We start from the raw sequence: 63,000 nt of genomic DNA on the forward strand, positions 1-63,000 counted from the left end.
GTCTTTTTGTTCATGCTTTTTTTAGAGCAGAATGACTTATTTTCTCAAATATTAGGAACACATCTCTGGTAAACCCAATATTTAATTAAATCAAATCTATATAGTTGTGCTTTTCCATGATCATTAGTGGAGAGACTCAGTTTGACAGATTAGTAAATGAAATACTTTCTTTGTTTTGTTTGGATCCAGGCATTGGGAATGATATTAAAAAATACATCTACTGCAAATTGTTGTCCAGAAACATTAAGTCTATATGAATATAAATAACCTACAGGTCTATTTGCAAAGAGATTCAAATGGAATTAGGTTCAATCCGACAAAATGACAATACAAACTGTTGCAATTTCTGTGAACCGGCCCTTTAAGGATGATATTCTCTTTATCAAATCTTTATTTGATAGTGCACTTTCTTCTTGTAGAGACTACATTGGCTACATAAAGGATTTAAATGTCAAAACTAGGTTGAATCATTGAAACCTAACTCCATACTTGAGGCACAAACTTTACTGCGATCAATCTTCTCATCCAACTCTTCGGAAGAAAAACAATAATTGTGTGTCGCAAAATGCTAAAGAAATGTGCATCTTTCTGAGCCGTGTGGTGAAATCCTCTCCATTTCAGCACTTGTTGTTCTCTGACGCAAGGTTAGAAAGTAAATGTAATCATTGCTAAATATATATGGTGCTGTTTAAAGTTTATGGCAAGTATAGGCCAAAGTCAAACCTGGGAAAAAGTGCCAATTTGCTGAGGAAAACAATGCTTCATGGGACACCAGCCCCTACTTCAATCTTTCTGCAGATGGTGTAAAATATCATATGATTAGAGGGCAATAATCATATTGCCTTCTCAGCTTATGTTTACAGCTGGATGCTAACATCACTACTTTCAAATAGTTAGTTTGCTTCAGAGTATCTTTGATATACATTTTTTTCTCTGCTCTGAATTTCTTTAGCACCCCGGTTGGTCTGTCCCATGATCTGAGCTGCATCCTTCACCACAACTGTTGTTGCTGTCGTCATATTCTGCCTTCCTTTGTCACCGCTGTTTCCTGTTATGCTCGCAAGGGCATAACAATAATCACAATGATGCTTCAGTGGTAAGATTGTCTTCTCTGGTTAAAGGTGTAATAACCTGGTTTAAAACCTGCAGACTTTGGCCCACCCCAACACTAAGATGGAGACTTCTGACCTGCAAAGTAAACACACTAATAACACAAAACCACACAGTGAACACACGTTTGCAATGTGTTAAACTCTATGTCTCATTTGGGTACTTCACTTTAAGTGGTGTTGCATATAGGCTCCATACATGCGAATGACTTCAGGTTTGAGCAAGGCTGCGCTGATGAAAGATCGGGCTTTCAGCAACAGCACAGAGCAGTGTGAAAAAACCTGTGTCACTCTAACGACACCTCAACACCTCTTCACCACGTGCTTTTCCACCATAATTCAGAGGGGGCTCCTTAAAAGCTGCATTTAAAAAAAAAAAAGTATAACAAGTCCATTTACTACACTGGAGCCCCAGAAACAAGACTGTGACTAATAAGCCGGTGGTGGAGCACACAGGGAGCGGGTGTTCAACGTTTTATAAGATTCGACCACAAGTTCTCAGAGGAGCGTCGTCTAATGTGAGGCTTGTGATGATCCAACAGTCTCCCAGGGGTCCAACCATGTTAATGACACAGCTTTCTGTCTCCCTCTCTGTGTTTTACAGTGTGGATTGAGCTGTGCTGCTGGATTTAATGTGACTTTTTTTGTGCAAGGTGTGAGATTCATTCCTCTGGACTGGTTTGCTAGTGTATATCTGTTTGAGCCCTGTTATAGTTTGTGTTGTAACAATAAAGGTGTTATAGAAAAAAATTCAAATTCATTTCCCCCCCCCCCCCCCCCCCCCCCTTCAGTCAGCTGTGAGGAGGTAGAGTTGAGTTAAGGCCCCTGGCTGGTGAGTCAGTGTTTCCACAGAGCTGCTGCTGGACAGGAGCCTCTCGTTCACATGAGCCTGACTGAGTCAGCAGGAGAGCCAGTGCATTGTGTGTTTATGTGTTTACAGATTGGAGGAATAGTTTGACATTTTGCTAATCCGCTTTCATGTTTAGAGTTTGATGAGTTGATTAATACCACTCTTCTATCTGTATGCCATATATTCAGCTACAGGCAGCAGCTAGTTAGCTTAGCTGTAAACACTGGGAACAGGGGGAAACAGCTGGTATGGCTTTGTCAAAATTCACATTTCTGTTCAGCAGCACTAATAAACATCTGATACAGTGTTTCTCACATGATTGAGGAGTGGAGCTTAGACCCTTCTCAAGTGTTCAAGGAAGATATTTTAAGTGAAATGCATAAATCTGATGCCCTTTAAAGCAAAGTTCAGAGGCTGTTTCTTTAAAGAACGTTGTGGTCAAATTTAATCCATAACACATTCATAGATATCAATGGTAATGACACAACAAATAAATCACAACTACTTGTAGGTTACACAAGACTCCTGAAATGTTTCAGTTGGGTTGCTGACATCGCTGCACTGAAAACAGTCCTCCCAGGTTGTCAGTTTTGCCGGAGCTGGGGGGACTATCTCTCTTCGTGGGGGGGATAAGGTGCAGTGATCACAATTTCAAAGCCCTGAGAAGCACCAGGTGTCCGGGGGAAGAGGTTCTGTGAAGCTCAAAACCAAAGACGCGGGCACCGTCCCCCTGGGTCTTTCTAAGCCGACCTAGAGCCGGTCAGAGAGGAAGTGCTGATGGGATCCTCCCACACCAAGCCGCCGTCCTAGACCTGGACAGACTGCCAACACACGTTGAGAAGTGTCAAACATTTTTGGTTTATTATGAAGCTTTGGTGGGCTGCATGTTGGTTTGACCCAAGAAAATATGAATTGTAAAAACAACATTGTGGTTTTAGGTGTGGTAATATCCCAGATTCATTTATAGCTGGCAGTCTTGTCATCACTGAGAGGCTGTAGGGAAACCAGCAGACTGCAGGAAGTCACTGCACCTAGACAAGACATAGTCTGGTACAAAATCCCAGACAAAATAAGATATAATGCATGAACTGGTGAGCTTTAAAGATGCTGGTAGGCAGATTTTGTTAGCTTAAGCTGAGCCAGGCTAGCTTTTTCCTCTAGTTTCCAGACTTTATGCTTAGGTAGTCAGTGGCAACAGTTAATCTTAGCAAAAAAAGCCTATTTCTCAAAATCTCTAATTATTCCATTAGGGTTTTTTGTTGCATGCCTGTGGAAATAAATAATACTGAACTTTAGCTCCTCAATCAAAGGGAAGTGTTTGGGAAAATCAAATTTCAAGCATTGGAAAACCAAAGGAAAAGCACTGTAATGGCCCGGTGTTAGAAAGCTATGTCAAGGTACGCTTGATTCCACTGAACAACTTCCAAGGAATAATCCTCAGAATAACTAATGCATGTTATATAAGCGACACATCAAGAAGGACTTTGTTAGTACCAGCTGCTGTTTTCTGTCTTGTGTGTCTGATCATGTAAGTTACAGACGCAACAGACCTAATTCACGAGAGGGCCGTCTAATGCGGCTTGTCAGCGCCATGTTGAGTTGTAATGGTCGCACCATAACTTCTCAGAATTGATTGGATTCTCGGTTGTGTTTGTGTTGGCCCGGTCTCCGTCTTTGTGGTTGTGGTCTCTGACTGGAAAGCAGAGGGCAAGAGGGAAGGGAGGGAAGGTTGGAAAGACTGGAAGGAGAGAGGAGAGGGTGGTGTTCAGAGCATTATGTAAGACATCAAACAAGTCCAGTCTGGCGAGGAGTGTTGATGTGAGAGTTGTGGGCCCCTTGGGTCAGGTGGCCTCTCACATAGCCTCCCATATGGTCGGCATTTCCCCTCATTGCCTCCGCCCTCTGTCTAATTGGCAGGTAATGTATCGTCACCCCGGCCTATCTTCCCCTCCGTCACTGTTTTTCTTCTCTGTTATTAATGGAAGGCGCAGCGGTGTGGTGGTGATGGTGATGGTGGTGGAGGTGATAGCGGCTCTGGGCTTGGCACGGCGCCACAGAGGGGCCCCGGCGCTGACACTTTATACAGCGGCAGGTTTTACCAAGGTGTTCATTTCAGGAGCGTCTCCTCCGCCTCAGCTTCTTCCCTTTCTTCTCCCCTCGGCCGTGGAAGGTAAATCAAAGCTGAAAGCTGATACCGGACCTTTATTCAATCTATGGTTACAACCCACAGTTGTTACATACAGATGGACACACACATGACTACAGGCTTGTTTGCATACACACACGTACTGTATATGTGTGTGTTCTCTACCATTCATCACTCCACCTCTCACTATGTTGTCCCACAGTGCAGGCTTTTCTTTCCCTCTCCCACTCATAACCAGCCAGGCAGCTTATTTTACAGCCTCTCTGCTGCAGTCACTGCTAAGCATAACAATACACCAGCAGACATGTGTTTGTCATAAACTGCGAGGCTAGAAATTACATTACAATCGTTTACACTTCGAATGAGGTTCAAAAAGAATCATTGTACACCACATTTAATCATGCACTGCGCTTAATGTTCATAATTCTCTTGTACTTTTCCACTGCTGCCGGTCAGTGTGAGCTTAACTACAGCAAAACAACATGGACCAATCAACCTAAGTAGGCCTGTTAGTAGCAGTAAATGCCAAACCCTGTTTGTTATGCCTCACAGGCCAAGTCTCTCACTGCAGATACTCCATGTAAGGGCCTGGAGCTCCCAGAACCAGATTCTGGGTTAGCAAGCTGCTACAGAAACGACAGTAGCAACATGAGCCCGGCTGAGTTCACCAGGTCTTTGTAAGGAACATAAATGTCCGTAGGATTTCTCTAACATCCTGTGTTGCGGATCAAGCCAACATTACCGTCTGGTGCACATGGAAGAGCTCAATTACATAACTTAAGACTTTCATTAGCCTCTCCGCTCCATTGAGTTCTCTGGGAAAGGTCCAGATGTGACTTCATGAAGGGCCCTCTCTATGCAGAGCCTGTTCGCTCTGTTCCGCTATTCCCCCCCCCTCCCTCCTTCTCCATCCCTGCAGCTGTAAGCACTCAGAGGAAAAGCAGCGAGAAAGGGGAGGGACTGCTTTATTAAAAAAAATCAGACACCCCATAGACCCCCCAATCTCCCCTTCAAAACAGTCCCAGCCCCACCCAGAGCAGGCCTATGGTCCCCTGGCCTCCCATAGGTCTTCTAAAGTAGGCCAATAAGTCTTTTAGCATGTGGTCCCCCTGTCAGCCCGAGGTGGCTGACTAGACAGGCTGCTGCTCCAGGCTCGGGGCAGGAAGTGGGAGCCGGCCAGGAGACACTCTCTAAGAGGCTGCCCAAATAAACAATCCTCCCCCCTTCAGCACACATGCTCATACACATCCGTATGTGTTTGTATGCCTGTACACATTCGGATGTGTTAACATATGCAGCAGATTTGTACATTTACACACACACTCACTTGATGTGTCACCTCCAGAAACACTGACATCCTTTTAGCAGGACCACTGTCCCACTGTTAATATCACAATGGTTCAGGGATGACGTTAATTTATCTCAGGCTTTTGGTTTGGCTGCCAACACAATGTGCTTTTAAGACTGAACACTGGAAATGGTTGAAAGCCTTCTAATCAAATTAATGGCTGTGTTGTTTGATGGCATGTGTGCAAAGCATGAATCTGTACAGCTGTGTGTGCGCCACCGTGGAACGTCAGACCAAAATCCTATGCCAAAACAACAATTTCTGCCTTAAATGAGTAGTTTGTTCTACACATTGCCGAGGTTTGATATCCACCACTAATGGTTGTGTGTGAGCGTTGTGACGCTTTTCCAGAGCAGGGCAGCTGTTTGTGTGACTGTGTTTCTGGGAAGACAGCGGACACAGGTGGGGGATCAGTTAGGGCTGTGATTTATAGAAATCTCTGCTGCCTCGCATTGTGCTGCGGCCTTCCTCTGGGCCCGCTCTCACACACCATGTTCCCCTGTTATTCCTTGATTTGGATAACAATGATGCCTGATTCGCAGAGTGGAAAACCCAGATGATTTCCCCTCGGAGAACAAATGTATTATTTCCACTCAACGAGCTATTGTGTAGGTAGTTTAGGTTTTTTCAGGGGTCGTTGATGACCCATGTGGAGTTGTGTAGAAGTCTTATGGGGCAAGTCGAAGTCTCAAACCATCAAAACCAATCAGCTCTCCAGTCCTCAGATACAAGTCAAGTCTTCATAAGCAAATTCCTATTGTATTATTTCACTTTACGTATTACTCAAGGCTAAACTAAACTATAGGCCTCAGTAAGGCTATTCTGTTTATTTGTAAACATTATTATTTACTGGTAGTTTAAATTTTAACATTAAGACTTAAAGAGGACATTTAAAATGCAAATCTTCAGTGTCACACTTAACAGCTATACATGCTTGGTATGTCCCCTAGAGTCTCCTAGGTCTCACTGAAGCTGTGTCTTTAGCTTTTACAATGCACTAGCTAGCGTTCACACAGATCAAATAAGGCTATAGCAGCAAAATACACTTTGTTCTAGTGGCATACGAGTCATAAAGTGATAAAAAGAAAAACAGACCTAGCCGTCAGACCTAGTAGTCACTCAACAAATATATAAAATTAGCTAACCTTTAACATTTGCTAACGTTAGCCACCATAAACCAGCAACCAGATCAAATAAGGCCATGCAGCAGACAGCTTAGAGCATGGCTTTGAGAGGTTGTGACTTTAATTCTACTTCTTGTTTAGCAGTACAAAGTATACAAATGATAAGATATGATTATGCTAAGGTATATATTGGGAACAAGCAGGAAGTTACCAACATATAATGTGCAGGTATAATACTGAATACAGACAGTAATATAAATATGGTATGTTTACGTACTGAAGCAGTAGTAAGTCAGCAGCCATTGAGGCAGGGAAGGCCATTGGTTAAATGACTAAGTGTTATGTAGGCATTTAAACGTCTAGGCACAACCAAAGTCATCTTTTTCGTGGTTTGATTCTGACTCAAATCTACATTTCAACTCTCAAATCCACAACGCTGAACCAAACTCACAGCTGAGGTTTAATAATAATAATGCTCTTAAAGTGACTAAACGGTCTGTCAGCCTGTGGTAAAGTTAACAACAAGTCTCGGACAGAAACAGCACACTGTGGGCACACTCAGTTTTTGATTGTTGGTTTACTAATATCCCGACACCACCATTTCTAAAGACCTTTGTGTAAAGTTACGCTCTAATCCTTTTTTTCCTGCCTCCCTGTGCGGGTGCATGTTGCAGCAGGTTAACAGAGGAGGCTCCAGGGTGAACGTAGGACAGGTTTTTTAGGCTGGGCCTTATCTTCATGGAAGACTTGCCTTGAGAAATCTGACACATCCAAATAATCTTCACTGAGTTTTTCCTCATTTCTCAATCAGAAGGAGCCAGACGTTTGTCCCCTAGGGAACCCAATATTGACTGTTAAACCTTTTCATGCGGGCTGCTGTTCTGTGTGTTCAGACTTATATGCGAGCTGGAGCTTGCATGCACGTACGAATCTTATGTGTGTGTACTTGCATGTTCCTATGTGTGTGTGTGTGTGTGTGTGTGTGTGTGTGTGTGTGTGTGTGTGTGTGTGTGTGTGTGTGTGTGTGTGTGTGTGTGTGTGTGTGTGTGTGTGTGTGTGTGTTTCTTAGTGAGTGGGTGTGAGAGCTGCGGTTTCTCACAGTCAGTTCTTATCTTCATCTCTCTGAGCCTCAGCCAGCAGATCATTGTGAAATAGAAACACACACACACACACACACACACACACACACACACACACACACACACACACTCTGAGATACAGAGTTCACTTTTAACTATTCCCTAACCTCCCAAGGTCATATATCTAGGCCTTGTTTACAACTCAAACAAAAAAAATGATACAGCCATGGTTATATTAGCAGGAGAATTACTCTGTGTCACGTTTTGTTTTGGCCTTCAAGCTGTTTCATCACGTTTTCTTTTTGTAGTTTTCATCAACATCATGTGACTGCGCTGAGCGTTAGATCCCTGATATGATCATGTGTGCTTAGCGCAGAGCTGGCCTTGGTACAAGACGGAGCAAGGACTTCCTGTAAAACTATCACTGATGTCATCTTCTGTCTGCTAATACATCTCAAAGGCCTCCGTGACTCAAAGCGGCTTCACAGGTCTATCATGGGCCAGTGCACATGTGTAGGTGGGCAGGGGTGTAGGTGTGTGTTTATTTCTAAATAAAGATGTCATGTCGGCTGATGCCATATAAATCACTATTGAAGTTTTCGGAAACTGAGAGCTGCGTTGAAGAAGTGAGAAAGAGGTTGTTTTCCATCAGAGGAAACAGATGCTGCACAATTATGTGGGAGGAAATGCTGTTTTTAGCATTAGCATGTTTCACTAGGCAAATGCTAACCTCCTTCACTATCATGCATCACATACACAGGTTACTACAGGTTAGCCAAATGTATTTAGAAATAAAGACAAACTACCACAAACTGTTTATCCATCATGGTTTACAGACAATCTTTTTGATTTAACTTTGATCTACCATACTTGCTCTAGTTGTGTTTTATTGAGCAATAACGGAACTTCTGTTTTGACCTCTAAGTAAAGTGGTTGATATTTGTGGTTTAGTTAGCAGACCGGTTCTCAACAAGGGGATTTCTGGGTTTGGAAACCATGATTTTCTCTTTGCATATGCTAAAAGGCCCACAAGGTCTGTCCCAGCAGGTCAAAGTTTTCATCCGTGTGACAGACACAAGTCTTGTTGAGCAAGAAACTGAGCCCGTTCCTGAATATGTTGATGTAATTAATCAAGATGTATGTCAAACATATGACTTCAAAATGCCCAGCAGGTGTTGCTCTGCCATCGGGCCATGATGTTGGGTGTCATGAGGCAGTAAGCGTTAAGTGGTTCAGCACTCGGGAGAGCTGAGGGAGAGACTCACTCGGCCCAGTGGACCAGAAACCCAAAGCACAACAGTGTCAGGTTCTGGACGGGCTTTCCCATTGACCGGTCCTCGTCTCCTGTTTCCACTTTTGCCAGCATCTCGTTAGGAGAAAATCATCGCTTGTCCATTAGTGTGGGGCTCGGCGAGAGTTAGTGGCTCTGTGTTTGTTTTTCTGTCAAACTAAGGAGTGGAAGGGTGTGTTTCCACAACCTGTCAGACGGCCATCACCAGCGCTCTCCTCCGAAGCCTCCTCACCTCTCTGCTCCTCTGCTCAACACATATGTGTTTTCTCTCCTTTTCTTTCACAGGTCAAGGGTTGCCACTTAGACCAGCAGAAGAAAAGCACATGTGACACTGGATCCCAGCAGGGCTAATGGTCATTACTCGGTAAGCAGTGTGTCATGGCCTCAGTTGCGTAGATAATAGGTCTGCAGAGTGCCTGGGTTAAACCCACAGGATCAGGGAGTGGTTGTGACTGTTGTCTTTGTTGATCTGCAATCAGTCTCGCTGTGACACATATGGCCATAGACCTACAGAGATAAAGCCAGGCGTTTCGCTGCAGGCTGCACAGAAATCTGCATGACTTGGAAGTAAGGTGTTACATAAACTGGGATTAGAATATGATTACTAAAAAGCTAACTGTGAAAGCTGACAGTTTCTGGACAGGTGACTATCAGATGTGATATTTTGAGAAATAAGTGATTCACCAGAAACCTGTATGTGGGGGAAACTGAGGTTAAAAAAAGGACAACACTCATAATGCGAAGGGTGCTCTACCCCACTGCAATACTATATCATATATAGAATATTCAATTACATTTAGATTTTAGGGGGCAAAAATATGAAAAACTACAAGTTATTTTATTTTAAGATATTCCACTTCTGTCACTCCAAAAGGGAAACTTCCCAAAGAGCGATATAAAAGCTGCAGGCTGATAATAGTCAGGAAGGGATTAGAGACGGGACGAGAAGGCCTCTTGTCAACACAAAATATAAAACACAACCCCATAATTAATTTAGGAATCTCATTGTTTAGGAAAACAGATCGCTAACTCCCCTCAATCCCACCTGTGAAGCAACAGACAAATCGACCACAGAGCGTTTAGAGGGAAGAGAGAGAGATAGGCTATACCCAGCAGAGGAAGGTTTAGAGGTCCTGTAGCAGCAGGTCAAAGGTTAGATCCCTGTGACAGACACATGTCTTTTTGAGTATTTAAGCAAGAAACTGACCCCATACCTGCATAGGAATCATATGTTGATGTAATCATTCAAGATGTAAGTCAAAGATATATGACTTCATTCTTCATTGTCACAGCTGCTACACATGTATCTGCTCTACGAAATCCAACACAGGATGACCTGTCCTTTTTCTTGTTTCTTTGGACTATTAGCTGTAGTATAATTACGTTACTTTGGGGACACAATACAAAGGTTTTAGTTCATTACAATATAACTTTGCTTTGTTAAAATGTATAAAGTACAATAAAATGAAAACCTTTTGGGAGATAGTCTTACTGATTTCTTGCAAAAACTTGATACGGGTCGGTAAAATCAATCGAACTTTCATGTCTGTACGGTAAATATGTTGCTGTAGCCAGCAGCTGGTAAGCTTTGCTTAGCTTAAAGACAGGAAACAAGGGGTATCAGCTAAGTGGTTTAATCTTAACAGAGAGCAAACAGTTAAAATTACTATTTGCTGTTTTACTGAGGGTTATGTGTTGGACTATTTCTAAGCGGGTAGCAGTGAAACCCTCATTGGTTTCCTGAAGTGTTGTCAGAAATATAACCCCAGTAAAACACTAAATATTCATTAAACATTTAGTTTTTTATACAGATAAAACAGACATAACTTAATGTGTTTGTAAGTGAGGTTTGGAGATGCTGGATTTTATAACATTTGGACAGACAGGCTAGTTGTCTCCCATCATATCTGGATTTTCTCATCTAAATGCATATTTCCCTAAATGTTGCCTGTGTTTATGCTCTCACCATGGGTCACTATAGACACAATGAATCCCTTCACTGACATTAAAAGTGCAGGTTTCACTAAGGAGGATGCTTCTAATGTAGGTCAGTGAGCTCTGGTATTTTGGTGTCTGAAGGAGGTTAATCGTTCCTCTCTGTTTTCTACAGACAAAGCAGCCTGTGAATGGCCCTTCACCTAACCCCATCACTCAATGTTGACCCCAGCTCTTGTCTGGTGATGAATTATCCCCCCCACATCACCTGTCACACTGCAGCGATGCAGACATGCATGTGTCTACATCGCTGCAACCCGCTCTCAGCTGTGAGTGCAGATAAGGGAAATAGCACAGTTAGCACATCCAGTACTGTTTGCTCACCTCTTTCTCAAACAAAGAGGTAAACCTGCCTCTGATAACACATTTTACAAAGTGTACATGCCGCCACATTCTCTTGCTCAACTGTGAGGGTTAAAGGTGAATAGAGATACTGGGAGTAAAACTACACACCTGCAGTATCCTGTTGAGCAGGAAGCAACAAATGAACCGCACACTTAATCTCTGTCACAGGACTGTTTCCATATTGAAACAGCAACCTGCTGTAAAATGTAATGAAATCATGGAAGTCTTCTCTTTGCCACATATCAAAGAGCAGACGACCCCCTCCCGCCCTTCTCCACCCTCAGATCTGTTGCTGGAGGTTCAGAAACCCACTTCCTGGTGCTTCATCTCAAGGTGCTTCATCTCAAGGTGCTTCTTTACACACCAGCACACAAACAGGAAACTCTTTTGTGTCCCTCAAACTGCATGCAGTATACATCCTTCTGTATCAGTGCAGCAAAGGTTCGCTTGAGTCATACTTACCTATTTGAGGTTGAGGTATGGAAACCTTACATTATATTTTGAGGACAAAATGTAGAGGATTAATTCCCTTAAACACAAACTAGGCTTGCACGTTCAAAGAAGGTGACTAAATATTGTTAATTTACCAAATGTGCATTTATATGAACAAATATTTATCAATTCTGTTGGCCAAAAATGGATTTACCGAAAGAGAAATGCACAGAATGTTCTCCTCTCTTAGTAATGCTACTCAGTCAGCTATATCTAAATTCCTGACCTGTGAACACTGTCAACATAACAAATGGAGTGTTGCAATAGGGTATTTTTTATATTTCTTAACTTCACTATCATTAAAAGGTTACGTATTGTAGTGATTATATTTGGAAAGCTTTTAAAAACATCCTGCTGCCTTGCTACAATACTATTCAGTGTGTTGTCCGTATGTTGTCGTATTTTTAACTTTCTCACTTTTAGAGAAACGTGTGAGACAAAATGAAACCATATGTAAATATTGAGTAATCGACTGCGAGTAATCAAAGAAGTTTAAAAGACTATCTGTTTGGTTTCCCGGTAGGTGATGTAACAGGGAGGCAGCTTGTTGATAGATGGGGTGAGGGATCGAGGGGGTGGGTGTTGTTTGAGGAGGGGGGTAAAGGAACAAGACAACAATCTAGAAGGTCCAGGTTCTCTGAAATAAAGCAACACACACAGAGGCCTCCACGGGTCAGCTGTGAGGGGTCAGCACCCACCATTGTGTGGAGGGAAGGGAGTTCCTGTTCCGGCTCATTTTTGCAATCTGAGAGAATATAAACACGGACGCACGGAAGTGTCCGGAGAGCGAGCAAAAGCAGAAGGCAGTGCGGATGCTGAGTGCAGAGGATGAAGGGGAAGCGGTAGTGTGTTGTGACTGAAATCAAATACCACTCTGCTTATATTAAAGGCAGAATTGATTTATTTATCTATGTTAAAATATATAAATTGACAACATTTGTTAATATAACTCATTTGCTTGTCCCAGACTTAACTGGAATATCCACACGAGTATTGATCAGTTTACTTGTAACCTCAGGATCCCTGATCAGATGATAACCTCAGCAAATTAAACTTTTTCTTATTCTTGGAAATGTAACGATTAAAGTCCTCCTGGTCAATATTTCTACTGAAACCAGGAGTTTATTGTCTTTGCGTAACCAAAACTGCTCAGAGTTTGATCATCTCCAGGTCAATACCCCTGACTGCTCCTGCACCAATCACTTTCCACAACAGTGAAACTCCCTTTAGTTCTGCATTATGCAGAAAAGCAGCTGCTTCTATTTCCCATTTTTATCTTTCAATATATTCATATTGTCCTTTGATGTAAAACTAGGATGAAACTCAAGTACTATGTTGCCATGGGCCCTCAGTTAGCTGTGGGCTAGAACCTTTTTTGTAAACATTTGACTAAAATTGGTATCATGATGTATACCACACTAGCTGGTAGTATTTTTGTTAGCAACGTACCCGTGGATTTAGAGAACTATCACTGGATTATTTTGATGCTATAGAAAACATCATGACTCTAAAGGATCTTTGGTGTATTTCCTTCTATGATTTCCAAGTACCTTAATGTGGTGTGCATCAAAGTTTGATAAAAAGCCGTAACACTTTTAAACCACTTTTCAAGACCACCATATACCCTGAAGGCCTGATCAGTGTGCACATGTTAAAATAACCATTTTTTCTTAACACCAAAAAAAAAAGGTACTATGAGAAGTTTAGTTCAAAGTTGAAGTATTAATTGACTTTATAAAATATAGGTATATGAAACTTTATCTTCATAGCACAGACTGAAAAGGACATTTCAACCAGATGTTATTGTCATGTCTTGAACTGCTAAAAAGGTGTAGATTAGACAACCCAAAGTACAACACGCAGAACAGTTTACGTTTTCAAAAATACGGGGTTTATTGACTTAACTGCAATCAATACTTACAAAAGAGGGGGAAAACAGGTTCTCATATAAACTCACAGAAATTGCTGTAGTGAAAAAAACATGGCTGAAAAAATACATTCAACTGTTTTACTTTCTTTGTGTCAAAATCCGTTTACCTCTTCCGAACAAGTGAAGGCAACACAGAACGTTTGACTTAAAAAAAACAACTTAATTGTCCTCCATTTATCAAATATAAAAAAAGGCAGAGAGGCCTTAGCTACCTGGAATGTATTCAAAGAGGCACTTCCAATGGTCAGAGGGGGCCAAACAAGTGCATCAAGCATCCAATCAAATTAAAATAAACTTTCCTCAACCCATTTGGTCACAGCTATTGCTTGTTATAACAGACTGGGTGTAAGAACATTACTGACAGAAGACATTCAACATTACCAGTCTCCTAAATCTCCCTTGTGATGCAAGCAAACCTTTTACTTCTACCATAAACCCAAGTACTGTGAGTAAATACTCTGATCTGGAACAAGATCAGAGACAAAGTGAATCAATGTGATAACAGTTAGCTACTGTTACTGTCAGATTATTGTCAGGTGTAAAGGGGAAAACATCAGGAATGAATACAAGCAAGTCTGCTTTAGATGGAATTGCAGTCCAATAAGAGGGAGTAAGAAAAGAAAAAGTACAATAAATAATCAAAACGCAAAACAGCTTTTTTTGCATTTTTTTTTTTGCTTTAAATTAAGTTTCATTTTTGACAAAGTGTAGTTGCAGAACAAAAGTCATTGAAGTACAATATATTAAACTGTGAAAAAAAGGAAAACTGACAAAAACGTCTTCACAATCTTTAGATTAATATGGAAGATCATAATTTAACATAAAAGAAAATATATTCTATTGTTCATTATCCAGATAAATACAAAACAAAATTAACAAAAAATGCATATGATCAGCAATAAATATGTTCTGATAAGTTAAATAAGCAGTGACACGCAAAACCGTCCGTCTGGAACGTTTTTCAAAACAATAATAAACGTAATAATAACATTAATAAAAAATAATTACCAAAAAGAAAGCAAAAAAAAAGGGATGTAATGAGTACAGAGCGCTCCTCAGAGCAGGTATTGAAGTGGGGGAGAAGTAAAGTAAAATAGCTTGGAGATCCGATCATCAAGTCGCAGGATGTACAACTGCACCATGGGAAGGCTGGAATTCCCCAGATCAGCGAGGATGAAGGTGGGGGTGGGGGGGGGCAGGGTTGAGAGGCGGGACAAAGTCTTACAGGTTTAATGATCAGTTTGATAACAAGACTTCCTTCCCCCCCAAAAAAAGAAAAAGAGCCAGTGACCAGCAACAGGAGGAGAAACTCAGGAGGGGGATCATAACCAACTTCCAGTTCAAAGTCCTTCCTGCAGACTCACCAAGTCCCCAATTACATAAGACTTGTGAAGAACTGTGACGGGGGGGAAGGAGAAAGAACCAAAAACAAACAGTAGTCCATTCACCCTAAACACATGCAGAAACCGCCCAGGCACTTTTAATTCTGTTTAAAAACTATTCATATCTTTCAGGGTCTTTATTTTTTTTCCATTTTGTCTCAACTCAGTCTGTAAAACGGCTGCGGTCGATCTATAGTTACGTTAATAAACACCCTCTAGCTAGCTCAGGGGAAGTGGTATCGTCGGGGGAGGACGGGGGAGAAGGTAGGGGGTGGGGGCTAGTGCAATGCACTACCCTTTCCAAGGCCACTTGTGCTGCTACACATTCAAGAACAAATGAAGAAGAAAGAAAAAAAAAACAAGTGGCACCTGGCAAAATAGTCAATTTTTGTTCTCATGATGATTTTCATTGTTCAATTTCCTCTCCTTTTTTTGGCACTATGACACATGGCAGGGTACTTTTTAAAATGTGCTGTGCAGATTGAGAGGGGTGAAATGATAGTTTGGGTTCAGAGAGTTCCCTTAATTGGCTGCATCCATACAATGCTAACAAGGTGTTGTGTGAAGGAAGCTATGAAAGGGGCAGAGGTAGAGGGGAGTGCCGTGTTCTCTTTATGTCATCGAACTTAAAGTCTAATCATCAGAGATGGAGAGGCGGCTGAAGATGGGAAGACGCCGGGTGGTATCCAGCGTGGGGGACTCTGAGCCGCTCAGGCTGCCTCCAGAGCTGCTCTGGTAGCCCTCTTGGTCTGACAGCGAGTCGGAGGGAGGGCTGTTTGGAGACTCGAACATCTGAGGGGACTCCAACATGGGCCTGAAATAGTAAGGTGTGCTTGTTGGAGAGGGAGGTGCAGGGGTGTTGGGCTCTGTGCCGACAGGACCCACGCTGAGGCTGGGCCCGAACAGGTTGGCCAGCTCCTGGCTGGAATAGGTGAAGGGGTTACAGCTGGGCCAGTCGGGGACCTCATCAGGGAAGAACATGGGTGGAGGGGTGACGGAGGTGGGGCTGTCTCTGAGCACCCCTGAGCTGGAGAAGCCTGCGAAGCTGTAGCTGTGCTGCAGTCGAGGCCTGTCCATCTTGTTGGAGGAGTTAAGAGGGGAGCACTGCTGGGGGGGTCCACGGCGCTCCTCAGCATTATGAATAAAATGGCAGCGAGGGCCATACGGGCAAAACCCGATGGTGTGGAAGGTGCGGCACAGCTCAGTTTTGTATTTAGGGTGGCGGCTCAGGCTGCGCAGTTCATGGATCCCATGAGCAAACTGGCATTTGTCTCCATACTTGCAGGAACCGTTCTCCTCGAAGGGCCTGCAAAGCTCCGTCTTGTAGCGGCTGGAGTTCACTTGGCTGCCGCCAGTGGGACTTGCAGGGCCCAGGCACTTGAGGAGCCTCTCGCCCGTCTCGGAGAAGGAGCGGTCGCGCATGCGGTTCTCCTTGTTGTTGCTGGCATTGCCAAGCCCTGAGATGAGTGAGGAGTGGTCCGCTGTCTTCAGGCTGTTCAGAAACTGGTTCTGGTTGAACTTTGTGCTGCTGACAGAGTGCCGCCGCTGGTACACGCCCCCCACCGAGGGAGATCCCACCGCCTTCCTGTCCAGCAGGGCTCCGGCGGGGCTGGAGATGGGCACATTAGTGCCAGTGCAAGGGACAGACATGGGATGGTGGGATCCCAGGTTGTTGTTGTAGCCGAGAAGTTTGTTGTTCTGCAAAAGACAAAAAGACCACACATCATGAGTAAAAAATATTCAATATATTCTCCAGGACTGTCAGTCAATGTGGTTCTGATTTTAATGAAAGCTGGTGGGCTAGAAAGAGAAATTCACAGCCTCCTCTTGCATGACTGTGTTCTTTTTGGCTCTGACAACACAAGCGGATACAGGCCTATAGACCAGCAGCTGGTTTGGCAAGTTGCCCTGGTTAGGAATGTGTGCCTGTTTAGTAAATGGAGCAGCAGCACATGAGGCCACAGGGCTGTTAGTGGCTACAAAGAGCCTGCATCATTTGAAAGATAATGAAAGTGGCAAAGCATCCTGCTGCATTACAAGAGAAAACTGATCTGCTATTGAAACCAATCCAGACTACAGGAGATAACTGGGTTAGTCACTGATTTACATGACTTTTAGCCACCAGAGAGTAAAATGTACTTAAAAAACCGCGAAGAAAAAAAACAACCTGTAGTGAAACATGAAAATGTATGCAAACGAAAACAGTGCCATGACATTACCTGATAACAGTTTTGAAAACAAGTTATTTCCCAACAAATACTAAGAAGTGTAATCATAGAAACTGTTTTATAGGAGCAATTATAGGTAAAAGCCAGACAAATCTAGTCAATGATTAGCGAGCATGTGGCTGCTTTGTGGAGAGTATTAAAAGTGGCGCAAAACTGCCCTCATGAATCAACTGAAGCTGACGTCTGAAACTGCACCGTAACTCGTAGGCAAAACTACACATTTAACTCAAACTGACGTGGCACATGCTGGAAATGAAAGTTTTACATTTCAACAACTGTTTACACCTCATGTGAACTTACCGGCATGCTTCGGCACACTCGGAAGACACCCTTTCTACGTGAATAACGATGTTTAGACAAGAAACAACATGCACGAATAAGCAAAGAGCCTTAGTCAAAGAGGCGGAAAACAAAAACAAGCCTCCACACAGCAGAGGGCTGCGGGCACACAGCTCATCATTCCTCCACAGCAGCTAACCCTCTGCTGCTAACAGGCTAACGTTAACACACACATACACACACACAACAGAGAACCAGAGACAGGGAAAAGTTGTGAAGCTACCTTGTTCATTATTTCGTAGTCGAAGAAAGGCGAAACCACGGCTGTGGTCATCTTTGCAGCGACCAGGGTTCAATCAAAAGTAGTTAAAAAAAACCAAAAAAAAAACCAAAGTGTGCTTGTTGGAAAAGTTGCAGGTCTGCTGAGTCTCTGATTTGCAGCTCCTGTGTATTTTTGACCCTGCAGAACACCCCCTCTGCCCTGCACCAGCCCCGACATTCGCTTATAATCCTTTGCAGGAGGAGCCTCAAGCGCGGGGCGTTAACTTTCAGTCAACTTTTTTGTCTTTCTTTTTTTTGTCTGAGGGGACAAACTTGCAGTGGGTTGTCAGTTTGTTTGAGATTACTACACTGTAGCACGCAGGGTGAATACTAAGCAGTTGTTGGCTTTTATTTCTGAGCAACATGAAGTAAAACTCACCCACTTTATATCCTCAACTCTTAAGTAAAGCATATCAGTCGGAGTATAAACTTCAGATTTTACATTAAAAAGGGACTTATTGGACTACATGTTGTGTTTATAAACTTTTTTAGAGGTATAGTGAGGAAACAAAACTAATTTACTATCAGTAGATAAAAAAAAAAACAGTAGCAAAAAGTAGGTTACAACTTTATTTCCGTCTTTTCTTTAATAAACGTCTGGTACTTAAGCCGTCTGGAGTTGTTTACTGGGAGGCGCTTCACTGTCCTCAGGGTTCCAGCTACCATCCACTTCTCTGTAATTAATTTACTCTTAATTGCTGGACTGTAACGTCACTTGTGGGACTTTCCGGTGAATTCAGGCAGCCTTTTAACTCTTTCCCAGCCACAGCTATTTTCCTATTAAAACGTTCTTTCTCCCAGTGTTTCTATCCCAGCTCCTCTTCCTCACCAGCTGGTGTAAACGCTGCTGAATATGTGCAGGGATGTGTCATTCCTTCAGGTAGGCGATAACCTGATACATGAGTGAGCTCACCAGATTCAACCACAGCCGGTGACAATGGTGTTTGCAGAAACATATGAAAGAGCTGGTTTCACCTATTCAAAGTCTATTGTGCTCCCTTGTCTTCCTCTCCCCCTCCCTCTCTCCCTCCCTCCCTCCCTCTAAATCCATGACAGAGCAGCCATGGGCCATGTGCAGAGTCAATGTCAGGGTTGGGTTGCAATAGAAAAGAGAGGAGGCAAAAGAAAGGCAGGGTTGGGGGGAGAAGAAAAGAAGCTGTTAACGAAAAAAAAAAAGTTGGAGGAGGGGATGATGGCGTGAGGGGGAGATTTATGGGGGACGTTTATTACTACAGAGCGCTGCCCCAGGGAGGTGAGGGAAGAGGAGTGGGGAGGGAGAAAGAAGCAAAACATTCCCTTTCCTCTTCTTCGCCTATACAGGAGCAGCACAGGGGGTGGAGAGCTTTGTCTCAATAGCAGCCGTGAATGAGGCAGGGGAAGTTGTTTTTGTACTGAAAAGTTTAATTTAGCTAGAAAGAGCCACAAACTGCACTTTAGTTTCCAACTTTTTTGATCCAACTCTGACCTTTAAGGAGCTAATGTTATGCTCCCAAGTATATATGTATATCTTTCTGAGATATTCTGAATCCTGTCACAGCAAGGAACGAGGGTGTGTGTTTTAACATAAAAAGAGTTTTACGAGCCGTGGCTGTTTGGTGTAATCTCTCCCCCCCGAGTGTTTTCACAGACGACAGGGTGGGATGACAGACTTGCTGGAAATCACGTCTGCAGTTCAAAGGCCCTGTCACTGATTGATTAAGTATATCGGATTGATCCTCTGAGGAGAAACTACAGCTGGGATGTTGAAGGGGAAAAACAACTATTTTATTTAAAGCAAAAAACTCCCCTAGTTGTTGTAAAAAGGTCTTAAAGACTCATAACATGTCACAGATTAAAGATAATCAGAGCTATTTAAGTACATTGGACAGCCGTGACGTGATTCTCCCACAGATTTGAACTCTTATCAGGTCAGCAGGGTGCAGGACACAACTTAAGAAGCCCCACACACTGCAGATGTTTACTTTAATACTCTCAGATGTATCGTGCCTGCCTGATATGGTGCGGTGGAGTTGTCCTTCCAGGTTTAGGAGGCACCTGTTTCCTGCCAAATGAAAATGTCTCAGGGGATATTGTCAGATGTGTTCCTGTTTAAAAAACGCAGACACTATACTACATCATTTTGACACAGTGCCTTGCAAATGTCAGCACATTTTGTTTTGCAGAGAAGTTGTGTATGTTGAAATGCATCTGTATATTTGGGATTTGCTGACAATGCAAACCTTTATCCTCCAATAGGGACAAACTGAATTCGTCCAAAGTAGGTTTCATTATCTTTACTTCACGCACAAGCTAAAACATACCTAATATATCATGTCATATTTTCATTATGTTTAGCATTTCATCTCTTTATTTTTCCTTAAAACCTGTTGAGAAGAAGGTTAATTGTCTCACTTTAAGGTTTACCCCGATGCTGCATTAGAATACTTACCGAACAGGATATATTTTCCCTTAAGGGACATTTCTGAATACTAAAATATGCTGTAAGAAAATCAAAGCTGCGGCTGAAGATTGTATTTTTATAATTCACAACTTTTTTTTTCTCGGTTCATTATTGTTTGGCCTGTCACATGTGAGGAGAACTGTGAAAAATATCCCTATCAATATCTTGTTTTGCTCAACCCACAATAAAACAAATCCAAATATATTCAATATAATATCATGTAGTCCAAAGAAAAGCAGCAAATTCCCACAAAAGAAACGTTAGAAGTAAAATGACTGAAAGTTTTAAATACATACAGATGTTTTGGATCGACTAATGCACATATGGGCTAATTGTTTTGACTCTAAGTATGTATATTCCATCACAGTTGCAAAAGTGAGAGCAGGAATTTTTATGAGGATTTCCTGTCCCATTATTCCTTTTCCCAAGTTAAAAACACAAAAGGAAGAAGCTCTATCTCTGAACTCCTCCTGCAGGATTTTCCTCTCACTGTTAAAGAGTGCAGCTCTCTCTCCTGAGACTTAATTTCTGAGGATTTGTGCTCTTCGAGGTCAGAGCGGTCCTCCTCTGGCTCATCAGTGTGTATTGTTGCTGCAGTCAGTCACTCCTCAGCCTCTGCTGCATGGCTGATTTCTGCCTCCTGCGCTGATGACCCCCTCCTTACAAGGGAGGAAGAGGCTTGAGGTCACTGATAACGTTTAAGTGGGATGCCTGGATGTTAAATCTTTTATCTTTCCGAACAGGAGATGAAAGAAGTCATGGGGAATCTCAGCAAATTGGAAGTTGTCTGTGGTGACAGTGTGTTGAAGCAACAGTTTACTCTAGTTCCACTTTAACACCAACAGAGGGCGGGTTTTTCCCTTTCCTCTTGTTGCAGCATTTCCTATTTTCTCCCCTCTCTTTGTACAGTATTTTAAATATCGCTATGTTTCTCAAAGCATACATTTAGATTATCTGAATTGTGACAGAGGATTTCTAAGATTAGAAACTTGTCTGCACAGTCAAACTCAGCTCTTTCCTCATGTGGCATTGAGGTGAATTAGGACTCAGCACAAGCATCGTGTAATCAGCCTTTCCACTGACACACTAACTTTCTGGCCTTATATGAACCAAAGAGACTTATCAGCTACACCAAAGAACAGAAATGCTCAGACTAGTTGTGGGGTAATGTCAAGCTGTGCTCCACCACATCCCACTTAGAACGACCGCAGGCTCATTAAATGACATTTTAAAGGACAAATAAGTAGTATTTTTTACTGCCTCAGGGTACATCATGTGTAATCTGGGGATAGATAGTGTTGTGATGAATTCTGCTGACTAAGTGTGTTTTTTACTTACTGGCATTTACGATTTCTTATGAAGTTCATCTTCCATCTGAAATATCTGTTATGGAAGGAAGATTCCCCCCCCCCCGCACGCACACACACACACACACACACACACACACACACACACACACACACACACACACACACACACACACACACACACACACACACAGTAATTGGAACATCACTCGCTACAATTAACATTTTTGTGTATCTTATAACTCTTTCCTGCAATTCGCTGAATCATTTTTGCCTGTCATGTAACTGCTGCACTATAGTTTCCCTTGTGATAAGAAGTATTGCCAATGTAAAACAACATTTTGACAGGCTAATGTCCTTAATACTGAATTAAGATAAGTACAGAGTTTTATCAGCATCATGCTTTAAGTGTTTGCTTAAGATAAAACAAAGTGCTTTAAATACAGTAAAATGGCCCAAATCATTTCATCATTAGTGCTTTTTTTTGGTAGTTTCTTGAGGTTAAGCTGATTCAAAGTACTTTAAATACAGGTAGTTTATCCTATATTAAAGATGTATTATCTTGGAGTTGATATGACGTTAAAATCTTAGGATAGAAAGTCATTTAAGACTTCCCCTTTTTCTAAATAATTTTCTTGGCCAGATCCCATTGTAAAATCAATTTCACTCACTAGTTTTTCTGGATGAATAAAGGTTCAAAAGGTGAAAAGTAGTGCTACAAAATGAACAAAAAGAGTAGCCTCATATGGAAATACTTGCGCTACGTCCAAGAGCCTACATTTTTTTCTTACTTCACTAAATCGACATCAACATTTCACCACTGGAAGCACAATATGCTACAGAGAACTGTCCTATTAAAAGTCATAGATTACATAACCCTGCAACTTCCCATTTTTTCCCAGCATGTGTCTTTCTTAACACTGTCAGGACAGATAGTTGAGCAACAAGAGGTCAAGGGGAGTCATGTTGGGCCTAAACAAGCTTTGATTTCATAAATATGTAGTCATGTGTCGGTCCACGTTCGCTCCGTTTCCTCTCTGTATACATTCTCTTCCCAACATCCCAATTTGCGTGATCTCGTTCTTGTACGCTTTGACAGCAAGGACATCCATGATCGCCTCCTTTCATGTCTCATGGTATGTTTGCCAGTTTCATATGGGAGGACTGTGGTCATCTTGTAGGGTGAAGCTAGCCTCAGAGAACGGGGTGAGGGTGAGGGAGCGAGGGAACGAGGGAGGGAAATGAGAACTAGAAGCGATTAATTGTCCATAAGCGTAGCCACAGCATTGTTAGTGGTGAACCGCCAGCTGCTCTTGCTGATGTTGTTCCCATGACTCGATCCAGCGTGCCCATCCTCTCCACTTCCACTGCCCCTCCGCTCACACTGGGTGGGATCATCAATGCTCGGCTCATTTGGATTGCTTCGACACGTCTCGGCATTACAATCACGATCAAAACAAACTCCATCTTGGAAATGAAAGCCCCTGTCATGGCCAATTTTGAGTAATAACTATGATATTTGGTTGCGAATAAGGCAACAAAACAATAGAGGGAAGGCTCAGCGTTTAAAGGAGATTTACTGTCCGATTCTCTAGAGGAGGGTTTTATTTAGAACGAAAGGCCAGCTTCCTCCTCTGACTTCCTGACCTGCGTTTCCTGAGGAACAATCTTTGTCTGTCCAGAGGGCTCATGGGAAGGGAGCGTTTGGTTTTCCACTGGCACATCAGGGGTCGCGGCATAGGTCAAAGCCATCGAACTATAGAAATCAGACGATGAACACAGATATATGACACACAATACAGCGCACTGATGCTACGTATGTGCACACACACTTCTGGTGGGAAGGGTTTAAAGGACGCAGGGAAGGAATCTACTGCGGTGTTGTGTCCACTTCCCCCCTGGGCTCAGCGTGCCTCCGCTGGGGACCGGACAGCCCTGACCCTGGTCCAGGTGTCATGACCATGCGGCGGACGCTGAAACGAGATATTCCTCAGCCCCTCACTCAACGCAGGGGCAAAAAATCAATGGGCTTTGTATGGCGTAGGAACAGTGGAAAGCATTCTCTCACCAAAAAATCCTGCCCCATCTGTCTCCATTCTGCAGCTCTCTCAGACCTCACAACCGGCCCTGTGTGGTCACTCCTGGACTAGAGTTACACCGTCCATGTGTCCGGCTCTGGACAATACACAAAGCCAACCGCCCGTGTGACCCTGCCCACTTCTCTCACACTTTATCCCTCGCTGATTTATTGGATTGGACGTTTCTTCTCTCCACTTATTGATATTCCTCCAGATGCTGTTGGAGAAGACGCATTCTGACACGGTTGCATCTTGTGTTTGACAATAGCTCGCCTAACGTTAATGAGACGTTTGGAAATGAGCTCTTGATGGTGTGTGAATTAACGGTAGCCTGGTTTTTATTAAAGCGATGATGAGCAGATCTGTTGTTCGTGAGTCCTCAGTCGACCCAAAGCATATGCTGAATTCCTTCATGTTGTAGGCGTGTGATGATTGATTGTGAAGAAACATGCTTTTATCGTTACCGCAGCTCTAATTTAAACCTTTTTTGGTGCCTGACTTTATTGCCAGTAGAATGCTTCAAATTATCTTCAGATCACTGGATGAACACACTGCGGGACATCTATTGTTTTCCATTACCACTCTCCATGAAGGTATCTCTGGTTAGTGTTAGTTTCAGGGGGGCCTTGCGAACTCAACGCACTGCTGCAATTTAATAAAACAACACATGCTCAGCATTACGAATGAAATGCTGCAAATAAATAAAACAAAGGCAAGTTCAGAAACGCATTCATCAATTTGACAACACACATGCAGCCTAAAGAAATATGCAGCAATTACAGAAAACAAAACATAAATTCAGAATGCATTGCTTGTGTTTTCAGTATTTGAAGCCTTTTCTGTTTTGGGTCGTGCTTCTGTATGTGGTGTGTTATTGGTTCATGCTGCCTGTCTCTGTCTTGTTGTTTTTCCTCAATTGTCAGCACATTTCTGTATTTGTTGGCTCTTTTGGTTTTGTTATCTTTATTTGGTTATGTTTTCTGTTCATGTAGTGTGTTTTCCTGTGTGGTTTGACACCTTCAATGCTGCCACTGTTATTGAGTGTATGCCATGTTGTTTTTATTGTTGCTGTTTTTCACTGAGTATGTTCAACTTTTTGGCCTCACAGCAAACTTAACCAGTCAATATGTCTTCAAATTGGTGAATATTTTCTCGCTTATTTGTTTCTCTGCATGTGTTTTCTTTAGTTGCATTGCCCTTAGCCTATGGTAAAGGAGGTAGTGTAGCTGCAGATAGTCAGTATGTGGGTGTTGTGGTGAACTCAGAGAGCAACAGGTGTTTCTGCTGCAGCAGCAGATCATTCATCTGTTAAACTGCACCTTTGTCTTCCTGAGATGAAATGTTCACATAACTTCTGCTCTTTTCTTCTCTGTGACCTGCCGCAAGTCCCAGAGAGTCACATGAGCTCATGAAGTGTGTCCGTGTTCACTTTAATGGAAAAACGGTGAGGAAATGAGTAAAACTCAAGCTATGTGGATAAAGATCAAGGAGCCTTTGGCAGAAATATTTCCTCTGAGGAATATAGACGAGACTCACAGCATTTAACGTTCCTCTGGGGCCTGAACACATCACCATCTCCACGCTTTGATTGTAATTTAGCAAAAAACACTCCCAATTACGCAAATAAAATAAATGAGGGACTTTGTGTGATTGCCCACAACCCCAAAATAGAATTTGATGTCCAAGTTGAGGCCACTTCTTTTTCTTCTGTTTTGTAAGGAAAACAACCCTCTTGGTCTTTGAGACTGGTCCAGTCCAAAAGCCCCCAACTGTTCCCCACTCCGCCTCCCTTTCTCCTCTCCCTCTTTCAGACTGTCTTCTTCCCTGGCAGTGAAAGAAGGTGCAGCTGTGTGGAGTCCTTTGGGTTGAATGAGAAGAATCAGCCCATTTGGTTGACTTTCCTGGCCAAAGCTGTAATTTTCTGCTGCCAGGGTTTAACATCCAGTCCAGAGCAGTTCCTGGGCTCCAGCCGTTAGTATCCACCAGGACAATGAGGATTGTCCTACAGGCATATACCACACAGGGGTCCAATATCCTGTCTGCCATAATGTTGAAGCATCTACCAAACCACTGCCTTCTTAACAAGTCAATTAGTCCATTGTTGAGCCTTTAACAGTGCTGGGTCTCATTCTTTCGGACACAAATCTACTCCCCCTTTCCCACTAACATGGAAGGGTTATGCTTCTGTTCAAGCACCTAATTTTGAACCATTTCAACCTAGCATTACTGAAATAATAGCTGATTTTCCTGGACTTATGCCATGGAGACATCAGTCGGCACTTCATATTCTGCAGGCTGGAAACAGATAATGGAGTCCTGCATGCAGTAATCTTCTATATCATTAATCGTTGGTCCATCCTTTTGTGATAACAGAACAAAAGGCTCAACGTAATCAATTCGATCTGCTTCCTCGCTACTTCTGTTTACTTTGGCCTCCTTTGATGACACATCAGTGGGGATGCTCAACACCAGAAAACGCAGATGAGTTTGCAAGAAAACATCATGTGTACGGAGAACCCTGAAACGGTTGTACTGTTTCAACTGAGTGATTATGTCTTATTTCAAGGTAGGGACACTCCATTCTAGAAGAATCACAATCATCATGACAAAAGCAGATGTTTATTGTAACTTGACCAGCAACAAGTGTTCCTGGAGATTTAACAAGCAACAAGTAGTAAGAATTATGCATTTTTAAAAAACATTTTGTCAGTGGTTCAATGTCATCACCATTAAAACATACAGCACTGGTTGTGTGTGTTTCCAGTCAGCACTTTTAGTGTCACATCGGTCGCACGTGACTCTTGTCAACCCAGGGGAGCTCTCACATTACTGCTGTGTTGTGTGACAGCTGAATATGGAAACACTTTTTGCGCTTGTTAAATACTTTCTGGTTTGCCTTTTTTTTTTCTTGCCTTGCCTTGCCTTACTCTTATAGGTTCTAGAAAGTCTAGTAAAATTCAATGGCTTTCCCAGAAATGAAAGTTTATTGTCCTGCTCAGCCCACCCGACTCCTAAATAATGGTGCATTTACCAAAAATCCCAAGCCGACAGCCCCCACTTTCATACCATTACCAGTACAAGTGTACGCCAAAACTGCTGCCAAAATACACCCAAACAATTCCCCTTTCTCCTCATTGAAACCTTCCAAATGTCTGTTAACAGTGTTTACTCCATTAGAGCGCTCCAAGTCCACACTCAGAGGGAGGAACGGTCCAAATGCTGTCGAAACGAACTGTATGTACACCATTAAACTCAAATCTTCATTTTTAACTTTTGTTATCATAATAAAGAGCTTCAAGTGCTTCACCAGGCGTGCACATGCATCAAAGGCCTGTGCTGCACCAGCTAGCACAAGTGTGATCCAAAGTTAATAAAACTCACTGCACGCTGCGCAGCTAGAAATTGATTTGTAATAAGAGTTACAAACTGGGCTTTTGATGCTAATAACGCGGCTTTCATACTAAAAAAAATATCATTTTTACCCTGCTTTCATGCTGGCTTAGGAGCAGGATGCGGTCAATTTCTATGTCAGACACTCGTTCAGATCTTCTGACAACGCCAACACGCGAGTCGACTCAGTCCAATAAAATCAAGGATATTGTGAAGAGGAGGATGAAAATGAGTTCCACATGAGCACCATCTCCCTAAGGAGGGAAAACTATTAATACATTTAAGATGGTTACCTCAATCATTTACCATCATTTTTATATAAACTCCACAGCTGTTTCCAGGCCCCTTGGAAGTTCACCTCTACCTGCTTTGATCCTCCACGTCGACTCAAAGTCCGAACAATCAAGCTTTAACGTAGCTCTTTGTGAATGGAACAGAGTTAGTAGGTGAGGAAACAGAAAATGTGCAGCTGTGGAGACAAAGGGCTGATGTGTAGGTGGGCCCAGTACAGTACCGGAGCTTCCACTGTGGGCAACTCTCTCGCTGCATGACTCACCATTAGTAAAAAATGTAAATACTTCCGAAAAACTGCCACAATCTCGCCTCTCATATTGAACGATAACATCAATGTTGACGTACGACTCTGAGTGTATTCTGTCAACACATTTCACATAGCGGTATTAGGTTAGTTGAAGGCAATAATTTTAAGTTGAAGCTCATAGTATTATTGCTTTTAGTTAACCTAATACAGTAACGTGAAATTTGTTGACAATGAATTTAAATAAAGTCAACGATTCAGTTTTTCCAGTGAAAAATTACACCAGTATCACAACCTGGAGTTTGTCTTTTCATGATTAGATCTTTGAGTCAATGTCTAAATGGAGCTGAGCCATGGGCTGTTTATCCTGTGAATCAACAGCCTCCATCACGTTGCTGTCATGTGAGATTAAAACTGCCTTCTGCTAAAGCTTTCAATACTTTGACGTGATTAGAGGCTGAAGAGTTTTGCAATAATAATGTTGAAACCTTTCTCCAAAGGTCAAAGAGAAGTAGAGAAAGGCATAGAGTGTATTTGTAGAGCTCAGTACACAGTCATGATTTATCTCCAATGAGGTAATATCAAGGTTGGTGCCCTGAAAATGTCTTTGCTTCAACAAGGTGCCTTGAGCCGGATAAGAGGGCCTAAATCTCCCAGTTCAGCAGCATGATGGATGAAAGTGTTTTATCTTGTTTATGCAACCTGACACAAGGCATCTGCTGGCGACTGGAGCGCTCGCTTCATGCTGTAACAGCCCTCACCACTCCCTGTTGGACAGTCGAACGGAGATTATCAAGGTATTGCAGATGTAGATACAGCAGAGGGTGATGGAAAGTTACTGCTAGCTCAAAGAGATTTGTTTTATTGTTTTCGGAAACATTATCTGAACTAAGTTGATTTTTTACTTAGCAGGGAACAACACTTATCAAATCTGATCTTCTAGTTTATATGATAACTTTCAATTTGGGGTCAAATGTATTGACCAACCATCAAAAGGAATGTCTTCATCTTGCATTAGGATCAATTTTAATATATTCAAGGCTGGTTTACAATCAGTCAACCTGCGCTTTTTTGTTTTTGAGTTTGAACGACATGTTAGCATCGCCACTGTCAGCATTTTCTTGAGAATGTTAGCATTTAACACAGCTTTAGTCCGCTTTGAAGGTGATCTACTTTCAAGATGGTTAAACAGACCTTATAAATGTATTTCAAATGCCTGAGATAAAGTTTAGGATGTTAGAAAACTATTGCTGGCTCTAACCTGTAGGACCATTTGATTCTTTTGGATATTTAGCTATTAGCTTTTACTACCTAGCTAAATGTAACACATGGCTACAATTAAAAAGCCCAGCTGAAACTTCTACAGTAAAATAAGTGTTTTTCAAAGTACTGACCTGAGTTTATTACCTTTCTTAATGCCACATGTTAAAAAAAAAACACACTTGTAGCTTGTCATGGACGCACTGCACTGCATAGCCCCAAGCTATTGTGGATCTTCACAGTAAATCTGAGGCTGTGCAGATGTATTTCAATGTTTCATTAAGTTATGGTACACTCTGTAATTCAGCTGTAACATTTAGGTTTATAGCTGTGATTATGACACATTATCTATTAATCCCCCGATCATTTTTCTTTATAAAGAAAATTATTCCCCTGCCAACTATTTTGGGTTTCACGGCGTCAAGATTCCGTTACGAATTCTGGGCTGGTTTCCTATTTTCCAGTGTATGAAGCAGCAGAGAGTGGACGCAACCAAGGTGGAACGTTTGGCAGGCTAGCACAGGTGTGGAGAGTTGTGCTAAAAATGAGCTTTTTATAGTCCGAACTGATTCAACTGAGCCAACTCATGTAACGAAACCCAACCAGCATTTACGCTTCTGCGGTTTGTGCCTTTTTCATATAAGACAAATAAATAGTATAGATCTGCCAAAACAATGTGCTCTAGGACATGCTGTAACCATTATATAGTCTTGTTATGTACCATAAACGTCATATCACGCCGCAGTGATGGAGTGTGTTTGCTCTTGTGCGGGCTCGCTGTGTTTTTGTATAGCGCTCCATATGTGAAGGAGCTGTCCACTGCTGCTTCAATATTTCTTCCATCTGTCTTTGTCGTATGACTAACTCAAACAAAATCTCCCATTCATTTTTTTCCCCCCGGGTCCAGCTCATTTTTAAAACATCCATTTCTGCAGGACACAAATCCCCTCAAACAAACAGCTGCTTGCATAAACGACCCCCCTTTTCTTTGCTTGTATTTAAATGGTAAAACAACGAGAGAGAAAGAAAGAGAGACAGCTGAAGAAAGACAGAGGGATGCAGAGTGAGGGAGGGAGGGAGGCAGAGACGGGCCGAGCACCACTATAGGGAGAAAGTGCGGAGTCATGCTGCAGGAATGCTGGAGGGGGATTGCTGGCGTGACTGCCCCATTTTTCACAGCCATAATCAGAGCCAGCTGTCCGAGAGGGCCCATAAGATGAAGGGGGTGGGAGGGGAGTGGGGAGTACGAGGGATCGGGAGGGAATGAGTGGGAGAGCTGGATTTTTGGAAGTAGTTAGAAGGCGAGTGGGGAGGAATAAGAAGGAGAAGTTGGTTTAGATTGCGTTTCTTGTGTTGTTAATTTATTTCCTCTCCATGTGTCACCGGGTTTCAGAGTTGTGTAAAAGAAAAAGCCTGTAAAGAATCACGCGGGGTAAAAACAATCTGTGTTTTGGTGTAAATGCGCTCTCCTGCACGCATGATCAGAGTTTAAAGCAGGAGTGGATCAGACTGTGGCCTTCACTCGGCCAGGTGAAAGGAGGATGGAGGGGCGTCCGGGTGGAGCTTCATGCTTTCCTGCTGGACGTTTGCAATGAAGAATGACAAAGCAGATTCAAGATTCAAAGGCTTTATTGTTTTTGCACAGTAGCTATGGCAATGTAGGTATGGCAATGAAAATCTTAATTCCCAGGCTAATTAATTACTAGAAATAAAAAAGTGAAAGAAAATAGACTAGATGTGCAAGTAATGCAGGAGAAGTGAAAAATATACAAGCGAATTAGAATAATATGAGCTAAAAAAACAAAAAGTTAAATAGATAAGATAAGAGGTACTTTTTTATCAAATACTTTACAGTGCAATCAAAATACTGCTTATCGTAATAACAAAAACATAGAAGAAGCTAAAAATTGTTCTCCCTTTTTTGTTTCTGAAATAATTGAATGATCGAAAAAACAAAATTGTTGGCTTTTCTTTCTTGTTCAGAAGGGTGTCTGCATGGCGTGTACAATCACTTGTAGGTATTTAAATCTGGGATATAAACAAGAAAAACTACATAAAAAGTAATGGAATAATAATTATGCCTGGCAATTTTCAGATTTTCCAACAGATCAGCAACAGATGCATCTTTGACTAGGAATCAGCTTACAGTGCAGGAGTTTTACTTTGCACATCTGTGGCTGTGGTAACGCTGCTGTTACCAGCCATGCCAGGGCTTTTACAGTCCCAGAGCTGTGAATGGAAACTCCTGGTGTGTTTATGTTTAGTCTACGTCTTCCTCCCACTACATGTGAGGTTCTGTTATGGTCTGTCCTGCGACGAATGTGTTGATCCTCCTAATATCAGGTCAAATTCATTTACTTGTCGCACCCTCATTTGATGAGTCATGACAAAAGGAAAAATGATGATGATAATGACCCTGCAGTTTCTCAACAAAACAAAAAAACACCCTCAGCAGTAAAATCTAAATAAAGTGAATTATCGCACGGCCGTTTCCTGACAGGGGTTAAAGGAATAAGGTTCTGTGGCATGATATTTATATGACCTATCTCCTTTCCACAGTGTGCAATGACACACACTTTATATGACCCTTGGTAGTTTGATGGAAAAAGGCTCTTGTGGGAATGGCTGAGCGTGTTGATTTTTTGGTGATTCATGGGTGTTAAGAGGATGACCTCCTCGAAGTTGAAGTACCGACTTTAAGCGCCAACCCCCAATGCTCCGACATAAAGTACCCTGGAGACTTCCAAGAAATAGTGTCACTGCCTAATGAACTCTGCAGCCACTACACTGATGTCTTTCTTTCCTAAGTGAGTTTAAATAAATTACCTTAAGACTCTGCTTGAACTGTACTGCTGCACTTTTTCTCTGACAACTGGTTCTCTTCAAGGCCCACTCACCTGTTTTTAAAAATATCTCCCTTTTATATTATTACAATGAGCTGCCACTGAAGCACAATAAAAGGACGCGGGCAAGAACAAAACTTCTATAGACACGAATCTCTACGTCTGAGAAGCTATTTCAGGCCTCTAACAGAACTCCCCTTTGTGCCCACTTCCTGTTCTCAGATTCCGTAATTTGACGTGGTTTCAACTCAACAGGAAATCATTTGGGGGTCGAGGAAAAAAAAGCCCATGACAGTTTTATAAAATGCCCATGAACATAAGCAGTACAAAAAGTCCATGGTAATGAGTTGGTAACTGTTATTTCAAGTTTTCAAATAAGAGAGGATTTCGTTCCTCTGTTGGCCTTTTTTAATTATTCAGCATACAAATAAATAAATGTAAGACTGAGTCCTATTAAAGATTGCAAATCTGCCACCATTAAATCCTCTAGTCTCTACGACAAACGGTTCATGGGTTCGGCCATGGTACCTGACTCCATTTAGGAGATTTGTGCCCTTTTTGTTATTGCCAAACCCCCTTTTTGCCAACTGTCACGAACACAGACACACTCACACACGTCATGCCACATTTCAGACTACTAGGGCACAAACTGTGGCAAAGGGAAGGGAATTTTTCTGTAGACCAACAGAGTGACCTAATAGAATAAAAGATGCAGTGATGGCTGAATTCAATGAGGCGTCTCATTGTTCCAGGGTCTTTGTGGTGCAATGTAATGGCTTACAGAACATGTGAAAGAAAGAGCAGCAACAACATTAATGCTACTAGTGCATGCAGTCCTCTTTCTTCTTCTAAGTCAAATATGGCTGCTTTTGGAAGAGGCCAATACAAGTCTTCAAACCACATTTCTGGGACAGGGACCCTCTCTGACGCCATCATCATGTCATCTGATATTTTATCTCATTTTCTAAACAAACTTGACATTAGAAAATAACCAGGAAGCAAATCAAACATCGGGTCAAACCAAAAGTTTGTCCTGTATTTTTTGGCTCCATTTCCATCTCACCTCTGTTGAAGGGCAAGTGGATTCATGAGTGTTTCCTGTTTCAGTGTGATCCACTGCTCAGCTTTGAACGAGGGGATGTGCATGGTCAGCCAATGGAAACACTTTGGTCTGCTATTGATCATACACTACCAACTGCAGTTTCACCACTTTTCACAGTAGTGTTTAGTTGCTTTGAGCTTCTTCTGAATGCATTTTCAACAGTTTGCTGAGTATATATAATAATTTGACATCACACCATTTGTATCACCTTTGTTGTGAGTGCACCACGTTCATGTTTTAAGTTCTAGTCTAAACAATCTTCAGATGAACATATTGTGTATTTGTTCGCCCTTACGTAACGCACCATTTCACACCATGTTTTTCTGTGTACAAGCTGTGCGTACACCCAGGTCTGCTCCGTCTCATCTCTCTTCCCGGGAGTTGTTTATCAGACTGAGAGCGAGTGGCCTGTAGCCTCTCTTGAGTTTCAGCCAAATCCAAAGAGGAGCGAGTTCAAACTCTAGACTTTTGACTCTTGACAGTGTGTCGACTCATGTGGCCCCGGCTGCTCCATTATCAGTTCTGGAGGGGCACGATGACCCCTCGCCAACCTTGATCTTGGGAAAGTGCAGCGTCTACTTTGAGTCATTTCTCCATGACCCGCATAAACCAAAGGTTAGGCCTTGTCTGAGTTTTTATAACACGCTCTCAGGTGGTGCAGGGTCGTGTAGAACTAAAGCTTGTTTTGTTGACTAGTGATGTAACGGATTGAAAAATACTTCATGTGTTTCGCTCATGAGTTTCCACTGATTCTTTTTTCTTTCTCTTTCAGTCTTACTAACAACACACAAAGACACAAACTCACTCAGCCTACACGCAACCTTTTGTCTTAACTTTTCATCTCCACTTTCTGCCTCAGAGTAAAGAGATTAGGTCCGAGCTGAGAGTGTCTTCTTATCGTTTTATTGAGGCTGAAGATGACTTTCCCTCCACGTCTGAAGAGCTTCTTCTTGGGTACTTTCCAGGGCAGTTTCTCCTGTTTGGCAATCTGTTGCCTTGTTTACCGACCGGCTGAAATACAGGCGACACCACAGGCTGTGACTCACTGTGAACCCGGCGGTCGCTGGTTCAGGGTTCAGTTTACAAACAATGTTGCTCTGGCCTCAGTCACACTTGTCGTTCTCAACCGCTTTCTGTGATCGGACTCTCAAGATCACTTTTTTCTGTCTGTGAAAATCTGTAGTTTATCTCCTCTTGGTTACTCATTAAATGTTCTGTTTTGGCAAGATCACTGTCTTGCTGAGTTGTATTGCTAAAATAAGAGATTTACTCTAATAATATTGCAGCAGTGCTGTCAAAATGAATCATGTAAAAGGAAATGATGACTTTAATATTAGGGATACTGTATGACTCACCCGGTGCTGTTTATATTGATAATGTCATGAGTGTTTGAGAAAAATTGACTAATCTGATGAAAAAGATAGCAATGTTACTTCACAAAGTGTCCAAACGTTGAAGTTAACAGAGGTAACTGCCATTTGTCTTCTCTGTAGTCATCAGTTTATGTATAACAGGCTGTAGGTTAGACATTATTGCCCCCACGGAAACTGGGTTGGAGGAGTTTGTTTAATTCATCAGGAAATGTTCAGCCCAGCATCCGAGGACCACATTAGAAAGGTGTTGTGATTCTAAAAAATGTGTGATCTTTTGGTGGATATGATTCAGTTAAAGTTGGCAAGTGGTATTTCTTTCTGAGAAAAATAACACATGCAGTGTTCACTTTCAGCCTCGTGCCACAGCTGCTCAGCGCTCTACAGGAACTTATGTCACTTCCTTTCTTATCTTATTGATGTGGAAAGAGGAAGCCCCCTTACTTTCCCCAGACCTACTTTATCCCAGCACCACAGAAAGTGCACTGATGTTATTTCAGAGCTGTAATAACCAGAATGTTTTCACTGAGGCGCCAATGTTAGCATCAGCTTTATTTCTCGCATCAACATATAGCACCTATGTGTGTTTTTAGGAGTTGCAGCACCTGTTTGCAGACACATTGAACAGGATGCTTGCGGTTGTTTGGTGTATCTCCATACCAACCACCTAACCTTTTTTCTAGGCCTCCTACTGTATGAGTAAAAGTGCTGCAGACTGTATGGAACATGCAGAGGAGGCGAGGAGCGCTCCACTCTTTGAAGCCTCTGTGTTCTTATGAAGGCATGAGGCGGCTAGCCACTCAGCCCTTTCACCCATTCAGGCCCACACAAGAATAAGTTAGTAGCATGAAAGAGCAAGAACACCAACAACAGCCTCCTCCATTCGGAAACCCCCCCCCCCATTGTTGCCTTTCATTTACTTAAGCACTTTGATATGCTTCATTGTCTTTTCCATGATGGTCATGGATCAATAATTGGGTGATAGGTGATGTTATTTAGGTCAGAGAGTTTGTTGTTTCGCAAGATGTCAACACAATGGCAGACCTTGAGTTTCCTAAGCTGTAGACCATTTCCCCACACATAATCAACACCGGAATAGAAAACAAACCAATCAAATGTTCCATGCGTACAAGTCCAGTAAGAAGGATTAGGAGATCTACAAGATAAAAAAACATTTAGATTAAAACTGAGCTGTAGTTTTAAAGTTGTTCCAAGAGCTAATAAAGTTAAGACATTCAATTACATGCTGAGTCGCACATCGTAGAGAAGTGTAAGTACATGTTGAACAAAGTAACTCGCCAGACAGGAACGTTATTATTGGACAATAACATGGATACATTTCAATGAGAACATGTGTTAGTTATTTAGATATAATCTCAGTTGGACGGTTTTTAAATGATCGTTCTTAAATATCTATACATAGCAACTACAGCATGGTACAGGTTAGAGATTTGATACAAATATAGTGAGTACTACGTCACTTGAAGCTTGAATGCAGTTTTACGGCCCTTTCCAGTTAAAGATTCAAGTCCGTTTCACTCCTCAAGTTTTCTTTATTGCAGCTTTAACCACTCCCAACCATGATGTCACAGGGACCTGGAGTTCACCTTCACAACATTGAGCAGCAAGGGGAGAATTTAATTAGCTGGAGGTCAGCAAAGACAAGACTTTCATTAAAAGATGACCGTTAATTGTCGGTGTCTCAAAGCTGGACTCATTACTCATCGAGTATTCATTCTACTTAACCTTGAATTCATGTTTAAAAAACCTGCATATTTTTACATTATGAATGCAATTCCCTTGAACATGTGACCCAGAAATGTATTTGAATTTCAACCAAATTGAGCCTTTTTTCTACCTAGAAACCTACACATCTGTGAGCTAAAAATCACCAAATAAATTCTCCTTCAAGTATGTGTATAAAAAAAGGGTATTCGCATAGCCTAATTCCCACCATTTTACCTTTTTCTACTCCAACCCAAAGCTTCATTCAGGGTCTGTCACTAAGCCCCTGTGTTTGTGTAGGGAGGGCCGGGCTAAGTGGGTTTAAATGGTGCTGCATTACTTCCTCTGGGAACTTGTGAATGACATAAACAGTCCCTTAAAAACAACTACTGGATAGCAACGCAGCTCACTCTCACTTGACCTCAGTGTATGTGTTGGAAACTATTTGAAGAATTGGCAAAAGTGAGTGGGCTTCTTATCTGAATCATCAAAATGTCTTTAAAGTCACAGAGGATCCTTTATTCTGATCGGTGACCTGTTTATTTCCATAACTAGGAATGTACATCGTAGAGGAGCTCAAGTAACGCGGTCTCAAAAAGGTTTGCGTCTTACTAAAATGCAAATGCTGTGAAAATAATGTTCTCAAATTATAGCAACATGCCCAAATAATTTCCGGTGGTGGTGCTTAAACTCTGCTATTTCTGCTTGGCCCTGTTTATTTTTGGGGGGAGGGCCATGGAGGACGGGGACCGTGGACACATAATCCTCCCAGAAACAGTGATTTATTTATGAATTCCAGTGCAGAAACTCCCCTCCTGAGAGCCGGCCAGCCTGCCAGAAGTCATTGGCTGATGTTTACAGGACTCGATTGGCTAATTCCCATGGTGCAGTGTGCCTGCAGTGCTATCTTATTTATACAAGGCCTGATATGGGAGAACAGAGGGGTTTATTTTGGGACATTCCCCATAGATGGATCCGATTTCTCAAACTAGAGCGGTTTCCTCCATACGTGCTGCACTTCAGGTCCTGGCAGCGAGCTGCACGCCTGTGGACGCAGCTCGCCGCTCGCTCAAATTTAAAAGGGCTGAATTGGCTCAACAAAGGAAACCATGTCACAACATCTCAAGTTAGCCTTGTGACAATAGACTGAGTTCAGAGACTACACAGGAAGTGGAATATTAGTCTCATAAAAAGGGCATTGTCTCTCTTGTCAAAGCAGGTTTTTCCCCCTACATAGAGTTCATTTATAACAGCGTTCAACAAAGAATCTAGTCTTTCATAGAATGACTTTCTAAAAAGTTGCAGAAACACTTCAAATGGAGGTTTGTTTACGCTGCCAAAAGAGTAATTCCTGAACCAGCATCAAACTGAAACAGCATTTTATCTGGTGTGAGTGGATTAATGATGTGATTGTGGTGGTAAAAAATGTTTTTCTTGCCTCAACGAATAAATGAAGCACGGTCCGAGTTCCTGGTTTCAGCAAAAACATGTACCTCAAATTCGCCTTTTCAAGAAACATCACCCACAGACATGCCAAACCTTGGAGAGGTAAAACATTTCTCCCATGCACTTCAGCAAGTGCTAGATGAGTAATTTTTGGAAGCGATGACGCTCATTTAGAAGAACGGCTCTTAGGATCTGTTAATGTTTTAATCATGAAGCACAAACACATGGAGACACACAACCATAACAAAGCATATTTGCTATGTTAGAGCAACATCTGCCTTTTACAACACTTTGCGTCATTATCTGCAGGTCGGTCTCATGCTTACTGACCAGCTACGCCTGCAATGCCAGAAAAACACCTTCCTGTTTATTTCTTTTTCTGTTTTCATCTCCCCTCATTCTCATTCCCAGCCCCCTGCTGCTCCTCTCTCACATCCGTCAGTGATTTAATGATTATATAAAGGGATGAGGGCATTATGGGAAGGAGTGCTGGACGCTGACACCATGGCCAGATGTGTTTTCCTCGCTGCAGAGGTGTGGTAGTTGTTTTTATTCTTCTGAAGGCTGAGCAGGTCTCTATGACCAAGTTAGGCAAAAAAAGTCGTAAAGGTCCCTCCTCGTGTCATCGTCTGATGCACATCTGATCCGAAGATGTCCTTAATATCAATGGTGTGACAACGGTAGTGGAAAGGGCATTAATTCAAGCGTATTACTTAAAGTGTGTGAGGGCACTCTTACTTTACTTGAGTATTTTGCATTTTTCCAACGTTATACCTCTGCTGTGTAAATATTATACTTGTTTTACTCACACTAACTTCATTTATTTCACATCTTTAGTTACAGATTCTGAATTACTATTAGTTTTATTAATCTTAATGAACAAATAAATGCAAATATTTAAAGATGGGATTCGATATTATTGATCCCCCTGTGAATCACACTATTATTACTAACCTCACCATTACCAACTGAATACAGTCATTTAGAAAAAGTACATCTTCCACCAGTGTTTAACTAAGTGTTTCTATAAATTCCTCTGAACTCATTTGCCTCTTGTGTTTCTTGATGACATCAAAAAGGGGAACTTGTTTGATGTTACCTAACGTACAGTACATGCAGGTCTGAAAACACACGGGTGATGAAGCACTTTGGCATTCTGGTGCAATAACTCAGATAAAAAAGAACACAGTAAGCTTCCTCGTGCACTTCCTTTTGTTACCATTGCTCGTTGGTATTTTTCCAGTCATAGTTTTAGGTGCACATGCCACCGCACACATTCGCCTGACTTATATCTTTGTGTTGTTCTTGTGGGCAAACTAAAACCGTCAGATATGATTACTGTGTTTTCCCTCACATCTGTAATGGACAACAGACTTTCTAATCAGCTCGAACAGAGGAAGCCAATTGGAACCAAAATATGACTAGACTCCCACCAAGCTGTGACCACTGTCCCAGAGGCAGGACTGTAGGAAACCCAAACACTGTGATCATAGTCTTGTAATCATTTGTCAGTTGTGTGCACCGCTTTGTGATTAGCGTGTCTTGAGAAAACTCAGGAATTGAATGACTTCTTGAACACAGATCTTTGGAAACAGCATGAATTTCCCTGTAATGACCCCAGATTCCAGTAACGGATGCTGTCATCGTTTATTATAAAAGTGTTGCAGTCTTTGAGCCCACAGTTTAGGGAGAAAGACATTGGAGCAAACATCTAAGTAATTCATTGACATGTAGTGCTTTAGCAATGATGGTTAATCATTCCATCCTGGATACTTTTGTTCTACTGTATTACTAACAAACGTGTAAACAGAGGTCCAGTTAGTGATTGCAACATGGCTAATATATATGGTTTAAAATCTGCCATTTTTGCAAGTAAAATACACACATTATTCTGCTGACAGTTTGATGAGAGGATTACACAACTCATCAAGATAAAACTGTCAGCAGTGTGCATATTTCACAAGATGTTAAACCATTGTCTCATAGACTGAACTGCCATTTGTCCTCGTGACATTGATCGTTGTTTGATGCGTAAACATAAACTGACAGTTTTGATCGAAAAGTCAAGATCATTAACTTAAAAAACTACAACAGCACTCGGACAGTGCACACCTCCGTGAAGGCATATGCTGTATTCACATGCTGGTCCCACTGCCTGAGTTTGAAAGTAGTGTTGTTGTTTTGTGTTTGTTGTATTTTATTGCTCAACTCTTTTAAACAACACTGTTTCCATGAATTCTCCCACTTGGTAACTAATTTTTCCAATTATTCCAACACCTTGTGAATGCCGCACAAATGCCCTATCTTGCAATTTTAACAAAAGTGGAAATAAAGTGTGTGTCCAACCTTTAATTTGGATCCAAAATGTAATGGGTTTTTCCCTGGCACATGCTTCATTGTTCCAAGAAGTTTCATAACAATCGGGCCAGTAGTACTAATTTCTTTTGCCATGAAGACTAAGGCTGGGATTTAGAAAATCTGTGTAAAAATTGAAATTACAGAGAGTCCATTCCATTTACTTCTGGGGCTACAGACTTGTATCTGGGGAGCAGGGGAGTCATGTTCTGCTTCTCCCTTGGACCAATGGAAATTGAAACCAGCTGTCCACATGGTTCAGTCGCAGGTAAACCAGTAAAAATAGACTCCACATGTGCACGCAGTCCAGAGGAGGTGGGGGGGGTGGGGGGATCAAGAGAAACATGAAAAACTTCATGCTCGAATTCTGGATTTGGTGTATCAAAGGTTTAATCGAGGTTGGCTTTTCCTGTCTGCATCTTTAACTCCCAGAGCAAACAAGATGTGGGAACTTCTAAATCAAATTCATCTTATTTATTTGGAGATTGTGTTTTTGCCAGCACCAATTTCTTCCATCTAAGGACTGGTGAAAACATCTTTGATGCATGAAAGTGGTGATTCAGTCATTAGAGCTGTTTGTGTAAGTGTTGAGGACTGTTGTTCCAGTAAATGCCTGATGTCATGGGATTATATGTTGCAGTTTTGTTCTTGTTTATGCAGTAATCACAGAGTTGACTAGATAAAGCTGCTATGTCCTCCTGTTGTGTTTGAAGTGATGCAGATGGAGGATGTTTGTGCCATGTTTTGTGTGAAACCCTCTACATAACGTCTTAATAGTCGTCATTTGTCTCTCATTTCTCTCCTTGTTGTCTTTATTTTTCCACACCACTTCGACAAAGTTTGAGAAAAAAAAAACATTAAAGGTTTTTCAGTTCTTAAAAATGTCAAAGACGCCCACCTTAAACCACATACCCCATTTCATTCTCCTTTTTACTTGGCAAATATGGCAATAATTCAACACAGCCTCGAGTTGCTTATACATTGCATCAAAGTGTGAAGTGCTGTATGACTCACAAAAGCATAATGTCCCCGTCCTACACGTCTGCAGAGGCTGTTTTTCGTGTCAAAGGAGTTCAGTAAAACATGTTATAAACACTTGAACACATGTTTTATTTTCTTATACAGTCATGTAAATGTTGGATTTTCATGAATGACCGATGCATCCAGAACTTTTTCTCTTTCAGTTTTTTAAGGCCACTTTCGGGAAAAGCTGGTGATTCATGATTTGCTTTAAACACCCCTCTCTCTCTCTCTTTCACTCCTGTCTCCAAAATATATGACACATACTGGTTCTTCTCCGCCTCGGTTTCTGGTATTACTTTGTGGAAAGCAGATTCATTAAGACAGGCAGGCTCCATGATCCTCTCCGTCAAGACCCTCTCCGCTCTCGCTCACTAACCCCAAACTCCTGTCAATGGTTTCCAGCTGTCCTTGGCGTGGCGGTTCTCCTGGGAGAGGAGGAACTGGCTCCAGGCTCTGACTTGCACATCGTCCAAGAAACCCCCCCTCCCTTTACTCCCTTCTTACTCCCCTGACCCGACCCCACCCCCTCTTTATTTGTTTAATTTGTGGAAAAACTCATAAACATTTGTGTATGATTTGTGGAAAGCGGCTGGTGGGAGTGTGCGAGCAGAAGGGCTGTGTTTGTATTTGTAGTAAAAACCTTACATGGTGTTTACGTCCGACGTCTGGCCCCTTTCAGAATCATACTATACATACATACTACTATACATACTATATGTTAACGGATGCATTTAGTGTGATCAAAGCTGGTAAAGGTGCAGCTAATAATAACTAACGTCTTATTTAAGTGTTGTCTACATTTCACACCAATAATCCAACTGTGTAAAGTAGCTAAAGGTGTTAAATACATGTAGTGGAGTAAAAGTAGAAGATTTACTTCTAAATTGTAATAGGTAAGAAGTATGAAGCTGCAAAACATTGACATACTCAAGTAAAGTACCTCAAATGTGTACTTATTTACAGGACTTGAGTTAAACTACTTAGTTACTTTACACCACTGGTGATGCAGAAGTAAAAACGAACATTAGCTGTTAGCATAGCTAGCATGGAGAGGTTTGATATTCAACATGTGTTTGGTGACGCGCCTGGGAATCTGCTGAGAGGGTTAATTTAAAGTGGGTGGAGGGGGGGGCTTGTACTTAAAAAGATTCATTTTATGTCTTTCATGTTATCTTGATGAGTGCAGCACTTCGGTCTGGTGGTGAGGAATTCTAAATATAGCCGAGAGCGGTTCAATAGCAGGACACTGCTTGCGTCACCTTGGGTAAATATTTCTCTTTCTGGCAACAGTTGTGAGCTCCAAAACCTCGCATTTTCCTGAACGTTCAGCAGAAAAATCGAAGGGTTGCGTTGCCTCATGCTGAGCTTTGGTCACGGCTGCACTTCGGCTGGATTTAGTTATTGAAAGGGCAAAGAAGACTAAACCAGAGCACATGACGGTTTAATAAAAAGCAGGGTTAAAGGACAAGCCCAATGTTTAAAGAGGACTCACAGATGTAAAAGTGAGCATACATTAACACAAAGGTACACAGGCTGGGTCACACACGGCTTCAGCACACGGTTTGTCTGTCTGCGAGTGTTTAGAGACGCCGTGTTTACCTAGCAGGAGTGACAGTGATGACAGTGTGTTGTCATCAGGGTCAGAGGTCAAATGGGGAGGGGCGGAGTGAGTCTGCAGACTGCTGATGGACGGAGCTGGTGCTTTGTCACTCCTCATGTCTGGTCAGAAGACTGAGTGTGTTTGGCTTGGCTTGAGGAGTTTGTGTACGTGTGTGTCTGTGTGTGTGTGTGTGTGTATGCTCGTGTTTCTTTGCAGCAAGCCAACACATGCTGAGAAATGTCTGTGTGTTTGTGCGTGTGTGTTATGACTGTACAGTTTGACATTGTGCACACTCACAGATCTGCAACATCAGCATTCGTGTCTGCATGTTTGGTCTAATAACAATTCCTTTAATTTTGTTGCAGTGATACTCAACAAACGGCCCTTAATCGGTTGCCTGGTTGCCTGCTGACAATTTTCGAATTAACTATAAAAATAAATGGATTTAAAACAGGAGCTTTTCTACTGCTAATGTTAATAAAGAGCCAAGTGAGAGCTTGTATAATAAAATAAAATAGAAATCTAAAATGTAACTGCTTGGAGAGCAAGCCCTGAATTTCCTCAAATCCTAGAAATGAGTTCTTCATTGTTCCAAGTTAAATTAGTTTATCAGGGTAAAGTTGATTTAAATAATAGTAAAGTAATATAATTACAACGACGGATCAGTTTTGGACCTTTGAATATTTATTTAATTTCTAACATTAATGTCTGTTTATTAACTCGCCCTTGGCCTACTGTCATTTTGCAGAAGTGGCCCCTGGGAAAAGGAAAATAAACATTCCTTTTGTGAAAACAATCTTCTCTGAGTGAACCACTCGGCTGTGTTTTAAACAGGAAAATGAATGCACAAATCAGTTTTCATCTTTATAACTAACCTCATACTAATTATACATATGACATTATGTTGTTATGTGTGTCACAAAGCCTCACTCTGATTTTGACCTTACAAAAGAGGTCATAAAGATCTGTCAATATCATTTTTTTAAAACATGCTTTTAGATATTTTTGTGCCACCAACTGATCCTTATAACATCCCTCATTTTGCTGAGGACACATGCTCTAGATTCACAAAAGCATGATCGTCAGAGCTCTGCGTTTACATTGCGGTGTGACGCTGTTAAACGACTGCTTACTCAGTTGCTTGGAGACTTGTTTTAACCCAGAGTGAACAGATGTAAAACCACAGGGTAAACATTATAAGATCCACCAGGGTGGCTTAGTCAGAGCACAGTGCTTTACAGCAGCGGGTGGTGAGGAGGAACACTGAGGGATCTGTGTTCAAGTGTCCTGTGTTAGAGTTTGTGGTGGAGAACTCCAACTTTGATGGCATTGTAGGAATTCCAAGAAACTGCCTCAATGTCAGATCCCCTTGAAGGCAAATGTCAGAATTTCCAAGTCAGGAGATAATGATTTATTTTTGGACGTCACTCTGGCCTTACAGCAAAGCCTTGTGCCAGCATTATATTACAGTGTGTTGCTATGAGTTGAAGATGTTACAAAATGGTTTATAATCTTAGGTATGTGTCAGAGTTGGGGAAATAGGACCCAAGTGCAGTAAAACAAAGGGAGACATGTATGGGTCCAAACAAAAGGCAAGCTTTATTCAAATCAAAGCTGTACTTTCAACCAAAGAAAAACCTCACCTACACTAACCAAGGGACACAGGGACACCAGGAACAGGAGCAGACAGACGGACGGGCAGGAACAGGCAGGTAACATGGACAAGATCAGGTGGGAAACAACGACAACCCAACATGGAACAAGAGGGGAACAGAGACTAAATACACAGGGGTAATCACAATACAAGACACAGCTGGAGAGGGGAGGAGAACACAGGGCTAAACAGGTGAACACAATGACACAATCAGGCACAGGAGGGAAACGCAGACAGGAAAGTGAAACTCAACATGATACAAGAGGGGAAAACATTTCAAAAATAAAACAGGAAACAACAGACAATAAACATGGATTGTGACAGAACTTCCCCCCCCTCAAGGGGTGTATTCCAGACATCCCAAAACAAAGTCACCAAAGTTCAGCAGGGTGGGTGGAGGGCGTTGGCGGAATCCCCGGTGGGACTGGGGATTATGACAGTATGTCTCCATAATATTACACTTTTATGCCACAAATTGCAACAATAGAAGTTCAATTTCATGAAAAGAAACATCCCTGGGTATAATTTGTTTATAGTTTGAAGCCCAAAAGCATGATCTGCATCATCAGGACTATGTGGATTTCCTTTTTATATCTGATTGAAGGTCGAGTAATGCCGTCTAAACAACAATATCTTTGTAATGTTAGCAAAGATAAGCTAGCCTTAGCATTTTTAAGCTGGTTATACCAAGTAACAAGTGTGAACTGAATGTTTTTTTGTAATGTTTAATACACTTTCAAAAGTTAAAGACAGTAGCTTTGTGACACATCTTCAGCAATTCTGCCCAACTGTGTTGCACAGAAGACTTGATGCACTTGATCTTTAAAAGAGATTGAACATGCATCTCTCAGCCTGGAAAATGGATCAGAAGACATGTATGGATATAATCAAGAGAAGGAGCTGCACTGCAGTCTCTTGCAGTCTGAGCTCTTATTTCTTCTTGGTCACAGTACGTATATACCTTAATGCAGTGGCTTTCAATAGTTGAGGCGAGCCTCGCCTGGGGGGGGGCCAAAGAGCCACAGGGGAGGCGCAACGCACGAATAAAAAATAACGTACACATCTGCATGCAGCTCTATTGAGATCGGTAATTGTTTGTGTATTAGCTGTAAAATGCATCGTTTCCTTGTCCCAAGTCAACAGAAGTCAGCAGTAAGGGAGGAGACAGGACCCAGCAAAAAACGTAGGAAATATGATCCTGAGTACTTAAAGTTAGGTTTCACCTGGTCGGGGTCCGAGGCTGCACCTCTGCCGCAGGGTGTGGTCTGCAAGGAGGTGCTAGCAAATGACAGCATGAGACCATGCAAACTTCGGCATCATATTGAAACTAAGCACACAAATTTAGTGAACAAGCCAGTTGAGTTCTTTGAGAGGAAGCGGGATGATTTTCAGTCACAAAAAGGCATAATACAGTCGTTTGGCACTATTAACATGAAGGCGACAGAAGCATGTTATCGCGTCGCGCTACATTTAGCGAAGGCAGGCAAACCCCATAACATCGGCGAAACATTGCTACTCCCTGCAGCTAGAGATATGTGTTCGGTGATGCTGGGAGAAGCGGCTGCTGCTAAACTTGACGTGATCCCTATCTCTGACAATACCATCCAGTGACGAATATCAGACATGGCTTGTGATGTCAAAGAGCAGGTCCTGGACGGTGTTCGTGAAAGCCCCTTCACGCTATTCAACTAGATGAGTCCACTGACGTCGCACACTGTGCTCGATTGATGGTGTACGTTCGGTTTATCAAAGAGCTCAGTGTGCAGGAAGATTTTTTGTTTTGCGTTCCTCTACCAGCCCGCACAACAGCTGACAAACTTTTCAAGGCCTTGAGTCATTTTTACCAGGCTAATTGCCTTGACTGTGGCCGGTATGGTGGCATATGTACTGATGGGGCAAGATCAATGACTGGCTGTCACAGTGGTCTCGTTAAACAGGTACAGGCAGTTGCCCCTGCTGCTGTCTGGAAGCACTGCATCATCCATCGCCAGGCATTTGCAACAAAACGGATGCCCCAAGAATTGCGTGCAGTTCTTGATGAGGCCGTCAGGATTGTGAACTTGATTAAATTGCGTGCCTTAAACGCCCGTCTGTTCTCGATCCTCTGCAATGAGATGGGCACTCACTTCCAGCAGCTGCTCCTGCACTCCGAGGTCAGGTGGCTGTCTCGGGGCAAAGTCCTCACCAGGCTGTGCGATTAGCGCGAGGAAGTCCTCCTCTTCCTCACCGAGATTAACTCCCCACTCGCAAAACATCTGGCAGACATGAACTGGCTTGCTATTTTATGGACGATTAAATTGAAACTCAAAGTTGTGTTGTCTTGAATGGATAAATTGGTTGGGCCGTTGATTTCGCTCTTGTTGCGCAAATGACGTGAATGGCGTCATTTTGTTTGTTGGTTAAATCTGAGGTTTTATGTGTCTGAAAACGTAAAAAAATGTGATGAAAATATGTGCATCTTCTCGATCTGACAACATGCCCTCAATGCAGTGGACTGTTAAATGTTATGTGTTCCGTGAACAACCAGCGTTGTCGTTCATTGATCAGAGATCTGTCAATTGTGCTGATTTTGTTCGAGACGTGCATCTCCTTCAAATGTGCGCTTAAGGCCCAGACACACCGTGCCGATTTGTTGACTTCTGGCTAGGCCTACTGATGTTCAGTGATTTTAAAAGTAGCCTCAATTAGGCCTGCATGAAGTTTGAAAGTATTTGCTGTTGCAAAGATCGTTTATGAATGCACTTTTAAAAAAGTTGTGAAAATGAAATGTCTTCAAATACAATATGAAAAAACATTTACATTTGATCAGTTAATAAAACTCGTCATTGCTTGGAACACACAAAAGATGGCATTTACTGCAGAGGTGTGTGTGGGTTAGGGCAGGCGGATGAGATTTTGGGGAAGCGGGGCCTCAACAGTTCTTTCCTACTCTAAGGGGAGGTTCACATTCACCCAATTTGAAAACCCCTGCCTTAATGTGATCTTCACCTGTAGACTTATCAAAGGGGGATTGTTCTGCTGTAGTTCTTTGAAGGGAAGTTGGTTTTAATTAAACCATATGTAACTAGATTTGAGATAATTCTATTGTCTTGTATTATCACACGTCACCCCTTGGCTCACTCTGTGGTTCACATTATTCTTTGCTGCTGTCTGGAAATGTCCTCAGCTTATTTTCCTCCTCTCTATACGTGGCCATTGGCTGCCATTCAGCATACATACTCTGAAAGACTTGGGGAAATGTCTTGAGCTAAATCATCAGTTAAAATTAAAGGAATAGTTTAACCTCTTAAGAATCCCACTTATTCACTTTGTTATAAAGTGTTTGATAACAGTAATAAAACCATCATCTTTTTCTCATAAATATATTGCAGCTGGTTAGCTTAGCTTAGCATAAAGACTGTAAACGGGAGGAAACAGCTGTCCTGGCTGTAGGAATGTTTCAAAATCTCCTGCCAGCAGCTCTAGAGTTCACTGATTAACTTTTTGTATCAGTACATAACAAAAGTGTAGTTTTTCATGTCCAGAATCATGACAAGGCAACCAGGAAGTTATAGATCCCAGTCAAAAACTTAAATATTCTCCCCTGCTATTGACAAGAACATATTAAAGACTCTTACTGTAATACAAACGGTCTTTACAAACTTTGATCTATGTCTTCTCATATTGATCGCTTCATGTAAAAGGTGTAACTTCTTACGCTCCTCTGAAGTCCAGCTGAGATTAATCTCTGTGCACAGATTGTCTCCGTGTGACAGGAGCTTCGTCATCAGACAGGTGTCCGACCGGTTGCTCGGGCTGGCTAACCCCGAGCCTGGCTCTTGTGCCGTAACGTTGGAGGTCAGAGGTTAATGGAGCAGAGTGGCGCCGACCAGTCATCCCCCAGGATCCTGGGTGGATTTGGTAAACAGTGAAGCTGTCACTGCAGATTAATACTGAGAGGAGGTAGAGCAGGGCCGAGCACACGGGGGGCTAATGGCTCCCAACTCAGCCATGAAAGTGCCTGTCTTCCCCATTCTCCTCTCTCCCTCATCCCCAAAGATAAGCCCCGCAGGCTTAGAGAGGGAGGGGAGGAAGGGGAGGAGGAGGAGAGGGAAGCAAAAGGTAGAAAAAGGAGTTCACTCAGAAACTAACAAGAGGGCAATAATCACAAGTGCACTTGAAACTAGAGTGAAGAGAAAAGAGGGGAACATCTAAAAGTAATAGCACCTTTTAAGGCACTTTGTTTTATTCCTATTGTGTGGGTTTGGATCTCTGCCTCGAGGCCATTCACTGGTTACAGCTTAAAGAGCACAACCCCAGCCCCAGCGCTGCTCTGTGGGGGATCTTCGGGGACTTTTTCTTTCCTTTTTTTTTATTTATATGAAGCGTATGCAAGCCTTAACACTGTGGTTTGTCTGTCATTGCATCTGAGATATGAGGGGGCGGCTCCCAGCAGTGCGTACGCATCTTGTGTCAGAGCAGGATATTGTATGTCAGGCCACTGCAGAGCTTCAGAGCGTGGTCTGGCCACAACTCATGCGACGCAGACAAAGATATGGAGAGATATGAATCCATGTTAGCGTCTTATCTCAGCAGATAGTCTTTAATTACATCATGAATTAATTATATCTGGGGGTATTTCAAAGTGTGTTTTTCCATTTTTTCTTCTGATTCATAATTTATGTTGTGTTGTTCATTGGCATATAAAACAGAGCAATTCATGTTTTGAAGTCCTAATCTGCCATCTCATAAACAGGCTAACAGCTGACTCATTTATTTCCTGACTTAGGTTCCCAAAAAAGCACTGGGAATTATCCCTCCAATATGTGTTTATATTACAAGTTTTCTTTGGGGAATACATTTTGGATGAAGGAAATGTGATTCCTCATACCTACAGAAAATAGTATTGAGTGTTTTATAAACAGTACATCTTTAAAAACTTGGAATACTGGAGATCCTGTCGTTCCACCCAAGTATCACACTCTTAATCAGCTTGGTTAGAATTAGGAAAAGATCAAGGTTTTAATCAGAATTCTCAAAATCAGCCTTGACTTTTTTAATATCTACAAGAACCAAAACCTCTCCCTGACCTGGAAGTAAAGATAAACGTGTCCCCTGTAGTAAAGAATCGACCCAAAAAACAGAACAGTAAATATTGGACTTCGTCAAGTGGCCAGAAACACAAGTCCAAAAAAATAATGTTGCTCCATGTCTGCTGCTTGTGTAAATATGCAACAGTTTGCTAACGGGTTCGCGATAACAATTCTAGGTCATTGTTGTGTTTCTTTCAACAGTTTCCAGAAGGAATCAAATAATTCACATCTAAAAGAATGCATTTGTCCACCAGGAGAGGGTATTGCTGATAAATAAAAGGGGAAAAAACATTCAATGAAGTTTTAAGGATATGTTCATTTTGTTTTGACGGTGAAAAAAAATTGCAGATTTGTTGAATAAATACTTCTGTCCTAAAAAAGAACATGTTTTGAATTCTCATTGGTTGCTTCGGAGGCAGGGTTGGGCTCCTGCATGGGACTGATCTAGAGCAGTGGTGGGCAAACTTTTTGGCTCAGGGGCCACATTGACTTTTAAAATTTGACAGATGGGCTGGATCAGCACAAGATGCATACATATCAAACAAGCATTACAGTGTTAATACACTTACATTTTAGTGGGAACAGTGTTGTTGATCACCCATTTTTTGCCAGTGCATCGAAGTCTGGTGTTAGTTTTGTTGTGGCAATTCTCAGAACAGATCTGAGGTGCTCATCACTCAACTGGGATCTGTGAGGTGCTTTGTTGGTGTTCATCACACTAAAAGTCTGTTCACACACATGCGTAGAGCCAAACAACACCAGCATCCTCTGTGCCATCTTCTGGATGTTCGGCTGCAGTTAATGAAGCATAAAACTCATCAGGTTTAAGAGATTTGAACTTCTCCTTTGAGACGGTGTCACATTGGAGATCAATCAGTTCCAACTGCAACTCCTGTGGCGCCATTTCAGGGTCTTGTGAGAAGGAACATGACACCAGCTGAAGTGACTCGTCAATTTTTCCAAAATCAGAGAACCGACGGCAGAATTATTCATGCAGGTCATCCAGTGATTTCCTGTATTGTTTCACATGTTGCAGGGCCTCTTTAAACATAGCCAATGTGGGGAAATGAACGAATGACTTGTCTGACATTTGCTTTGAGAATAAAGCTAGCTTGGTTTTGAAGGCTCTGACGTTTGTATGCATTTCATGCACAAACTGGTCTTTTCCTTGTAGCTTCACCTTCAGCTCATTCATGTGTGTCAGTATGTCAACAGCAAAAGCTAAATCACAAAGCCAATCTGTGTCACTCAGCTCAGGAAAATTGTCAGCGTTCTCAAGTAGCTCCAAAAATGAGATAATCTCCTGTTTGAGCTCCCACACTCGTTGACGTACTTTCCCCAAACTTAACCAGCGGACATTAGAATGGTAAAGCAAGTCTCTGTGATCAGCGTCAGTTTCTTCAAGAAACTTAATAAACTGAAGATGATGAAGTCCCCTCGCTCGAATGAAGTTAACAAGTTTTACAACTGGCTTCACTAAGTGGTCAAGCTGCAATACGGATTTACACTTTACTTCCTGGTGAATTATGCAGTGTAGGAAAATTACCTACTGCTCAGGGTTGTCCTCTTTCACCCTCTCCTGGATTCTTCTGAGCAGCCCGACGTTTTTTCCCTTCAGATTTGGCGCTCCATCTGTGGTAACGTTGGCGAGCCTACTCCAAGGTAGCTTGTGCCTCTTGATGACCACCGACACGCTGTCATACAAGTCCTCTTTCTCCTTTTAGGGATTCCATGGCCAAAAACTCTTCCGTTATCTAAAAATTGTCATTAATCCCTCTGATAAAAATTAAAAGCTGAGCGGTGTCCTTTATGTCTTTACTTTCGTCCAGTGCCAAGGAATATAATGTAAATGACTCCGCTTTTTTGTTTAGCTTTCTAGCTAAGTCTTCCTCAATTATTTCAACATGGCGAGTCACTGTCCTGCTTGATAAGCTAATTCTTTCAAATGTGTTCTTGCTCTCAGGACACAAGATACCTGCTGTCTCTACCATGCACTCTTTGAGAAACTCCCCTTCGGAGAAAGGCTTGCTGGCTTTTGCTAATTTGAATGCCAGCAAATAACTTGCCTTCGTGCTTGATTCGTGGATGGCAGTTTGTCGGATAAAGGTGTTTTGCTGAGCCTGCAAGCTAGCTGCCAACCTCTGAGCGGTAGCTGTCCGTTCTTGCGTTGACTGGTTGTTAGCGTAATTAGCATGCTTGGTGGAAAAGTGACGGCTGATGTTGTATTCCTTTAAAACCGCAATGGTTTCTTGGCAAATAAGACATACAGCCTTTGACTGGACTTCAGTAAAAAAGTATTTAGTTGTCCATTCCTTATTAAACACTCGGCACTCACTGTCAACGTGTTACAGGCTTGGCCTGTCCCCTTTTAGTAACGGAAGGCTAACCTAAAGCTAAAACCATCCAAGTGCTGCCTTTTCCGGGAGAGTGGCTGGCTCCCTGCAACATTTCAGAGGTACGTCAGTTTGTTGGCCTTGCTTCATATTACAGTCGCTACAGTAGCCAGACCACTTCATGAACTCACCAAAAAGTATGCAGGCTTTAACTGGACTGAGGCATGCCAGGAGGCATTCGACGAACTGAAAAGACTTCTGACAACAGCTCCTGTCCTAGGCTACCCCCTTGACTGTGGCGAGATGCTTCTCGACACGGATGCTAGTGACTGGGGAATCGGAGCAGTCCTCTCCCAAGTCCAGGGGGGCGAGGAGAGGGTGTTAGCCTATGGGAGCAGGAGATTGTTGACAACAGAACAAAATTACTGCACTGCCAGATGTGAACTGCTGGCAGCTGTGGAGTTCAGCTCCCACTTCAGACAATATCTGCTAGGCAGAGCATTCACTCTCCGGACTGATCACAGCAGCCTGCGCTGGTTAACCAGGTTGAAAGAATCAGGGGGACAGCTGGCTCACTGGCTCGCTGGCTGGAGAAGCTGGTGGAGTATGACTTTCAGGTGGTCCATCGCCCATCGAGACACCACCAAAACGCGGATGCACTCTCTAGGAGGCCCTGCAGGGAGTCTTGTGCCTGCACAGTGCCAGAACCTGAGCATAACAGTGACCATCACCAGCACAAGGGGGTCCAGTGTGATATGACAGACATCATTGCAGAGGTTGCTATAGTGACTCCCCCAGAGCAGCCGCTAGTGGGGGTAGCTGAGCCCGAGTTGCCTATAGTGGGGGTAGAGGACACCTCCAGCGACAGCAGCCGTTGTGACTGTGACCTGCTACATCCCGGCATCAACCAGGTGAGTGAACGTCTGAACACAAACGTATTCTCTGGTTGGACTCAAGAACAGTTGAGCATGGCTCAGGAGTCTGACCCTGACATTGCACCTGTGAAAAAGTGGATGGAGGCACACGGCAGTCCTGCCACCAAATCTTACTGGACGCAGCGGAAGAGACTTTACCAGAGAGATGGAGTTCTACGAAGAAAATTCTATTGCAGTGAAGGAAAACTATTTTACCTGCAGATCTTGCTGCCACACACCTACCGCAACTCCGTAATGGAGCAGATGCATGAGGGGTGGGTGGCCACTTTGGAGTGGAAAGGAACCTCACACGACTGAAAACCAGATATTTATGGCATAACGTGAAAGACGGTGTCACACTCTGGTGTTGCACCTGCCCCAACTGTGCTGCCAAAGCTCGGCCTAAGAAAACACCTCAAGCGGCCATGGGCACGGTGCAGGTCGGCGCTCCCCTGGAGAGGATAGCAGTGGATCTGATGGGACCTTTAAATGAAACAGACAGACACAACCGCTACATACTGGTAGTGCAGGACTACTTCAGTAAGTGGGTTGAAGCCTATCCCATCCCTGATGAGCGGTCATCCACGGTGGCTGAGAGAATAGCCTCTGAGTGGGTGTGCAGATATGGTGCTCCTCAGTGCCTGCACAGTGACCAGGGCGCAAACTTTGAGTCAGCTGTTTTCAAGGGGATGTGTGAACTGCTCGGGATAGACAAGACACGTACTACGCCGTTTCACCCACAGTCTGATGGACAGGTGGAGCGCTTCAACGCCACACTGCAAAAAATCCTGGCCACTACTGCAGAAAGATGTCACTGGGATCTCATGATTCCTTATGCGCTCATGGCTTATAGAGCCACTAAACACAGCTCCACAGGACTGTCACCAAACATAATGCTCTTCAGAAAGAAATCACAGAGCCGGTCGACCTGGTCGCTGGTTTGCCAGCTGACCACAACCTGGTTAGCACCCCTCCTGAATATGTCATGCACATGAGAGAAAGCCTGGAGCTGTCTCACCAGCTGGCACGAGAAGCTCTTGGAAAGTCTGCTGACGTGCTAAAAGACACTACGACAAAAACATTTGCCAAATCCAGCACAAAGTTGGAGATGCAGTCTGGTACCTGGTTAAAGGCAACAAGAGAGTTAAAAAGAAGGTACGGAAGTTTCTGCCGTCCTATGAGGGCCCCTACTTCGTCGTCGGCCTGCTGGACGACCTGGTCTACAGGATCAAAAAGACTCCCAGAGCCAAAGCTAAAGTTGTTCATGGTGACAAGCTGGACAACAGCTGGGTTTTCAGAGACACCGACATCTGGAAACCTACGGAGGTGTCACCCCCTCAACCAGACCCTGATTCATCTGATACAGTCATCGGGCCGATCGACCTGTGGGAAACCTCATCGGACACCGAGGATCCAGCAGTGGAGGCCATCCAGGACCACAGTTCTCCGCCACCAGCTACACCTGAGAGCAGCCAGCTTCCACACAGATCTCCTCAGCCTCAGCTGGACAAGGCTGGGACACAGCATCCTTCCAGGGGCCCGATCGGGGGTCCCCTTCTGACTCTCACCCCTCCCCGGAAGCCCCAGCGGCTCCGCAGAGCACCAGACTGGTTTGTTGACTGGGTGAATCACTGAGTTGTTTGAACATTTAACCTGAGTCAGGGTCCAGATAGTTTGCGGCCGTACTCAGTAAAAAGAGTTCTAGTTTTGTATCCTTTCATTTTGAAAATTCACAGTTTTATAAGTTGTTGGTTAAGCTGTTGTATTCTCCTTTTCTATACCAAAGATATTTTATAGTTCCAATTTGAGTTAATAGCTGGTAGTAATGAGTGATCTGGGTGCTGCTTCACTGTTTGACATGAAAGGTGAATTCCCAGAAACAACGTAAAGTCACACTGTATTATACTGACCTGGTTTGATTAACAACTTCACAGGATATAATGACGTTGATTTCAGCATGTGTGTGTTTACATTTGAATGGATCTATGCAGTATGCTTCATGGACATTTTTATGGACTTTCTCTCACTTTCAGTTGCTTCCACAGGGAAGGGGATGCCTTCAAGGACTGTGGGAAATCTGATTTTTTGGAGAATGTGTTTAATACCATCAATGTCTCATGCTAATCCTTAATAATGTGTACATGCTGGAGTGATATTAATGGCATAAGTATCATCCAGATAGGGGGTAGTGTTACAGGCTTGGCCTGTCCCCTTTTAGTAACGGAAGGTATGTGTGTGACGTGTGCACCTGGGGGTTGTGGGAAAAAGAACATCCTGGCTGTGTAATGGCGACGACCGCAGTGAGACGCACATGTGTAGTGTAGGGAGGGGAACAGTGTCCAGTTTAGCTCATTATGAACCTGCTTGAAGACATGTTATGTTGTTCTGAGGGAAATAAAGCGGCGGATGTTCCAACGGCACCCAAGCGCCTCCTCATCCTTTTGTTAACGTAAAAATAGCCTGGGCGGCTGGTTACCGGCCTGACAACGAGCCAAGGTCAGACATTCAAAGGCCAGTGAGCATCCCAACTAATGCGCCACCTGTTGAAATGCCAGGCTTTACAGGTCAAGGTCAAATGAATGCAGTCATAATTATGAATTCTGTACCAATCTTCGGCGGGCCGGATAAAAAAGACCAACTGGCCGGATGTGGCCCGCAGGCCGTAGTTTGCCCACCCCTGATCTAGAGAGACCCACTGGCAACAGTCATGCACAAATATCATAGACCTTCAACCCAACAGTACAAACACAGTAACCTGGAAAATAAATCCTTGTTTATCTTTATTTTTTGCGCCTTTTTAGTTTCATCCTGTGCATTTTAGACAAGAATCTCTGTTCCAAATCCTTCTGGGAGTGTGTGTGTGTCTGTGTGTGGCCTGAAATAGCTCCACTTTACTGTACACAGTCCTACTTATTCCTCCAATTACCCACAATGCTCCCTCCAAGTGTCCGTTGGCCTGCTTGCATGGGGGGGGGGTGGTGGGGTCAGAGCAAGGGAGGGGGGTTTTGTCTGAGCGTATTCCACGCAGTCCTCCATTGTACAGTCCTCACAATGGGACCAAGCCTTTGATCTTAGAGGGGTGCACCTCTTCCTCCTCCTTCGCCTCCTCCTCATCCTCCTCTTCTCTTTTCTCTCTCGTATTAGCCTTCACCCTCCACGTACCGCCAAGAGGGCTGAGAGGAGAAGAAGGAAATGAAACACTGATTGAAATGAATGAAAATGTAATGAAGTGAAGAGAGGGAAAACAAAGCAGGAGAAAATCAGTAGCTGGTCTTATTAAAAGGCCCGGGGGACGGACTGAGATGGCCCTTTGACAGATTGTTTGTGGTATATTGTTCGGGCCCCTCATCCCTCCGCTGACACTGAGCAGGTGGTGCCAGGGTGAGGCTTGAGCTGGGGGAAATGGAGGCTCAGCGATGGGAGTTTTTTTGCTTTAAGGACTGAGGGATAGGAGTTTTTTGGGGGGGTAAGCTGGACAGTCAGAGCCCCATACATTCCCCAAAGGAGTCTGTCAGGTCAATATTTCCTATACGTTGTGACTGCACTGTTAATTCTGCTGCATCAATTCAACCAGGCTCCCAAACTGGCTTCAACAATCGCAGTGTCCCATAATGTCCTCTGTGCTTGGCTTTGGATAACTGAGCGCTTATCCCCCCCCTCCAAACACCACCTCTTTTTAACCCTCCATCCAATAGCCCAATGCTCCAGTGGGCGTCTATAGATCCCTGGATCCGCACAGCGTTGCATTGTCTCCCCTCCCTGGCCCGGTGCCAAGAACAGAGCCAGCTTTGGAAAAGTTGTACTTCACCAGAGCCTAATCTTTTCTTTGCCCGGCTTCTTTTCTTGCTCCCCTCCCTCCTCCATTCTCTCTTTTCTTCTCCCCGCTCGGCTATTTTCTTTATGCCAGAGAGCCTGCGAGTATTTACCGATGCACCGGCATTGAGGGTTTATTGTGTTGCAGACTGGATGGAGTGCAAAAGGCGGAATGGAGGGGTGGTGCTGAGGCTGCTGAATAAACAAGGACATGCCTATTGTACAGTAGAGATCTGAGATACACTCAGCACTTTGTAGTAAAGTAAGTTAAAGGTTGGCTTGCCCAATTTACTAAAAGACTTATTACCGTGTAACTCAATCCTGATGGTATCTGCTCGTACAGATAGGTTTGCTTTCTTTTCCCAGGTCTGAGATAAAGATCTCTAAAACTCTTACACAAGCCCGACTTCCATAGCAAAATATCCTTCCAGGAATCATTCCCACAGACGTCACTTTGAATTGTTTTCGCTGCAAATACTCCGCTGAAGAAATGCTACCTATAAACAATTGATGCACCTCAAGGATTTATTTATCTTGTGTAAGTGGAGTAAAGGTTTTCTTGAAACTAACTCACAAACATGTTGTCCAACCAGCTGAGATAAAAGTGGAGCACACTTGAGCTCCTCCTTCACACTACATCCCTGAACCCCTCTCCCTTGTGTATCTTTCTACTCTCAACCCGATGAAACTCCACTCCTGAAGACAGCCTGGTACGTTTATAATCAAAGTCTGAGGACTTCATGGAGACCCGTGTTCGTGTCCCACATTAAACCAAAAGGCAAATGCTGACTTGTTTTAATTTCCATCTGAATGAAAAAAATGGATATGTGTCAAACCATATTCTTTTTTTCAACCACAACCTTGTAGATTTGTAGAGTTTTTATTTTGTTTTGTTTCATTTCACAACTTGAACCATGTGGTCAAACCGTAATCTGTCAGAACATATGTTTAAACTAAACGAGAATTCATTATAGCTGTATTGAAACATATCTTTTTACTTGGTTTACATCATTCACAAAATGCTTTAGGGTCAAGTAATAAAGCCCATTAGATTTATGGCTCTTATCTGTAGGGAGCAAAGGGAGGAAATAGTGTGATGTTGTTATCGAGGCTATGTGATAGTTCAAGAAACAAAAACAATATTGTCTTACTGGTAGAACATTTGTGCAAATTTTTCAAGTCAAACATATATCTTTTCATGCGAAGAGATAAGAACACAGCCTCTCCTTTAAGTCATTCATGGTGCTATAGTGCATTTGGTTATATTGGTTTGGTGAAGCGCAGTCGAGCGATATCTTGAGGACTTCCTCTCCTCCACATGCACTGACTTGGCTGTGCCTGTTAGGAATGCGATATCTCAGATTGAAAAATTTGTCAACCACAGCTTTGCCAAATCTGACATTGGAGAGGTGTGTGTGGGGGGGGGGACAGATTACCAGACCCTATCTGGCAATCCACCAGTACTGTTTCTGGACACAGTCATTGATCTTGAATTCTTCAAATACCTTACCACCACAAATACAATCTCATGCATTGTTTTGCCCTGGAAACAGATATCACACATCTCTGCAGGGCTTACTCCAACAGTGGGTTTTGTAATTTTAGTAAACCGCCCCTTTTAAAAAAGAATCCCCCCCACCCCTATCCCTCACTATTTCAGTAACTCATTAACTTTACTCTGCTTCTTTTTCCTCCCCTGGAGACATGATAAGACCTGTGCTTCCTGAGGGCGGCTCAGAGGAGTGGGCTAACTTCTCTCTCCAGCCTGAAGTTGACCCCCCAGCTCACTCAGTGTCGCCTGTCCCAGCAGGCATACACACCCTGAAGGGCTTGAAGGGGGGTCGGCCTCCCATCCCACAAGCACTCTACATCCCAGACGTAAACACAGGTGACAAATGGGCCACGATATCAGGTATCAGGTGTCGGCGTGGAAGATTTATAAGGTGTCAAGACAATGGGAGGCAGACACAAAAAGCCCCTATCTGCCATCAACGCTCAGAGGGCGGGCTCTGCAGCTAAACCCACTCTGGTTTCCGTGAAGAAAATGATTTCCCCCCTATAATCCTCTCAGTATTCTCATCCATGTAGCACAGATGCACAGATTAGCTTCTCTCACAGCTGAATCAGATGTGAGAGGCTCAGCAAAGGGACAGAGGAGTCACACACAAGAGGGTTTGTTGGGAAATAAAGGAAGTCCCAACTAAAGAGACGCTTGGGGTCAGGTAGAGCTCGGGACGGAGGAGGCAGTTGTCCGTGTCATCCGTTTTCACAATCCCCAGCTGGTCCACTTACAATAGCAGGAAACTCCTCACGTCTCTTTATGATCTGCGAGATTTCAAAACACATCTTGTTTTTGTTGATGGGTTTAAGCTTTGATAATAGAGCACATGACCAGTTGGTGTTTGGGTAGGAGGATAAGCTGGAGGCATGTGCAGGGAAAGAGTCAAAGCAGCAGACCACACAGATGTAATCAATCAAGGAGTGAACAAAAACTTCATCCAACACTCCCAGTCTGGAAACTATAAAGTGCTCTGATATACAGGCAGTATACACGGAGTTGAAAGGATAAAATATAGCTGTTATCTACATGCATCTGGTTCACCGTCACTCCCCTTTGGTGTGGATTTCAACATCAGGCCTTTCATATTGTGGTGCTGCTATTGAGACACTGAAATCATGTGTGTTGAGTTTGTGCTTCATGAAGAATTGCATGACATATGAATATTAATACATCCCTTAGTCTTAGAAAACATCTTTAAACCTGCAGTAATAGACAAAACATTGACATTTCCAGTCGATAAGATGACTTTAGCAGGTAGTCACGCAGTTAAAATACACCTTCATCTTTCATTTGCACTATTTATTTCTGGCCACCGGTCAAATTTAAGACAAAAGTTCACTCCCCTTTAGTTCTGTTTTTGGTCTCTACAAACTCCTGGGAAATATCTGACTCATATTACCAGCTATTAATGGTGTTTGTCATGTCCTTGTTTTGTGCTTAACTTTGAAATGTTTTCCCCTCTTGATCCATGTTTAGCTTCACTTCCTGTCTGCGTTTCCCTCCTGTGCCTGATTGTGTCATTGTGTTCACCTGATCTAGTCCATGTCACCTGCCTGTTCCTGTCCGTCCTTCTTATCTCAAGCTAAGTGTTTTTCCTGTCCTGTGTTCCCCTTGCTTAGTGTTTTTGTGAACAGCTTTTTGAATAAAGCTCGCCTTTTGTTTGGACCCCTACCTGCCTCACTTTGTTACTGCACGTGGGTCCTGTTTCCCCAACCCTGACAGGTGTGTGTTTTTCTTTCTGAGAAGGTAGTGAATAATAGGTTTTTACTTTTCCACACAAAAAAAGCTGCAGACGTGAGACCCTGTTTCATTGCTATTAGCGTCCCCTCACACATTGTCATTTGATTTTAATTTTATTTGCAATAAAGTCAAACGACTTGTGCTTGTTGTGGTGGAAGTCTTCAGAAACAGATGCTGTAATCCTAGTAATACACTCAGCAGCACAGACAAATCCTCTCATCCATCTCTGAGGCATCAAGGTGATGACAGGGGAAGGAGAAGATGAGTGTGTGTGTGTGTGTGTGTGTGTGTGGGGGGGGTGTGTGTGTGTGTGTGTGTGTGGGGGAGGAAGGGTATTCTGGCGCCGCGTACCATAGGATCCAATCATACTCGCTAAAAAGAACGTGTTTGTGACACGTGAAAAGCCTGCATGCACTATTACCCCCTCCCTGCTCACGAGACACAATCCACCAGCATCTCCTCCTACGCCGCGCGCCCACGCCGCCCTCAGAGGACGTGAAACTGGAGACACGGTCCGCAGGAGTGAACCTCCACCCTGTCATTCCCACACTGTCCTGTGTCTGCTCACAATGTGGAGCAGTACAGTGAGTAGATTCCTCCCACAGCTCCTAATGGAGAGGCTGGAGCTTTCAGAGGTGTGTGTTCATTTAACCTCTCTTTGTTGGACATTCCAGAACTCACTTTTACTCATAAAAAGTGCAGACTTATAGGATTTTGCCCAAATAAACAAACAAATAAAAGAACATCCTGTTTGTAGTCTGTCAAATTCTGATAGGAAGTGTAGTGTGTTTCCCTTTTAGTTACAGCCTGCAGCTTAACTGTTTTGGTTCAAAGCCCTGCTTGTTGCTTTCAAGGCACAGCAGGCAGCTATTTTTCAGCAAAGAAACTCTGATAAACCAGGAACCAGACAGACAAAGTGAGTGACTAACTATAGTGAACATGGTGGAGCATTTAGCAAATAAAGATCCAGATCATTCCCTTTAGAGTTGATAATCAGAGCAAGACTCAAGATAATGCAAACACTGCTGGAAGTCTGCTGGATTTGTGAATTGGAAACCGTTTTCAACCGCAGCCACTTTATCATTTTACTGGCCATGACAACACTTACCGCAGGTTTAAAATGTATGAAAAAAGTATATAAGTTTGTCCTGTTTGCCAATGCAAATCAACTTGTTTTAATGTATTCACGAGACAACTCTGGCAGAATACTGAACCAACATAAATACAGGAAGATTTCTGCATTAGAATTCAAATTGAGTGAGGATATCTCCCTGCTCTGACAGATCATTCAGTCTTAACCAAGTTATTATCAGTAGTGACAAAAATCCCATAAATAGTCTTTTAAAAAGTGATGTTCATTCGCTATATATTTGAGTTGTTGCACTATGCATGAACTGACCCTTTAACGTCTAACTGATGCAAGTAATTTTAGGTTCCAGAAACTAAATGATCATATAATCCTATAATTAGTTTGTTTATCTTACATTATTTATTACAGTGTCATCGTCTTGATGGTTGCATTGCAGCTATACCCCAGAGCATCATTTTTTCCACTGCTGTCTAAACATGGCTTCACACCAAGTTCTCTCCGTGGGCGGAGTTTTCCCAGAGGGCTGTCGGCTCTGGCCTCTGATTGGTTGATGGAGACATCTGAATTGAGTGACGGGCTGTCAGAGGGGATCCATCGGGGGACAATGTGTGCACTCAGAGGCTCAGAGGTCAGCCTGCTAACAACTACTGAAGTTTGTTTTCTGCTGAGGAGCCACCCTTTCATGTGTGCCACTCATTATCAGAGCTTGTGCCCCCCGCTGCCCCAAACAAGGCTGTCTGTGTGTGTATGACTGTGTGTGTGTTATTTTACAGCTTACAGTGACCCTGTTTTGCCAGAACTGGAGCGCATAAAATTGGGAATCCGACTCAGGTTGACCTGAGTTGATCGCGGCTTTAAAACGTTTGTTTGGCCTCAAAGACAGAGAGAATGAATCGCTCATGAATGTTTAATCTGGAAAACCTCTTCCACTTACTGAAATCTTTCTCTGGCGTTCCCGAGCCTATAATAACCACAGCATCTTTTCCAGCTGTCTGTGCTCCAAGCTTTTACATAATCAGTGTTGCAAATGGCCGTACATGTTGAAAAAAAGCTGGGAAGATATGGAATAGTTCCTGGAATGTGACTCCCATTCGGGTGATGTCAACAGGGTCGGATTTTTAGTAGTGCAGTAATGCAAGCAGAAACAGTGGATGTCCTGTCGAGGAACAGACGAGTGAAGATCAATAGCTCGCAGATAGAGGAGTGTTATTTTGAGCTGAAGCCAGATAGACACAGGCCTTTTGTGTTAAAGATGAGAGAGCCACTGAGGATGTGTGTGAATTCATGGAGTCAGTATGAGATAGTGTGTCTGTGTGTGAGAGTGCAAGAATGCAGGCGGCAAACACTGCATGTGTGAATGAGGAATTTTGGTGCATGTGCGTGGGTTCAAATGCATGTGTATGCGTTCATTTTGGTATGTGTGTCGATCAGACGGGGCCTTTTTCCTGGAGAAGAAAGCAGCTCACTGTCCTCACGCTGTCCTGGGTCTGAAGTCTATCGCGGCCGGGCCTGAGACCGGGTCTGCATGGCTGGATCTCTCTGTCTCTGGGCGCTAAAGCCCGGCCTTGTTCCCAGCTGTTTGTTCAGCTGGCCCACCAGCGGGGACACCAGGGACTCAAAAACCCCCTCTCAGGCCCAGTTGGACACCTCCACCGCCGCACCAACCCAGGTCACCAACCTCCTGACCCCCTCACCCCAGGGTTATTTGCTCCGAGGCCATCGTTTAAGAAGAGTGTTTTGTTCGGGTCTCATTTGGTCTGCAGTCCCTGCTTAGGCTCTTGTCATCAGTGCCATTGATCTGCTCCAAATGAGCTGATTAGGGGGCCTGCAGTTTGTCCTGTTGAGTGGGCAGGCCTAAGCTAGGCTGAGCTCGGCTGGATGAAGAGGGGGTTACAGGATGAGGGACAGGGGTCAGAGTGCACACAGAGCAAACACAGTTGGGCATTCACTCTCAAAGATGCAACATGAAATTAGTGGTTGTTTGAAGAGGATCGGATCGAGCCTGTTTGGTTGTGTTTGTTATGTCAGTTCCAGCCCCTGTGGCTTCCATGATGCTGCAGCTCTCAGATCAGCGCTCACTTTGATTTCCGCTAATGAACATCAAAGACCCCTTTCACATTATCTTTTTGCTTTGCTAAGATTCTTCTAAAGTGTATGTGTGAGACATTTTTGCTTTGGGTCGTGAGATTTGACGTTGAGTCCAATCTTGAACCCCATCAGCTATCGGTCTGCCAGCGATTAGAACAATACTTCCTCTTACATTTTTTCTCAGTTGTTCACAGCCCCGTTAACAACTTAAGACGCAGGAAAGGAATTAGAGTAGCCAGTTTAGAAGCTTACTTATAAAAGCATTATCAGTCAGTAGCCAATGACTTCCGAGATTGCTTTTTTTTTCCTTTTGCGCTCCACAATGACGGTCCATTGCTA

General features: G+C 43.0%; 1 protein-coding gene across 1 annotated transcript; it reads right to left on the minus strand.

Moving 5' to 3' along the window:
* Positions 1-13,647: 13,647 nt before the first annotated feature.
* zfp36l1a (zinc finger protein 36, C3H type-like 1a) lies at positions 13,648-18,075 on the minus strand. Its single transcript, XM_063908579.1, has 2 exons — positions 17,882-18,075; positions 13,648-16,789 (listed from the first exon to the last, which is right to left on the minus strand). Exons 1-2 carry the CDS (start codon positions 17,930-17,932, stop codon positions 15,725-15,727), a joined length of 1,116 nt encoding a protein of 371 aa, XP_063764649.1. The 5' UTR covers positions 17,933-18,075; the 3' UTR covers positions 13,648-15,724.
* Between the last annotated feature and the right edge of the window lie 44,925 nt (positions 18,076-63,000).

This window comes from Eleginops maclovinus, chromosome 19, assembly GCF_036324505.1.
Source record: "Eleginops maclovinus isolate JMC-PN-2008 ecotype Puerto Natales chromosome 19, JC_Emac_rtc_rv5, whole genome shotgun sequence".
Taxonomy (NCBI): domain Eukaryota; kingdom Metazoa; phylum Chordata; class Actinopteri; order Perciformes; family Eleginopidae; genus Eleginops; species Eleginops maclovinus.

Excerpts from the sequence above, each read along its gene's own strand:
- zfp36l1a (XM_063908579.1), bottom strand. The coding sequence starts at position 17,932 with ATGACCACAGCCGTGGTTTCGCCTTTCTTCGACTACGAAATAATGAAC. Across the intron at positions 16,790-17,881 it reads ACTACGAAATAATGAACAAG|AACAACAAACTTCTCGGCTA; the intron begins GTAGCTTCACAA and ends TGTCTTTTGCAG.